Source organism: Pelecanus crispus, chromosome 11 (genome assembly GCF_030463565.1).
Source record: "Pelecanus crispus isolate bPelCri1 chromosome 11, bPelCri1.pri, whole genome shotgun sequence".
Classification (NCBI taxonomy): Eukaryota; Metazoa; Chordata; class Aves; order Pelecaniformes; family Pelecanidae; genus Pelecanus; species Pelecanus crispus.
The window spans coordinates 7,876,404-7,948,492 of record NC_134653.1 but is presented as its reverse complement, the minus strand read 5'-3'; positions in this window follow the sequence as shown (position 1 = coordinate 7,948,492).

Below are 72,089 nucleotides of genomic sequence, written 5' to 3'. Positions count from 1 at the left end.
TTTAATGAAACTGGGGTTAGATTCACGTAAACTGCAATGTGTTCATATATAGGACAAGAACAAGAAAAATGAGAGGTTCAAACAATGAATTGTCTTTTACAAATGACCTGTCTCTAATCACAGCGCTGCTTTTGATATGAAAATATAGAGGTAACCGAAATATTGATACAGCAGCACTTCAAAGAAAAATTAAGCAATCCGAGGTCTTTGGTGCTCTTCAGTTTTGCACCATTTCAGGACTAAGTGCTGAAAACATCTGTTTATATGGAGATAGGGCATGATGATAGAAGAAATCTTTTCCATTTGAGTATATGCTTTTTTTAATACCACTTCAATGTATTTTCACTTTAATTATATCATTCTACTATTTAGGCAGAACTTCTGGAACTTATTTCAAAAGAGTCACGTAACTCTCTGATCCTAACACACCTAAAAATATATTTGTAACATTCAGCTTAACAATGCGCAACTTCAATCCTAACATTAAGCTCACCTGTCTCAGAGCTCAGCACATCCCTAGGTGAGTGCAAGATGACAGTTTCATCTTTTGTGAAGAGCCCTTCTTTTTCCTTACCAAATACAGACTAAGAGAGGCAAGCTTCCCACAGAAGTTGTGATCAGAAATGGATGCGTCAGCTGTTATCTCCCAACTTGCATGGCTGTAATCACAACTGCTTGTATGTGCCAGAAGAAATGGGAGTATTTACAGCTTTTCAGTGCAGCCAGAAGGAAACAATTACAAGTGAAATACAAACATAGTCACATATATAAATACAGGGAAAAAGCACAAATACATGCACAGACATGCACGTTCATACTCATAGATAAACAGGATGCCAACAGGAACAAGCAGAAAACGTCTTTGCAAGTAGAAAACGTTACCAAAGATGCAAAATATAAAACTGTGTAGAAGCAGAGGACAAAGCAAGTGTCTCAGGAGGAGAAGTCATGGTAGCAGCTTTTCCATTCCAGGACTGAGGGCAAGTATGTGAAGGTGAGCCCACTGAGATGATTCTGGTTCTGGGCTGGGAGGAAGCTGTATTCACCCTGTGCACATTGCACTCGTTTCCCCTGAAACAGATAATGCCAGGAAGATTTTGTGTTCATGGAGAAACACTCCACAGTATTTGTGAAGTCTAATAGGAACAAGCTACTCAGAAACTACTATGTTCAATTAAATTGATGCTTCAAGCAGGATGAATGGGTCTAAATGGAGACAAAATTTTGCTTTCTCAGGGTATGATATCAGGTGTGGAGGTGATCTCTAGGTTTTGGGACTCCCTGCCACCATCCTTTCTGCAAGTTCACATATCCCGTCCTCTCTTCTTATTCCTGAAATTGTGCTGATGAGTGCATCGTCACATGGCCTGACCAAGTCATATTCCTTCATGAGCACAGTAAATACCTGCATTTCTTCTTACAATGCAGATAGATAGACTGAATAGTTTAGTTTTACTCCTGTTAGGTTTTCTTTGTCTATATGCTTCTTGGGAAATCAATGCTCAAAGGAGCAAACTGTGTATCTCTGACTTACACATAGTTCCAGCTGAACAGCACTAGGCTTCTAGCAGAAGGATTGAAAGAGCAAAGAAAAAGGATCATTTAATTTACCTTGAGGGATAGTTCATTTTTCAAATAGAGACAATTTGAACAGCACAAAGCACTACGCCAATATCTTAGTCACTCTCAAAAATAAAATTAAGTCTTTCTCAGTAGGAAAATAAATGTCAATGCTATGTACATTTGCATCTAGCAGCCATTCTGTAGCTAATTTCGTAGTAATTGATATGCTGCTATATTGCTTTATTATGAGTGCTGAAGCATTAAACATTCAGGTCCAGGCCAGACTTGGCCTAACACCAAAGTGGTCATTTGCCACGTACCTAGCAGGCTGACCAGTACACAACAATAATCAGAGCTGGCACAGCGCTTAAACATTGATGTCCACTGGTGGCCTGAATACAGTTCAGAATATTATGGGCCAGAACTACTAACTTACACAGGGCTGCTTAATGAAACCAAGAACTTACCTGGACAATATGAAACCATACATCAGATTAGAAAAGAAGCTCCCCTCCAAACTAGACACCATTAAGTAGCTGATAAATGGATGTTTCTATGAGTAGGATTTCTGGATGCTAAATTCAAACCAATGTCTTGTTTTGAGTGGTGCTGATAAGTACCTTTGTTATGTATGAAAGTGACTGTGAGAGTAACTTTGTGAGAAAGGTACATAATGGTTCATCTATCTATTAGAAGAACATGTCTAGGTAGACTAGGCTTCATTCAGACACATATGTTAACTTCTTTTTAAATGCAGGACCACATCATCAGCTGGGATATAGCGGATTATTTTCATTGTCTGTCCTAATACACATCCACTGAATACTGCTGTTGCTGTGCTGCAAGGATGCACAGTAGGCAGTACAGTTGCGGCCACAGCTCCAGGAATCACTCTCTCTAAAATGAGCATACAACAGTACTACTGACATGACTCAAAAGAAATTACAGATACCAAAAATGCAACAGGAAAAGAGAAGAAATGAGTATCTGCTGTTCTGGATAACCCGTATTCAGACATATTTACATTTAAGCCAACAGGTAGTTGTTATAATGGCTCTTTCGTGTATAGAAACTGCCTGCCCTGCATAGACTTTCCCAAACTGGGATGTTCCTGGGTACTGCTGCTCATCAGAACAAACCTTGTATGTGCACTGCTCCTTTAGTGGCCCTTTATTGGTGTGCTCTGTACCTGTTACTTGGTTGTGCAATGCAATCTGCATCTGTAATATTTGCTCTGTCCACTTATGGCTCCTACAAGGCAATTCACTTGTTTATTCCTGCTTGTACTGCTGGGAATGATGACTAATTGCTATCAGAGGATCTTGTTCCTCTTTCTATAGCACATCAGCTGGACATCCCAGACTCCATTACCTAGCGAAACCACCTGCTGATGAACTAATCCTTTTATGTTAACAAGATGGCTTCATAGCGACACTCCTACTGCAGTTATAGTGACAGGTTTGGCACGTTTAATGTTGGGATCGAAACAGCACTGGGCCACTTGCTGGAGTCTTTGCTCAAGTATGCACAAAGTGAAGGACAGCAAGGTATTTTCCTTGCAGGACAGAGAAAGACACGGGAAAGCAGACATGTGCTTTGGGCAAAGGAGGCTGCTTGGCTCCAGCTACGCTCGGTGGAGGGAGTTTGCCAGATGCCACTCAACGCTCTTCCACTTGGCTCCTCCTCTGAACAGACCCTGGGAGGAGGCTGTCTCTCCCCCCAGACTCCAGGTGAGGATTCCATGCCCCAAAGCCTTTGGGAACCTTCTTTGTGATCTCTGGCTACAGCAATCGGGACTTTGTAACTAAAAATTACATCCATGGAGGCCCCCCTGAAACCTGGACCAGCATAAGGACGGCCCACAGGGTTTTATTTCACTTGAAATGTGCTCTTTGCCAATTCACATAGTTTCCCTTTGACTTAGCAGATCCTCTTCAGCTTTCTGCAGCAAGCAGGTGTTTCTCCATATTTCCAGTCTGTGAACTTAAAGAAATTCTAAAATAATTTGTCATTTTATAAATAAGTTATACAAGCTATCACCACAAATCTGTCACTATGCAGACAGGTGCAAACATGCGCAGTATGCAGAGAAAAACACTGACACTGAGATCAGAATAAAGGCCATCTAAAAGCAATTACATTTCCAGGTATTAGGCAAACACAATTATTTAAATTGCTACTCAAAAACAGTTGATAAAATAGATAATTAAAAAAGATTGACCTGAAAGTTGATTTTAAATTCTTCTGTAACGTGCACATAACTCATATAATTGCTGTCTCATAACCCAGCTTCCATTAAAAGGAAATTTCACCTAGGAAAAATATTATATATGCAGCACACGGTGATTAAAATAAATACATATTCTCTAGAATGCTGGAAATTACGTGAGGAACTGTATTAAAAAGAGGGAATGAATTAGTCCTGCATTGCAAATGGTAGTTTGGTCTGTCATTTTAATAAATCACACTCAAGAGGTATGGAAATAGAAAGTATGACAATGCATGAGACCACAGAAATAGTAGATGACCTATCATATATAGATATATAAAAATTAAGCTGGAAAAAGACTGAAAATCATTTAGGTTGGAAAAGACCTTTAAGATCATCAAGTCCAACCGTTAACCTAACGCTGCCAAAGTCCACCACTAAACCATGTCCCTAAGTGCCACATCTATAAGTCTTTTAAATACCTGCAGGGATGGGGACTCAACCACTTCCCTGGGCAGCCTGTTCCAATGCTTGATAACCCTCCCAGTGAGGAATTTTTCCCTAATATCCAATCTAAACCTCCCCTGGTGCAACTTGAGGCCATTTCGTCTTGTCCTATCGCTTGTTACTTGGGAGAAGAGACCGACACCCACCTTGCTACAACCTCCTTCCAGGTACTTGTAAAGAGCAATAAGGGCTCCCCTCAGCCTCCTTTCCTTCAGGCTAAAGAGCCCCAGTTCCCTCAGCCACTCCTTGTGAGACTTGTGCTCCAGACCCTCCACCAGCTTCATTGCCCTTCTCTGGACACGCTCCAGCACCTCAATGTCTTTCTTGTACCGAGGGGCCCAAAACTGGACACAGTAATCGAGGTGCAGCTTCACCAGTGCTGAATACAGGGGGACAATCACTCCCCTGCTCCTGCTGGCCACACTGTTCCTGATACAAGCCAGGATGCTGTTGGCCTTCTTGGCCACCTGGGCACACTGCTGGCTCATGTTCAGCCGGCTGTCAACCAACACCCCCAGGTCCTTTTCTGATGGGCAGCCTTCCAGCCACTCTTCCCCAAGCCTGTAGCATTGCATGGAGTTGTTGTTAGCCAACAGCAGGGCCTGGCACTTGGCCTTGTTGAACCTCATACAATTGGCCTCTGCCCATCGATCCAGCCTGTCCAAGATAATGTAGATGCTGAGATATTGGGGAAGTTTGTTTTTCTTATTTGGATTACAGTGGCTCCTAAATAACAATGGGGGTCCTATCATGCCATAAGCACATAGCTCAAGAGATAGCAGCTGCTGTGGAGAGATTGCATTTACGCTAGAGTAGACAGAAAAGAGGCAAAGAGAAGAGGAGGAAGAATTGTGGCACAGGCAGATTAAAGGCCAGATTTCCAAATATATTTAGTGCATCTTGATGAGGGAGTTGGAAACCTTGGAGGAGTCTCAGATGCCCCTTGTGACCTGCTGAGGTCACATGAGTCTGACACAAAGATGAAAAACAAATGTGGAGACCTGAGGGCAAATTTGTGTCCTTAGCGCTGGGAGGCTGGTGGACATGTGGCCACCTGACTGAGCTGGACACATCTGATATCAATAGTAATTGCTGGAGAAGAAAAGCAGCTCTTTGGCGTGCTTTGCTGTTGGCATCTATCTCTGCTTCTGTGGCAGTGTGGAACGTGAATGGCTCACAAATACTGTTTGTTTGTGCAATGGTCTCATAAAAGAAGAAAATCTCACAGCGCCTCTGTTGTGAGCTGTTGCTTCTGAGTTAGCTTTTAATGGTTTTTGCTCAGCTGAAATAAAGAAACTTAACTGTTGAGACAGTGAAACTACAGCAGTTTATATGCATTTCTATTGCTCCTGATCTTCTCAGTCATTGTTGATGCTTTCAGTACCTATGACCAAATATATGCATTGGCAACAACACCATAAAATAAAATTTAAAAAAAAAAAAAAAAAAATGACCAATGGCTATCCATACATACACAATTCAGAGAAACTGGTTAAGAGATGGATAACACCAAAGGACATTTTTTTAAGAAAATCTTGTAAGACTCCAGTTTTAATAACACATAGCTCTGCCAGTCTCATTGCAGAAACATGAGAGCACCCGCTTTCAATTTAAAGTGCTCTCCTCCACATGTAGTACTTCTCTGAACCTGTCACTTCTCAGTAGGCTCTTTCTCAGGCAGTCTGCATCCTAAATCAAACAGTTACAACAGTTTTCACTGCAAAAGGTGACAAATTAGTGAAAGCAGCATATATAGAAACTTGGTTACAATAACTGCTAAACAGTAACCAGGGTTCCTGGGAAATAACTAACTGGCTCAGATTTTTGCAGTGACCATCCATAGAAAAAAGAGTCATGTAGGACTGAAACAGCTCACTAGCTTTGGTGCCTGAAGTAATGAGTTACAAAATGGTGCAGACTGAGATCATTAATCCTGGATTTATTGACAAGTTTGAAAGCCCTGGCTAGACTGTCGTTAGAAATTCAGCTGAGAGTGCAATCTGCTCCTGCATTTATAATATTCTTGAAGCTCTCTGCAATTTCAGATATGTTTGTTTTCCCATGATGTCTTTGAGACAGAGTGGTGTGGGTAGTCCCATTTTTGTGGATGGGACATTGAAGCCCAGAGGTAGCTATGCTGAATTATGGCTTGAAGCCAAATTTTCACCACCTCACCTGCATGTCCCTTTTTTCCCCTTTGCAAAAAACTGGACTTGCAGATGGGACACTGCTAATTTTGTATTGCAGTTTTTTTTTACATGAGTTCAGGCACAGTCTGTGACTTATTGAGCAGCAATGGAATGGAGTGGTTAGGAAGGAGCTATTTTACTAATCTGCTTTCAGAGTCCAATTTTCACATCTGAGTCTTATGATAGGAGATCAAAGTCCCTCATTAGGGGACTGAATCCAATATTTAATACACTTAATGCCCACTTTATATACTCACAAGATAGCTTGGTTCCCACATAAAACAACATCCAAGCTCCTTTTGACACTTAATGAAGGGACAGAATGAGTGTTTTTAAGACCTCATTTTCTATGCTGTTACATGATGGTGAAACAGGACTGACTTCAGTAGTTGTACTGTTGTACAACCAGCCTGGCAAAAGCAGGATCAATCTCCTGTGCTTTACATGAGGGGATACAGGCGTATCCTTATTAATTCATCTGTCTTTCAGAAAGCATCCTGTGACATCCTGCACTATCATCTTTGAAACATCCTGGACTTGGGGAATGTCAAAACTTAGGATATGAGCGCACACTATTACTCTGTAAGTTGTATGGGAACAGATTAACCTATCATTCCCTATTATTCAGCTACTGGAAACGAGACACATACTTCTCCTGGGGATTTACCTGGAGTGAGATCAAAAGGAAACTGCTTTCTCCCTTCCCTGCATGAAGGTTCAAAATTTGTTTGGACTAGTGATGTTAAAAATAAATAAATATATGAAGTGACCTGAATAACTTGAGTGATTCCCTTGTGATTAAGGCAGGAAGTATTTGAAACATGAAAAGTTGCACCCATGTTCAAATGAGAGAGGTCCTCGTTAATTATTTAGAGCAGCCGAAAGCTCATCAAAAATTAAACCAAGATTTACTTCTCCATGATTGTGCAGGCACCACAATGGGCAGAAATGGAGGCTTTAACTCTGTTAAATGAAACCCTTGAGTTTTCACCTCCCAGCTTGCCAGTGCTGGCTCAGTGGGGCCAATACATCCTTTTCTCCCATCTCCCCTCTTCCCCAAGTACCAGCAGAAAATTGCCTTTGTCAGTGATGCACATTAGTAGGGTGGATTTAAATAGCATACCCAGGCAAATAAATTTACGTTTGAACTACGGCTGGGGGTGTGTGTCCGTGTTGGCCCATGGCAGACTGTAGCTGTGGCTTTTCAAGGCTATAACTGTTCACCCCAGTAGACGATATCAAATGCAAGCCAGTCTACAGCAGAGCCCTACTCCTGTCCTATCTCCAGGGTGGTGTGGCTAAGAGCCCTGGGCCTGGCAGAGCTTGGGAAGGGAAGGGAAAGCATGGACTGCCTTCCCAGTACCCTGCGGGGCAGTTAGTGCCCATATTCCCTCCCCCTGTATTACTGATGAGAATATAAACTTCCTTGGTGAAAGTGGGCAGAGGATTTTACAGGCCCAGAATAAGACCCCAAGGTGAGGATAGTTCCTTGGTTTTTCCATCCATCCATCCATCCATCCATCCATCCATCCATCCATCATACTGGGATAGGTGATGCACTGAAAGGCAGCTCTTTTTCACTCCATTTCTCTTCTTGGGACTGTATTTTTTTTGGTTGTTTGGTTTTTTTTTTTAATTGATGCTCATTTCCCAGACCTGAGAAGTCAGAGCTTTGCAGCACACAGACTATTTAAAATTCTACAGTGCCTGAAGCTTCCCCAGCCAGAGGTGAGAGTAGCTGCAGGACCAGCTTTGCAGCCAGGCCCCTTGCCATTGCTGGTGAGCAGCAGGTACCCACAGATTTTGAGTCTGCACTCCCTTAAATTACCAGTGCTGCAAACCGGGAGCTGTTTTTAAGCAATTTAGTTCAGATCTCACCAATTTTGTGCACGCTGCCTCAGAACTAGGTCTGGGCCATTGCCCTTTTCTTTGAAGTCCATTGCATTTGTGATTTTCTTTGATCATTGTGGTGGAAATGACTGAAATGTTTTTTCACATAGGTTTGTATGCGCACAGGCATGAGAGGTCTGAGAACTTCAGTAAAGGCGAAACATTCGACCTTATTGTTACTTGGTTAGGATTAAAGTAACATTAAATCGGGCAACCCCCCTCCCCATTTACAAAAAGGGAAAAAAGGAAGACCCAGGGAACTACAGGCCACTCTGTCTCACCTCCGTGCCCAGCAAGATCATGGAGCAGATCCTCCTGGAAACTATGCTAAAGCATATGGAAAATAAGGAGGTGATTGGAGACAGCCAACATGACTTCACTAATGCCAAATTGTGCCTGACAAATTTGGTGGCCTTCTGTGATGGGGTTACAGCATTGGTGGATAAGTGAAGAGCAACTGTCGTCATCTACCTGGACTTGTGCAAAGCATGTGACACTGTCCTGCATGACAACCTAGTCTCTAAATTGGAGAGACACGGATTTGCCAGGTGGACCACTCAGTGGATAAGGAATTGGCTGGGTGGTCGCACTCAAAAAGTTGCATTCAACAGGTCGATGTCCAAGTGGAGACCAGTGACAAGTGGCATTCCTCAGGGGTCAGTACTGGAACCGGCACAGGTTAACATCTTTGTCAGCAACATGGACAGTGGGATTGAGTGCACCCTCAACAAGTCTGCTGACGACACCAAGCTCTGTGGTGCAGTCGACACGCTGGAGGGAGGGGATGCCATCCAGAGGGACCCTGACAGGCTTAAGACATGGGCCCGTGCCAACCTCGTGAAGTTCAACAAGGCCAGTGCAAGGTCCTGCACATGGGTCAGGGCAATCCCAAGCACAAATACAGGCTGGGTGGAGAATGGGCTGAGAGCAGCCCTGAGAAGGACTTGGGGGTGTTGGTTGATGAGAAGCTCACCGTGATCCAGCGATGTGTGCCTGCAGCCCAGAAAGCCATCTGTATCCTGGCTGCATCAAAAGAAGCATGACCAGCACATCAAGGGAGGTGATTCTGCCGCTCTGCTCTGCTCTGGTGAGACCCCACCTGGAGTACTGCATTCAGCTCTGGGGCCCACAACATAAGAAGGACATGGACCTGTTGGAACAGGTCCAGAGGAAGCCCACAAAGATGATGAGGGCTGGAGCACTTCTCCTATGAAGACAGGCTGAGAGAGTTGGGGTTGTTCAGCCTAGACAAGAGAAGGCTCCAGGGAGACCTTATAACAACCTTCTAGTACCTGACGGGGGCCTACAAGAAATCAGGAGAGGTTACTTTTTACAAGGACAGGTAGTGATAGGACAAGGGGTAATGGCTTTAAACTGAAAGATGGTAGATTTAGATTAGATATAAGGAAGAAATTCTTTGCTATGTGGGTGGTGAGGCACTGGAACAGGTTGCCCAGAGTTGTGGGTGTTCCATCCCTGGAAGTGTTCAAGGTCAGGTTGGACAGGGCTTTGAGCAATCTGGTCTAGTGGAAGGTGTTCCTGCCCATGGCAGGGGGGTTGGAACGAAATGATCTTTAAGGTCCCTTCCAACCCAAACCATTCTATGATTCTATGATTCTATGAAAACTATGTTCTAACTACCTTGAAAGACTAATAAGGAGGGAGTAAGATTATTCTTCTACTTCTATTGATATACTCAATACATTAAATCACTGTGGAAGAGCTTTGCCAGTAAGCTTAGAAAGCGTGCAGGTATCAAAAAATGCCAGATAGTACCTTAGCATCTACTTCTTTCACTGAGTTTCCCATGGTGGCACTTGATACTTAATATCTCAAAAGGATAAAAGGTCCCTGAAAAAGAAAAAAAATAATCCATTCTTTTCCCACCATCTCTGAGCAGAAAGGTCACAAAAAAGGGGAAACTGGGTTTCCTGGAGAAGCCTCAGTCACACTGCATTCTCCCCAGTTTCTAGAGCTTCCCATAACTGCTCTGTGCACTGAGCCACAAGAGAGAAAGAAGCAACTCTCTGCCCCATGTTCCTGTGCTGGTTTGGCCGATTTCTTAGTCTACATGGTCTCACTATAAAAACTTATTTAAGAAAAAGATCTTTAAGCCATTTCATATAGTTCTTGCAAAAGCAATTCAAAGCTCAGAGGTGATCAGCCAGGGGAAACTATGCTAGGAATAATGCGGAAACTGCTAAAGAATAAAGTAACGGCATTTCTTAATTTTGGTTTTATCAGTCTGTGGCATACCAGCTCACAACCCTCCCTTGTGATGTGAAAAAGGCTAAAAGGGAACAAGAAAGGATGGAGATCAGGAAAACAAGGCGGGCTGGAAGAAAGAAATGGTCCATATGAGGTGAGCTGAACGAACATCAGACCCATTGGTGGCAGAGGCTATCCTACTGGGCTTTCAAATCATGAATAATATTGAGAACATAAACAGCGAACAATTATTCATCCTTTCTCACAGTGCATGAAACAAATACATTTTATACTGAAAAGATTTTTGGTAAATAGCTAAAATAAACCCCCCAAATCAAGCTGAATATTTTAATGCTTTGTAAGTGGTAACTAGGGAAAGAAACTGTACAAGGCTTGCATTTTCATTTGAAGTATTACTGTATATTTTGATTCATTTGGCTCAGTTCATGATATAATGGAGCATAACTGATGTAACTTGGCTTGATGTGTCTCCTTGTTACACATACTGGAACAATATCTGCAGAAACATTTGAAATTACACATTTTTTTCAGACATCTATTTTAAGGATCAGTAACTTCAAACAAGCAGAGCACTTAGGCATATTTTAAAGGCTTATTTCCTGCAATCATGCATGGGTCATGGCTTAATCCTCATCAGAAAGCACACACTTTGGGATCCTGATTACAGGAGGGGGCAGTGAAGGAAGGACATAGAAAGAAAAAGAAAAGTATCAGAGTTTTCAAAAAGAGCCCAGAGATCTTGCACCCAACTGGTAAATCTTTGATGCTAATTTAAAAGAGAGCTGATTTTTTAAAATTCTGAAGGAGGGACCCCAAGAGGCAAAACAGAGTTGATGATTCAAAAATATCTGTTAAGAAGATTTATGTCACTGCTCGGCATTGTGTGTCCATGTATGACACAAAGGACAGGTTTTGGAAGAACCAGCTGTCCTAGCAGGGAACAGGCAGCCTAACGGGAGGAGCAACTAGATCCAATATTTCTTACTGAGTTACTGAATTTCTTAGTACTTTGTAATAAGGTTTGTAAGGGAAAGGCAGGCCTATGAATTATTTTTGTGCGAGAAGGAGTAGGGCAGTTTTGCTTGGCCATATACACAGCTTCTCTCAAACAAGATGGGCTGGCAAAAGGATCCCAGTGTTTTATTGGAGAGAGGTGGAAATAAAACAGCTTTCTGCAGCAGATAAGAACTGGATTCTGGGCCATTTTGAATAAGTTAAGCAAATAATTACCTGTGAATAAATTACTCAGTAAGAAAAAAGCTAAATATATTTATTAATAGATGCCATATGTTTTTTCAACTTCTTAACAGAAGGCTCATAAAAGCACACAGCTACATTCAAAAGTTCCCCAGTCACATGCATTTTCTGCATATACTTTATATACTCACTACTTAATAGCCAGAATACTCATTTAGTGGTTATTTTAAAAACTTACAACCATCCATTTGAGGTCTGTGAATATATAGTGAAAGTCTGTTTATTCCTTTCAATTGCACCTAGATGAAATGTCACATATCCAAATTTCTTATGTAATTTAATTTAAGAAATTTGGATATTTGACAGTTGAACAGGAGGTTTTTGTGTTTTAACAAATGAGGAAGGGAACTTCCTATGCAACTCAATTTCCTTTACTTTCACACATCATTGAAATGCTGATATTTCTGGAGTATAGGATTTTTTAAGATACTCTGTCATTACAAAGTATTGTTATTCTTGTTTTTAAGAATTCTTCCAAATGCCCTGAGACAGGCGCTCATGCTCATTATTGGAAATGCTCCCCTTTCTATTCATACCTTTCTGTTTAACGGTTTTGCCAGCTGATATGGTTTACAGAAGCTTGCAGGCTGCTCTCATTTGTGCTAACAGGGCGACCTGGAGCTGATTGGGCAAAAACCAAAGGGAGCACAAATAATGCCAGTATTCACCTTCATTTCCACCCTTCATGCTCCAGTCATTGTCTATTATCTCCTCAGAGACTACTCCAGAAATTGGGTTATAATTGTCCTCCCCCTTCACTTTTTTACGTGATGCCTGGCAATGTCCAGAGCTATACCCAGGGGTTTCAGCCACACAGGCATAGGCTCTGGCTAATGGGCTGTGGTTCAGATATATGAAGTGTGGCAAGCAGAGGCAGGATTTTAAGGTCTATTTAAACAGCCCAGCAACTCATATTTTGATTTGAGCTTGAGTTGTTTATGTACAAGAGAGGATTCTGCTTCTGGAGGGATTCTGGCCTCTCTGCACCCTGCATACACCAATTATTGGAGATGCTACAAAACAATGTCCCGAGCAACAGCAGTAATAACAGCGTAGGAAGGATAAACTTTTCCTAATGCTGTAGAATTAAGAGAAGATTTTGGGACACATTTCAGCTGTCTTGCAGGTGAGTGATGAGTAACCAAGCAGTTACAATTGCCATAAGATGGGGACAGAATTGCTCTTGCTGAGATGTGGTAAGAGCGATTGGTTTATGTGCATTTCTGCACATGTTGAGCTCCATGCTGCTTTGGCTGCTCCTCCAGCACTAGCGAAAATGTCTAGGTTTGTGGAAACTTTCTGTGGAAAGCTTTTGCAACCCACATATGATGCCACAACTATGACACAGGTATTTCTACAGCAAATCCTGCAGGAAATACTTGACATCTTTTCTCTCAGAGCATCACACTCTAGTTTGCCTCGTTAGGCAGTCTGAGAGGCGATGTAAGAGCTTGGATGGTGTTGAGGTGCTATATTCTCTGAATTCCAACATGATATAAGTCCAAAGTGCAGTGACTGAGTCTTGTCTCACAGGGAAGCTGGTAATTGTCAAGGGTGTTTTCAAGTCTTCCATAAGTGGAGGAAAAGCCAAAAAGGCCAGGCTGCACATTTTGTAAAACTCATTTGTAAATTCCAAATTCAAATATTTTGATTTTTAAGCTCAAGTTTAATCTCACTACTGTGAAAAGCCTGTTTCTCCCTACCTGTTACACTCAGAAGCACTTCTGCAGATGAAAACCAACTTTCCATCCTGCAACCTCCCACAGACATATGGACTCACATTATGTCCCATGTTTAATTGCCTTTCAAAACTGTCTTATCTTGGCACAAACTTGTCATTGGCTTATCTCTGCTCAGGATAAATGCATACCTAATCTTATTACTGGATGCACTCAGAGCAGGCAATCTCATTAATAGCCACCCTTAAGGGATTTTTACCCATGGATCAATTTCATAATTGGAACACAGATACATAATATATAAATATATCACTTCAATGGCACAGCCGTTATCATGCTGTTCTGATGCTGTTCAGTCTTGCACATCTCATGGAAAAGAAAAAAAAAAGAATCCAGAAAGAAAGAATGTATTTTTAAACCAGAGATCCTTCTTGGAAGCTTGTTAGGTTTTCAGATCACACCATGGGCTTACAAGCTTGATTTGTCAGGTTCATGATTGTTACTGGATATGTGAGTTCTATCGTTTTTAGCCTGGATAGTCACTAAGAATAGTTTTCCCTATTCTTAGTGGCAATGTATTGAATTCTGCATGCTCTTTGTTGTAGTATATAGAATTCTATAATGGTAAAAACCTAACTTGTTAGCTACTATAATTTTCAAAAGCAGCAGGAGCTATATAGCTTTTAAGAATTAAATTATGTTCATTTATTCAGTGACTGCAAAATACCCTACTAAGAGTGTAATAGCTTAAAGGCTTCCTAATCAACTTTACTTCATCATTAAATAATAATGCTTTGTGTATCTGAACTACACTTTTGTCACATCTCATATATAGGATAGTTAATGAATATGAGTCATTACTGAGGCTGAGTGAACCATTCATAATTAAACCTGAACCAAGCAGAACTGCCTGGTTTCTAGTTGTGTGAAGCTTTCAGTGAGTCTGGGCTAAGTTTCCAACAAACTGCAATTCAATTATATCCAAGCCCCAGCGAAATAAAATATACGTATACTGCACAGACCCAAGCCACAACAAGCATTACTGAGGTTTGGTGGATTCCCCCCCCTTGCCCCTGCCCCCCACCGCCATTAGGATCATTTCAGCTTCAATCAAAATGGATTCATTTTCCTTCTCCCTCCCACACAGGGAATATGTACATGAGAAATTAGTGAGAAAGTATTTTACAGTTTTACCCATTTGTAGCTGCACACCATGCAAGTGCATACAAGGTAAAAACCACTGGGCATTGCTAGCCAGCTAGTCAAAACATGAGAGAAATTACTGTTATAATTCAAAAAGTGAATAGTAGTATTAGTGATAATGATGATAAATTAAAAATAGCCAGAAGTGTACATTTACTGTGTTTATCAGCAGATCCCAAATCACTCAAAAAAATCAAATATTCTCATTAGCTGTCCACAGTCATCTTAACCAAGGTTGCCAACAACAAAACATTCTGTCTCCACCGGTGTGATAGGAAATAGGCTGCAATGAAAATAGAGACATTCATGGATGTGTGTTCTCATTGCAGTTAATGTGGGACTTAGCTGCTGCAGGGGCGTAGGAGAGGCTGTACTGCGCTCACTCAAGAGGCAGTTCTTGCGAAGAACTGACATGTTGAGGCACGTGGCTGTCCAGGCAGTCAGATGTGAAGCAGGGGACTCCTCTGCTTGGGCGGGGAGACCGAAGCCCAGAGTATGTCGGCTCATCTGAGGCTGTTTGGATCACTTTCTGTTGTTGGAGAGCTGTCCTGTAAAGTTACAAGTGCTACCGGGGCCAGGAATGGGAAAATAAAATGCTCTCATATTAACAATAAGAAACCCAGTTTGAATTGTGATGGCAATTCACCATCAGACCTAATTCTTTAAGGACATGGTGGATTATCTGCTGCTTGTGATCTTCAAATCGAACCTTTCCAAAATACAAGCTACATTTCAAATGAAATAGCGAACTAAAGGTGGAAGGGTTGGGAGGGCAACTGAGTGATAGGGAGATTTCTTTGGAGCATGCCATTCAATTGCTTCATTTATATTTCATTAAGCATGAAATTATGTTTATAATTGTATTAGACAACTGTGTGAGAGATATTAGCTCATAAGCCCAGGCTGAATTAAAACAATTATTAATTAATTATGATGTGTTTTTCCCATTTTTTTAATGAAATTATGCTCCTGAATTCAAAACACTAGCAAAAGTGTATTTTTTTTAATTCGTAAAAATATCACTCTAATTGGCTGCTGTGTAACTGAGAGAATAGAAGTAGGCGTTATTTAATGCAAACACCATACCATCCAAGAATGCACCTTTGCATAATCTAAATGGAGGAAAGTGACTCCATGCTCCAAAATGAATAAGAGAAAAAATCCTGTCTGAGGGTTGTGCTGCAGGGAGATGGTGCAGCAGGGATGGCCAAGCAGCGTACAGGGAAACCAGTGATGAGGAGGTGAAAAACATAAGAGGAACTTTAAAAAAACCCAATATGTTGCAGTGCCGAAAGTCAGCCAGCCGTCAGCCAACCATTCTTGCTGGGATCCAGCCTCATCCACAAACCCTGGCATGGTGGAAATGGAGTCACAACTTGAAGCAAAATGGGCCCTTCTCTGTAGTTTGTCCATACACAGAAAGCAGAGCTGAGACTTTTTTTTTTCTTCATCTAAAATCTACATCAGGACTATGGTTTGCTATTATACTTTTCTACTTCATCCTGTGATATTAATACATATGCAAAAAGTCTTGGACTTCAAAAGGACATATTCACCTGGTGTAAGAGCTGCAGGATATTTCCTGAGGTGCTGCAGATGTTGACGACTTTCACAAAAAAAGCTCACACTTTTAAGACTGTGCTGGTGGCTATTCACCTTCACATATTTTTCTATTGCTTTCCAGCTCTCACACTTATTTTGCTAGTGATTAAGGGTCTCAAGCACTTGGAAACAAAGCTTTTCACCTTTAGATACTTTTTCAATCCATGTGAGAAAAACAGGTTCCTCACTGGCATTTATCTTACAATGTGCTCTCTGGCACCCTGACCAAAAATATTTTGAAACACATTCCTTTTCGTCTTGGAGCTTTGTGAGTGCCAGGCAATCCATTTTTTTTATTTATTTATTTTTAAAGGCTGATTTTTTGGCTTCTCTTTTTCTACTTTCTTTTCCTCTGTGTGCAGCTGACCACATGGTTTCATTCACAGAAACAACCAATTGCAAAATTAGACAAATACTTTGACTTTGCCCCTGGCTTTCATGGTTGCCATACCTCTGAAGACTCCATTCACCTCTAATTACATATCTGTTGAAATCATGCAGAGAAGGAACAGTGTAAGTCATTAGCCCTCCTAAATGAATGTGCGCTGACTAGCTAACAAAGGGATTAACACTTGACAGTAAAAGCGTTGCATGCTGAAGGAGAGGGTCATCGGGTGACTGCCAATTACACAGAAATAATTGCCACCCAATGCTGAGAGAAACTGATGTCTGCAGGCCGTGTTTACTGCAGAGAGATGCATTTTCTTTCAGCTCTTACCCCTCTGCTTAATCTGCCTTTGCACAAAACAAGGAGAGACATTACTGGGCAGGGGATGGTAGAGAGCCGAAAGCTTGGGCAGCGGGAAGTAGCAGAGCACAAAAACGGGTTATGGAAGTACAAAGTGATCTGAAGCCCAAGGATGTTCAATAGGAACCTTCCTGTTGAACCTTTCACCTACTAAACAAAAACCATACTTTTTAAGTTTTAAAAATGTTTCTTTGCTTAATCCTCCATTGCTATAGTATGGCATGTGGCTTGATACAGATGGTTGTTTGCTTTGGGGTTGGTTTTCTTTTAGATAAAGAGAATATAAAGGCATAGTAAAAATATTTGTCCTCTTCCCCTATCTACCCTTTTCTTATTTAAAGGCACTTTATGATTCAAGAAAGTAGCCACACTACAACGAGCCTTTCATAGATTAAGCTGTCCCCAGATAGATTCTTCTCTAACTAATATTTTACCTTTGAGAATACAATTCTTATGCATGGAGCTTAACAGATCTGTTAATTCTGTGGCCACTAAGAAAAAGTACCTATGGAGGACTTAAAAATGCAGTAACAATTACTAGATATGCTACGAGGCTGAGTTAGGGGATCATGGTCATCACTGTCACCATGGTGCTGTTGATGAATTACTGAATTGTGCTTGCTGAAAACATGCCACTACATTAGCATAATGCAATAGGGAATATCCTGTTTAGCAGTAAGAGTGATCTTACAGTTAGGAAAGATTTTGGGTAAGACTTCCTGCTGGAATAAATACTCATCATTCTATTGAAGTCATTGCAGCTGTTATGATTCAAATGGGCTGAGATTTGTTCCCTTGTGTATAAGCACACAAGGACAAAATCCTTGGGGATTGGGAGCATTCAGCATGCATTTGGAGTAGAGCAGAAAGGGGCTCTATGCTGGACTTCTGAGCAGGGATGCATTTTTCTTTTGTGCTCTACCTTGAACTGGTTGCAGTGCAAAACTTGTGTCCCAACGCGTGGCTGAAATAGTTCTCAGGCAGGATCACACAGTGGATTTCCATGTGAGCAGGGTCTGGGGCTAGCTTTGGTTTGGTTGTTTGTTTTAACCTTGACAACAATACACGGTGGCAAAACTTTTGGCCTATTTCAGAAAAAAGGCGCCATTTCATAGCAAGTTAGCTCAGTCAAAGTAATTTAACTAGACTATACATAGCTACGCTTTGACATCTTTAGCCCAATTTAAAGACAGGGGATTTTAGTGCAGGCATTTTAAGTTATGTAATCAGCCACTGAGATGAAAACACTATAAAGATACATAACTAAGGCTGAGGAAAGACACAACAGCAGCACAGTGCTATTGTACGGTGTGAAAAGGATGTTTATATCCAAACATCACGCGCACAGTTGAGCATGAATTCACATTAGATCAATTTGAGCTTCAAACATGTATTTGTTAGTTATGGGTGGAAACAACTATTCTTCAGTAGTGGAGTACTAATATCACAAAGGTTTTCATCTGGTGAAATATATGACTTCTAAAAGTCCGAACATGGCTAATATTTCCAAAGGCTTGTTGAACAACAGCATCTGAGTGCAGGCGATGATACCTCGTCATCTCTGTTATTATTAATCTCTTTTTTGGCCTTATTTCTTTCTATATCTTTAGTGGCATGTAATTTTTGACTTGACATGCCCTGTAGAGATTTGTAATGAGTGAAGTTAAAGACATGAATCCATGTTTTCCTTACTTTTAATACTATTTTAAAATTTCATTACGGTGAATTGGCAGAACAGATGAGGTAAGCATTGGTGCCTGGGACCTGGGGTGAATAAACCTGTACACAGCCACCACCTCCTGAGTGCACATGACCACTGGCCCAGGTGAACAACTCGTTGTTATGCAAATAGGAGCTCTTTCCACCGAGTGCAGTGGAGGTATTCATGCTACTCATGAGCAAAGGCTGGACGAAAGGCCACAGAGAAGCAATTATGGGAGTAGAAGGAAATTTATGTGTGAGCCAATGGGCATCCCACAGATTGTCTTCCATTCACTATGGAATGCTCCTTCTTCTTGTCTGATAAAGTGACATCTGGTTAGTATATTTGCCTGATTATTTAGTTCTCTGCATCACTTTGAGCAACATAATCTCTCTAATTGGTACACAGAATTTTTTCCAGTACGGTTAAAACAACAGATTCTGTGTCGGGATTCCTTCATGGTTGTTTTTTCTATCAGCTTCAGAAATCATGCAAAAGGAGTCTAATTTTGTGTTTATTCATTCACAGAGTCACCATTTTTGCAGTCTTAGAAACACTATTTAGGTCTACATATGAAGGAAATAAAATGCCCTAATTAATTTTCTGCATTGCTGAAATGGAGCTTTGGACAAATGGGGAAGGCAGACATTGCAGATGTCAAAGAGAGCCATCCTAGAACCAAGCCTCCAGCACTATTTGGGAGCAAAAGGTAAAATGAGACAGTAGATGAGATGAAAATGCTGATTATAAGAGGGTTTTGGATGAGATAAGCGAATCTCCTTGTAATCTCAAATAAATCTGAAGTTTTCTTGCTGTGTTCTCACCCCATCCCAAGTCCATCATGCATTTTGTTTCTGAAAACAGCCCTCAGTCTATTTTGACGCTTCAGGCAACAACAGTCTGGATGAAAAGACTCTTCCTTGTCCTTATTTGTTAAAACCCTAAAGGTTATTTCCTGAAGATAAGAAGGTGGTCGATGCCTTCACAATGGCACAGATTTTCTTCAATACAAACAGACCTGACCTTTTTGGTCCGGAGTGGTTTTTAAAGGCTAGCTAGTAATCCTCCCCTCAAAGATGTCTCTGTCTTTCAGAGCGGGACCTACAAATCCATCACTTGGCTGGAAAAACTCTTGGTCAGGAACATGCTCCCAAGAGGAACACTTGGAGGTTGAGTAGTAAGGCAAGCCCGCTAGAGGTAAAATAAGTAGGACTGTGTTTGGTTTTTTGGGGTTTTTTTTTGTTTTTTTTTTTTTTTCTTTTTGCTATAAGCAGCTGCATTAAAGTACAGATACTACCGATAGGATTGGTATTTCTCAACACATTGTATTTGCAGTGTTAGACTTCATCATACTCTGACTACTTTAAATTCCTCAGGAGGCTTTTATCCCAGTATCTCTAAACAGTTTAGCAACATTCATTAGGCATCGTGATACCCTAGTTATTGACTAAGAGATTTTTCGATGCCCACTTCACAGAAGTGGTCATCCTGAAATACCTTTAGTTGGTGAGAAAGGGACAGAAAGGGCTAAAGTATCCCTGGTTCCAGGAGACCAACATGCATTTTAAAGAAGCTAAGAAAAATTTCCTTTTCATAAGGATAAAATTGAAAGTTGTGAATATGTAGAGATATGAAATAAAAGACATGATAATAGTCTTCTAATTCTCAAAAAGTCTGCAAAGAAGGTGCTGCTGAAATATTGTCCTGGTCACCAAAGGGCCAAGAAAAGTGCCTGGCTCCACATGCAGCAAAGGTTTAAATTAGAGATTTGGAAAAGCTTCCTAATGGGGGATACTTAATCAGTGAACCTGGCTGCTAAGGGAAGCTGTATAATCTAAGTTATAAAGGACCAATTAGACTAACACCTGGCTGCAGTGGACACAGCAGTATTCTGCTTCCATGCAGTGAAAATAGGCTTAAAGCCACTATCATACTGTGGTGCTATCTTTTATCCCCCAGAATCCCACTCAGGTCCTGAGATTTCATTTTTGCTACACATATATGTATCCCTAGACTGTATACAAGTCCTCCAAGCTCATCTGTGAGTGCTCTCAGTCTGTCTCACTTCTATAGCGATAGCCTGTCTGGAAAAAAAAAAAATCATAAACCTAAATTATATGAGATCTAAGTCCTCTCCTAAGGAAGTCATGCGGATTAAAATTAATTTCATTATTCTGAGTAGAGCAGCCTTCCCTAGGGGAAAAGGTGTCTTCTTGAGTCTGTTGAGACAGTATCTCAGCTGTCCTCAGTTAGGGAACACTCTACCCTGTAAACATCTTTTTTTGGGGGAGTGTTCAAGGAAGAGGATCCTTAAGGAGAGGGGATATTTCCCTACAGTGAGGTATGTGAGGGTTCTTCTGGTTTGCCACAGACACTGTGAATGCGTTGACTTTGGATGGTTCCCTGATCCGACTCATTGGTTTCCTGGTACGTTGTATGAGAAGTGTGGACATGCCATTCACAACTCTGGATTCCCCTCTGAAAGCCAGGATCCTTCATGCCAAAGTCAGTGCTACTTCCTAGGCTTCTAAATCCTTGAATTCAGTCTTAGTCATGAGTTGCAAGAATGATATCCAGCATTGTAAGTCAGCAGTATCCCCCAAATAAGATGATAAAGCAGCTGTGTTGGCTCTAGAGCAGCTTAACTTTAGGCTTCTGAGTATGATGAATTATTGTTTAAGGAGATGTATTCATAATTCTGTTCCTTCCAAGCAGGTGGTTGATATTTTGAGATCCCTGCTGTATCAGCACTATGTATATTTGGCACAGAAACTGCATGAATATTATAAATTCTATATTTAATTGGGTCTCATAAAGAAATCCTGTAAATCATAGTCATCCCATCAAACAAAACAGGAAATTGATATGGTGAGGTATTCAATAACATTACTTCATTTTGCCCCTAAAGGTTAGACAAAACTGTTATTTCCTTAAGAAGAAAAAAACTGTGATAGTCAGGTATCTGATTTAGTTCTGTTTATTTGACAATAACATAAAATCCTAATTCTTAGCACAGAAATCAAGTATTATGAGAAAGTACTTTTATATACAACACTAAGCCTCCCTGAGCCAGCACTCAGCCAAAAAAGCTCTGTTTTGGTTTTCAGCAAGATCACAATGCCACTATTTATTCAGGTTGTGTCCTAAGCTTTCCTGCTTCTTTGTATCTTCCTTGAAATATTTCTTTCTGTTTCTCTGTCACATGTATTTTGGCAGAAAAAAATAACAGTATCATTTGCTATGCAGTATGTGGTGAAACTCCTTCATTTACATTTGCGAATGTTAGGTGGTAGTATATGCTGGGTGGTGAGAGTTGCTATTGTTTCAACTTACTGGGGCTGCAAAAATCCTGATGTATTCTGCTTTTCCTGAATGAGAGGGAGTCTGATAGTTCTTTCTATAAAGATAGACTCTGAGGCTATGGCAAAAGAACTAAGTCACAATAAATAGAACAGAGACAGTTCAAAAAAGGGCGAGTCTTACCTAATAAATAAGGGTAAAATATACATACCAAGGCAAGTAAAAGAAGGTTTCTATCTAGGTTCCTTAAGTGGGTTTGAATCTGTATGTGACCAAAGCTGCTTTCATTATTAGTGTATTATTTTGAGTTCTCCATACCATTGGATTACAATGAAGTACTATTTGAATCTATTTTATCTATAGTACATCTGTTACATCAAATCAAACACAAGGTAAGAGGGACTTGTACTAAATGAATGCAGTTCATTATTTAGCTGTATCTGGCAAACTGAATAAAGGGAGTGGGGGTTGATTTTGGCACCTGACCTGCTTTGGCATCTTTTGCCTGCAGAGCGTTCATTGTGGGAGAGAATATTTTGCTACAAGGAGTAACAGACAGGCCAGTGAGCCTTCAGAAACTCATGCATGACTGCATTTTCTTAACAGGCTGCTTCAAGTGCTCTCTAGAGTTATTTGATCTGGTCCTCCAAACCCTATTCACACTGCTTCTCTTTACTGCTCTTACTGTGGAATTCATCACAGGCTATTTTATCTGGGTGAGAGCTGAGCATACACATGGGTTTGAGTCCATGCAGTGCATCTACAAATAGTCAGACTGCTGTACAAGGTCCCTGGCCTTGCTTATCAGAGTGAAACAGCTGGGGACTGGCCTTCTTGATAGGCCAAGGTGATCCTGAAGCATCTAACCCCAGGCAATCGCAAGTCCCAGCATGTGATAGGCAAGATGTGCACTTGCTTGTCACAGGTCAAGGAAAGGTCCTATCTGAGATTGTTTGCAGATCTGTGTTGAAAAGCCTCTTTGATATGAGTGGATAGTCCAGGTATGGCAAGAATGGTACTTGTGATAACATTTGGACATGACAACTGTGTTGTTGTTGCACAGTACAATAGCGATGCTAAAGAAAAGCCACTCATGTTAGCCGCTCCTGTGCTGAGTGTGAGGGAAACAACAGAGCTAAGGGTGCTCTTCACTCCACCTGCCAAGGTAAATACTTATCACTGCCCCAGTTTTCATCCTCTACTGCAAATGAAAGCCAGTGACAAGTTGCAGTCACGTTTTTCAGAGATGCCTACTTCGATTTTGTTCAGCAGCAAAGTGTATCCATAAATCTATAGAAGTTTCAGGGAGAAAAAAGCAATTATGGAAGATCAAAAGGAAGCTGGCGAAAGCACGAGCAGGAGAAATGGTGTCTGCTGCTGTTTTCCAGTGTGCTCAGGGAAGCGGAAATGGGTAGCACAGTCTAAGAAATGAACATGGTTACACTAAGAAATATACATAGCTTGCCATTTTACCATTACAAAAATTGGCCAACAACTTGGGGGAGCAGGAGGAGTGCTGTATGTACCAAGGAGTTCACTGCAATTATGAATACCATAGAATTAACTAATTCTGAATAAGGTCCTTTGAGCAGGTAGAATTTCATGAACATGGGTTAAAGAGGCCTGAGATATATTGGAAAGTCACTGTGCTAAAATGCAATTTTCATGTTTTTCTATTTCACAAAGAAAAAAATATGTTGCTCATCAGAAAAGGGCCTGAGCTTTACCATAATAGAAGTCAAGAAGTAACTCTGCTGAAGTCATCAGTATAAGCTAATGAGGTGTGAATATATTTTCATAAACTAAACAATACTTGCACAAGGTTTCCTATTGATTTCGGGGGGACTATTTGTACAGCAAATTACTGCTCTGTACGAGTAAGTCTATGGGCATCTAGGTTTCTGCTAAAATAAGATTACATGTCTATTAGACTATCCAGAAGCTACAACATTGCAATATACTGTATTAACATGCACTGAAGATAGGTCCTTGGGAAATTATTCAATAGAAATATGTAGGAGACCAATTTCTTCAGTAAGAGCAAATCTCTCAAGCGCCGCAGTTTAGGTGACAATTCAGCTCTTGGGTTAGAATCCATTTAACTTTGGATTTGGAAAGGCCACTGCTGGAAGTTAGGGAGCAGCAGATTTACGAGTCACTGGATTATAATGTGGAGGCTATTTTGCAAATAACCTGTCCTCTGAAACTGCTGACTGTAAGATGCTTTAGGAATATTGACATTTACCACAAGTACAGAAAGCTCAGAGTCAACTTGTATCATCAGATGACTTAACAACACATTTCACTTGCATAAATGAAACAATCCCCTGTCCTCATAACAATTATGAGAACATTTTTCAGTTATTACACTACCCTGCAGCAAGGAGAAAGGTATTGATCCAGGTCTATGTTTCATTTACAAACCATATTTATATCATGACTTACTGAGAGCTTTTCTGGGGATAAAACAGAGAATATAAAATACTCTTAAACATTAAACAAATGGCTTCATCTCAAAGAAAAAACATCCTTTGAAGAAAAGTAAAATGTTCAAAATGTCTTAAGAACAAGGAAACACAAACACCTGGGTTTATGCACTGCTCTGGAGCAAACTATTTCATATTGCTGTCATAATAGGGGCTCAACCAAGAGGCAATCTCTTTTAAGAAAAACAAAAAAAACCAAAACAAAACGAAATCATGGGAGGTCACGCCTACTCCAAAGTTTTACGTGTTTCATGCATGGGGAACTGAATAGAGAAAGGTTGATTTCCCCCCGCCCCCGTGAATCCCAGAGCCCTTGCTGGCATTGGGAACTGACTCAAGATTTCCATAGTCTCTATTCAGTCTTGTCATCCTTTCTTCAAAAGCTAGGTCCAACAGGGGATCTGTAATGATGGTATAGTCTCCATACTATTGTTTTGGTAACAATGTGCTGTTTGGTAACAGATGTGCTGTTTAATATCTTCATCAATGACATAGACAGTGGGATCGAGTGCACCCTCAGCAAGTTTGCAGACGACACCAAGCTGAGTGGTGCGGGTGACACGCCAGAAGGACGAGAGGTCATCCAAAGGGACCTGGGCAAGCTGGAGAGGTGGGCCTGTGTGAACCTCATGAGGTTCAACAAGGCCAAGTGCAAGGTCCTGCACCTGGGTTGGGGCAACCCCTGATATCAGTACAGGCTGGGGGATGAAGGGATTGAGAGCAGCCCTGCGGAGAAGGACTTCGGGGTACTGGTGGCTGAAAAGCTGGACATGAGCCAACAATGTGCTCTTGCAGCCCAGAAAGCCAACCATATCCCAGGCTGCATGAAAAGAAGTGTCGCCAGCAGGTTGAGGGAGGTGATTCTGCCCCTCTACTCTGCTCTGGTGAGACCTCGCCTGGAGTACTGCGTCCAGCTCTGGGGCCCTCAGCACAAGGAGGACATGGGCTTGTTGGAGCGTGTCCAGAGGAGGGCCACAAAAATGATCTGAGGGCTGGAGCACCTCTCCTATGAGGCCAGGCTGAGGGAGTGGGAGCTGTTCAGCCTGAAGAAAAGGCTGCAGGGAAACCTTATTGCAGCCTTCCAGTACTTAAAGGGGGACTATAGGAAAGATAGGGACAATCTTTTTAACAAGGCCTGTTGTGACAGGACAAGGAATAATGGTTTTAAACTAAAGAAAAATAGATTTAGACTAGACATAAGGAAGACATTTTTACAATGAGAGTGGTGAAGCACTGGAAAGGGTTGCCCAGAGAGGCAGTGGAGGCCCCATCCCTAGAAACATTCCAGGCCAGGTTGGACGGGGCTCTGAGCAACCTGATCTGGTTAAAGCTGTCCCTGCTCACTGCAGGGGGTTGGGCTAGATGACCTCTTAAGGTCCCTTCCAACCCAAAGCATTCTATGATTCTATGAACTTTTCCAGTGCTGTAAAGCATTTATTCCTGACCTTGCCTCTTTGAAGGTAAGAGAAAAACTAACAGTATGCCCTGGGACACTGTCCTCTCGATTCTCTTTTCAGCCTTGCTCCCTCTTGCAGACAATTCTATTGGTATTGGATGGAAAGAACTGGCTATAAGCAGGGACAATGCTGTTGCAGGTGAATTTAAGGAAGGAAAAAACAAAAAGTTTCACAGCTGGAAGTACTGCTGAGAAACCTGAGATCTGTTACTACTTATGCAGAAGGCCTCGTGCCAACATCCTTTTGACATACCGTGAAGTGCGTGCTGCTCTGCAGCCACCAGCTCTGTCAATGGCGAGTGGGCAGCTATTGAGAACCTGAAGAAGCGCCGCCTTCCTCTTCTCAAAGGGTGATTTGTTTCCATGAACAAAGTTTCCACAGAACATTTCAGTACTTTTATATTTGGTTTCTGTACTGTCTTTTCATGTATGCAGCTATCAACAGGCAATCTGGGCTCTTTAACATCTCAGAAATGTTTTATTCTTGTTGTCATTCTCTGTATCACTGAATTTAAAAATCACAATTTCATTTGTTGCAGCATTTATTGCATTCAATTGTCCTCTTTTTCTATTTAGAGAGTTATTCTATGTCCTGGAACTCTGTGACAAAACCTACTCAGAAGGCCAAAGCCATTCTTTGTGTTCTAAATACATATGCAAAAAATATCAGCTAATCAGTGCTAAATTAAAAAGTGAAAGAAATATCCATTATTTTTAGGTTATCTGTATAAACCACTTACTTTCTTTACTGTTTCTGAAGAAAGATGAGCCACTGCATGCTGCTTGTACCACTGAGAATGTTAAAAAAACTGTCACAAAGTGGTATCCTGATGGAACAAGACAGACTTTAAAGTTGAAGCTGTGGAAGAAAACCAGATAAAAAATGTTTCAAAATACACACAAAAAAACTCTACAATGAAAGGAAAACTGATTATTCTCACATTCTTCATTATTTTAAAAGATTGATACAATTAAAGTAGGTATTATTTTAAAACAGTGACATTTCATACCATGCTGGCTACATTATTAATTTTTGAATGAATGTTCATTTTTTCGATTCATGAAGCAATGCTGATTTTTTTTACGCACATTTTTCATTTTTCCATACTTACTGTATAGCTAGGACAAAAATTTTCACAGCAGGAACTGATTATTAATCAGTGACTTTAAGCCACATGGCCTTCCTTCCTTGTAATTACTGAATGACTTTATGTCCTTATCCATTTAAAAGGTTTCTAACCACAGACAACAGCTGGGGTCATTCTTATTGCTCCTGAGTAATCTTGTTTGGTACAAAATACCAGAATTCATGAAGGAGCCATCCACTATCTCAAGGCTTTTGTGTACAGAAGATCTCATATTGGGGGGGGGGGGGGGGGGAAGTCATGAAAATCCAAAAATGTCTGCTAGCATCAATTGTATTTTCTTCTCTTCAGATTCTGGTCCTGATTTTACAATTACATACAAGCGGACTCAAGGAGTTTGAGCCAGGGTCAAATTTTTGCTATATTTTTACATAAAGCCTTACAAAATTAATTCCTAATCCCTGATTCTGACTGGGTAGGTCATCTGCCCTAAATATAACAAATAATATTAAAATTCAGGCTTTGCTGATGTCGAGAAGAAATGAGAGACTGTGAGGATGAGCAGAGCTGAGGGTGTGCGTGTGACCTTTTTCAGTAATCCCAGTTTGGATCTATAGAGTAAATCCATTCTCTTTGAACAAATACATTACTGCAAAAAAACCAAAACATGAGCCAGAAAATCCATAGCCTCAGCATTACAGGGTTAAAATTTTAATTAGATTGTGGAAACAAGTCAGCGGGAGGAGGTCTACTATTAATTGAACTGAAATCCTGCTTACCTCTACGAATCTTGCGAAAAGTCCAGCTATGTTTTAAATGTTAGTCACATTCAACAAGGTTTTCGTGGCTTGTGCCAATTGAAAAGGCAGAGGAAGGGTAATGAAGTGACTGAAATGTGAAGTTAAGACCCACATCTGTTGATGACTGCAGAATTCTCGTGGCCAAGGAACTGAAGCAGGAAAAACTTGCCCAGCATGTGCCACAGCAGGAAACAAATATGGTTTCATGTGTACTCCACATTAGTTACTTTTGAAAGAACTGGGATTGAATCATAAGTAATTAGCTGGTCAAATATAGCCAGTGTATCCTACCTTCAAGTTCCATACTGCTGGCATGGAGATTTTCCTGGAAAAAAATTCATTTTGATATCCTTCAGATGAACTGCCACAGAACTCAATCACCATATGCTTTCCGGATTCAGGGAACCCTTCAGATGAAATCCTATTGCTTGCTTTCTTTTTCCTGGAAGGATTTCTTCTGCTTTTCCTCCCTCTGAGCCCCATGGCACACCTTGAACTCCTGTTTGGCCAAACGAAGCTCCCCAGTGGGACTGCAAAAGGGAGAAAGGTGCATTGTTTATCTGAAAAAAAATACCTAAGAAAAGCATAGGGAAATCCTGGTTTCTCCACTCCAGGGCAATAAGGAGAGGAAAAAGAGGGGTGGTTTTTTTCCCCCATAAAACTGAACAAAAATTTCCTTCTTACCTGGACAGGAGGAGATCTTTGGTCCTTGGATTCTCCATTCCTGCTGGGCTTTCTGTTTCTTAGGGCCACACACAAAATCCTTTCCTTGCCTGTCCCAGGAGACTGAAGGCTAGAGCAAACTTCCCATGCAAGTGAGGTCTGCATGTGATGCTGTCTATTTTTCTGGTAAAAAAGGGATTTGAGATTTCTAGCCCCAAAGTCTCAGTGGTTCCCACAGCCCTTTGAATGTGGGACATTTGGCAGCCTTGCAGGTAAACAAAATTTAATCTTCCTTGAAAGGCCAAAATTTCCAGCTTGCATTGCTTTCTTCACCCCTATTCTACTTCTGTCTGTGTTTAATAGCAAAGGGAAAACAAAGAGAGGGAGTTATTTGGAGAAAGAGAAATTGGGATGTTTTTACTGTCTTCAGCTTAGTCCAGATAAAGACACCAATGTTAAAAATAGGGAAAAATCTTTGATGAATACACAGGGATTTCCAAAGCAAATATCTCAAGTGCAATCCCAGATTTTTACTCAGGGTCTGATTTTGAGAGGTATGGCAAGTGCTTCACATGGCTTTCCAATACAACTTTAAAGTGAAGGAGTCTAACGAACAGCTCTGAGATAAGATTAACTCTTTGATGTTAAAACTCCGATTAACTCTTCCTGTCTGGGAAAGAACAGTTTATGTCATTATAGTAAAAAGTAAGTAACGTTAAGGAGACATTTGTTCTTAACATCATTACCAGGGAGCTCTAGAAATACTTAATAAGAAATGGCCCTTGACTTTGACTAAAACCTCTGGATACTACTTCAAATTAATAAAACATTTTCATAGACATTTACTGACACACAGTCTCACTGAAACACCCTCACACTTCTTTGATAACCATAACCCATATAAATAAGCAATACATATTTTCTTCATCTCAAAGCTGATTGTGTATTGCACACAGAGCTGTTTTCGGTGTGATCGGGTGAATGATCTGCTCAGGCTGGTGGCAGAGCTGAAGGAGGAGGTGGAAAGGCTAAGGAGTATCAGGGAGTGCGAGAGGGAGATAGACTGGTAGAGCCACAGCCTACCATCCCTGAGGCCACGGCAGCAGATGGAGGCTCCACAAGGAGCAGAGGATACCCTACCCTCTTGCCACCAAGCAGAAGGAGGGGACCTAAGAGACCGGGGAAGGGCATGGAAACAGGTCCCTGCTTGGGGCAGCATGCGAATCCCCTCCTAGCCTCCCTCACTTTCCTAGTTGCCCTTACACAACAGATATGGTGTTCTGGAACTTGAGGGTCAGGTGAATGAGGATGTAGGTGAAGGTCCATCCAGGGGGTTGCCTAGGGCGAGTCAGTCAGCCCCACGCGTTGTGACTGTCTCTGTTAAGAAAAAAAGGAGGGTAATTGTGGTAGGTGATTCCCTTCTGTGGGGAACAGAGGGCCCAATATGCCGACCAGACCCATCCCACAGGGAAGTCTGCTGCCTCCCTGGGGAAGCAGTTACTAGGAAACTCCCTGGTCTGGTATGGCCCTCTCATTATTACTTGCTGTTGGTTATGGAGGTTGGCAGTGATGAGGTTGCAGAGAGAAGTCCAAAAGCGATCAAAATGGACTTCAGGGCACTGGGGAAATTGGTTGAAGAATCAGGAGCACAGGTAGTGTTTTCCTCAGTTCCATCAGTGGCAGGGAAGAAAACTGAAAGGAACAGAAAAGCTCACCTGATTAACAAGTGGCTCAGAGGCTGGTGTCATCAGTGGAATTTTGCTTTTTTTCATTGTTGGGGGGGTTGCAAGCATTGGTCAAGTATTGGAACAGGCTGTACAGAGAGGTGGTGGAGTCACCATACCTGGAATTGTTCAAAAAATGTGTAGATGTGGCACTTCGGGACATGGCTTAGTAGGCATGGTGGTGTTGGACTGATGGTTGGACTAGATGATCTTAGAGGTCTTTTCCAGCCTTAATGATTCTATTCTATTTTGTTCTAGTCTAGTCTAGTCTACAAATCACCCCTGAAACTAGACTGGTACCTACTCAGATTAATGTATTTTTTGATCTATGTACCTTAGTGGTTTGTACAGCTCCATGTTCTTTATAGAACTATCTTGAATTTAACTGAAGTAACAGTTGCTTCTCTTTTGACATCACTACCTGTTCACTATGTTGTCCTATCAAAGTGACTGACTGGGCTGCAGTCTCTTGGTCTTACATATTGGAAGAAAATAAATGGTTGCCTATGCTTAAAGAAAGAAAGGAAATGTTCTGCTTGAGGGTTATTTTTTTCCTTGTTGAATAAACCGCCACTTTCAAGGTATGTTTACAGGTAAGTGCGGACTGTGCTTTGCAGAGGGTTGTAGGATTTTGTCTGTCATGAATACAGGAAAAGGTAACGATTATTTGCAACCTGGCAGCACTCATTCAGTTGAAACTCTAAGTAGAAGGAATCTGCATCCTTTGGAAAAGGCCCTCCCCAAAGTAAAACCTTTGCTGTGTGTCTGTCTTTCCTTCAGTGCTTTGGAGCTTATTTCAAAGGCAGCACTGCATTTCCCAGGATAGCTCAAGTCAAGTAGATTAGTGAGCAATGCAGGTGGATTTTAAACTCTGAGCATCTCTCACCAGCAATAACATACTGCTGTTCATTATAAATGGATAAATTATATAGATATATAAAAAATACGCTGTTCCTACAAAACAGGACATGTCTTCCTATCTCTGCCTCCCTGAGTGCACTGCCTGTGTGCTGTGGCTCTCTGTGTGTTCAGACAATTAGTGGTGTGCTTTGTTTCTGTGTTTGGACCGTATGGCTAAATCTCAACCCATATGTTACAATGATGCTATTGAAGGTGATTTGGAAAGGCACCCTAATTAAACAGCACAGTTGGCTAGCTAGGAGATTCAACATTGTGACTTAATATCACAGCGTGAGTCAATTTGGAGAGGTGGTTTTGTCTGGGGGAATCAAGACATGTTTGGTTTTGATAGCTGAATTAAGCGTGCAAAATATAGAGCCCATATGCATAAGGCCATGTTTAAAAAAACTTACCCGTAGGAGGTAAACTTCAATTTTGTTTGCAGACCATCCATAGATATGTTCTAGAGGAAGATGTTATATGTCTGCATATAATTACCTATGGCAAACCTGACGAGATCATTGATGTGAATTCAAATTCACATCACCTTGCATTGCATAAATAGAAAATCCAAAAGAAGAGCTTGCAGTGCAATTTGCTGCTGAATGTACTTCAGATAATGCATAAACTGGCTGAAATGAGGCCAAAGGTTTATGGAAAATTTATATCTTTGATGTTCTGATTCAACATAGGTGGCAGAGGAATCCAGAGAAATGCTGCATTGCAATATCTCTTCATTGCTGAGGACCTACAGAAACGGAACAAACCGATGTAAACTAGGACCCTAACTACACTACCGCTTCTCTTAGAATTGCAATAATCAGGCCAGTCCAGGTCATAAATGAAAGCTGTAAACCATCTTCTGCAAAATAATGGGTCATCAGGTCAAGTCCAATAAGCATTAATGCACAGCAATTTTCTGCTGTCCCAAATCCAAATTGATATGACAGCTGAATCACAACTGTAATTCAGAGGAATAGAGAAAACAAAACATTCTCTCACTGACAATGAAAGGAGAGAAAACAAACTGTGCAAAAACACAGGGGGCACTGACTTTGCAAAAATATGGTTGTTCTTGTCATCTTCATTTGACTTAATCTTTTGCTCTCGTCATCACAAGGAGTGTTTAGAATCAACGCCTACTAGCACTCACTGATATTGGTGCTTAGCCTGGTTTTTGGGCTATCTCTTATTGCAGTCATTGAGTAATACCTCAGTTCTGTTAAATGCTTTCATTCTTTCAAAGGAAAAAGAAAAGCACAATAGGGACTATCACAGAAGTATCCTAGGGTGACATTTTATTCTCCTTCTGTCATGAGCTCGGAGGCAAAAGAACCAGAAAAAAGGGAAATGAGCCATAAAAAAAAGAGCAAAAGATGACACTTGAATCATTGGATGTCAGAAATGCCATACAGGACCAGAATATTGTCTTCAGTCAGCAATGACATCAGTTTGTCAGTGTCTTCACCATTGTTTTACTGGGTCCATCAGAGCTAACTGGACAAAACACTACTCAATCATCGCATGTCAATCATGTTCTAAAAATAAAGTTCAACTGTCATCAACTTATTGGAATTCTTGACTATTTTATATGCTGGTCACCCTGTCACTTTAATCCCTTGCATCACTCCTGTGTCTTGTGTGATACAAGCATTTCAGATAAGTTGTAATGTGAGACATATTGAACCCTAGGGACTGGATAACTCAGGGAGTTTGGTAATAACTATAATAAATATACAAAGAAATAGTGGAAAGGAACATGTAACCAGCATCCACTAATGTGGGTTTCTTTCCATACTGGTTTCTGGCTTTGACATGTCCTTTACCAAAACCCTCTTGTTGTTTGCAAAAGATGTGCTCGACATTATTACCCCATCCTTTTAGATTCCAGCTGGGATCAAACACTGAGGTTCTTGGTGTAGCAGTTGTATACAAAAACTTGCCTGTTTCTGGGGAAAAAAAAAAAAAAAAAAAAAAAACCATACCAGCCTGGATAAGTTTCTTTTTTGCATTTTCTGTATTACAGCTGTTATCAACCTGCAATGAGTTGTACGAATATCATGCAGTGACCTTGGTATCCAACACTGGCTTGCAAATTACTAGTGTGTTGATAGGAACCCACCAAGAGGTACCAAACTCAGGTAGCTGAAAGGGAAAAAGCTCCTCTTTGAAACTTGTAGAACCTCCATGGAGGAGAGACTGATGGATGATGATTTGCATTATTTTGGGGAATTTCCTTGGAATTTTGGTTGTATGTGACCTGTTTAAAGGGTGCCAGTTTGCTCCCCTCTTTATCTTTCCCTTTCTCACAACTTTCTAAGGAAAAAAACAACCTCAGCTGACTCCTGCTGGTTTGTGCCTCACTCAGATCCCACAGCAGTTTGTCACAAACCCCAAAGCACCCACAGACACCTGCAGAAAAGCCACTTGTTACATCCAGCCAAAGGCAGATAATGTAGATAATCTTGCCAGAAGCAAAATTCTTGCTAATTCTCCCATTTCACACCATACGTTATTAAACATAAAATACATGTGCAGCAGAAAGCTCGTAAAAGAACAACACAGAGACATTTCTCAGATGCTGGGAAAAAAGGCTCTAGGTTCACTAAAACAATTATTCAGTTCCTGAAGGAGATACAGCATGTGTTTCTGCCTCTCTGCATATTTATATTATTTCTGTCTCCTGCGCCCTTTGTGAGCTATCCAAGCAAGGTAGCAGAAAGTTCATCTGAAAGGCACAGAAGTTTTGCATCCAAATTTTCTTTCAGTATAGATTTGTGAGACTGAGTCTTTGAACACACCCAGTCGCCTGATTTTTTTTTTTTTTTAAACTCTGATGTCTTGTTTTCTTCTTTATCTTCTCTGTGACAGCTGGCAGTACTACTGCCAGATGTCATCGAAGTCTACAGAGTATTAATAAGAGGCCAGCCCTAACTCTGGGATTGAAGGAGTGATGGTGTCTCAGCAGCCAGAGGACACAGAAGAAATGAGTGAGACAGAAGGAGCTTGTCAGGGAGTTACAACTTCAAACTAACAAAATAAAAAGCCTGAGATTCAAAATGTGTCTTGGTAGCTCCAACAACAAGCAGATGTACACAAATACATTTTTTTAGTTAGTGTTCTTTGGAGGCAATTCATTTTCTTAAGCAATTCTTGGACTTTGCACATGACTCGCAGAATATGTCTGAACTGTAAAGGCAAAGAAAAAAAAAGTCTGGAGGTGTCATGCACACATAAATCCTTCTCTGAAGTCAGATACAGGCATAGTCTTCTTCCTTACTAGTGGTCAATGGCAAAGGTATGTTATTTTGATAAAGAATACAGTCTGGCAGATAGCCATGTCCACACTGGATACCTCTCACCTGCCTGGTGAGGTTAAAGCATGCTGGTCCTACATTCAGTAACATCCAAGGTGATGCAAACCCACAGGTATATCCTCTCTTAATCAAATCAATGGATATGTAGCCTTTAGCATAAGCTCAGAGCAAGGCTTAACCACCTCCATAACTATGCATCCTAACGTCTTCTCTGCTCTATCAGAAACTGGTGTGTTTACACCTATGAATGGCAGCAATATGATATAGCAATGTGATTTTCCAGCAGCTGATTCACAGTGATGGTTCATTTGCACTCCACTTCAGAGGTTTCTGGAAACCTCCACAGGGTCATGGCAGAGTTACCTCTTTTGATCCTTCTCCGAGTTGCATCTCATGGTGAACCATTGAAGCCAAGTAGCCTGAAAGTCAGCAGAGGATTATTTCCAGGGTATTGGCTCTTCACTGAGAGTTAAAGCTGAGGCAGTGGGCTACTGAGAAGCCAACTGGAATAGGTAATGATAAGGAGCTGAAGCCAAAGCAATCCGAGCCAACAGGATCACTGGAAGCCAGTGAGAGCTGTCTCTGGGGACTGCCCTACTGCACATATGTTTGGAGCTCAAAAAGGGAAACGAGGATCTCAAGGGATATGAATCAGACTAGTTGAGCAACACTGGGAACTTGAACATTGCTGCAAAGCCAAAACTTCTTTGCCTTATCGTATTCAAAGCTTATTAAAGCAAAATACTGCGAAATGGCAGAGAAACAAAGTCTGATCCAAATCAATATTTGGAAGAAACAGTTGACAAAGAGCATAATATATATGCCAAGCATCATCTTACGAACAGACTAATTTTATGCAGACATTCCTGAATAGGAGATACATTCATAAAAACGTCTTGTCACTGGGTTTCAGAACAGCATGGGAACTCCTTACTGAATTAGTTTCCAGGCATGACTCAATCCTCTCCTTTCTCTCCTTCTTCCCCTATGACCAGATAAGAGCAGTCACTCCTCCGTCTCTTCACAGGGGTTAATTCATTCATCTGTGTTACACAGACACTGGGATTGCCCTGAGAGTTTCCAAGGTAGAAAGAGAAAGTGGAAATAAAAAGCAGCTTGCTGCATGATTTGTGAAACATGCAAAATACAATAGCAATAAAAATAGTAATGAGCTCATTACAATAGAAATGGTCTCATTAGCAGTACAAACGCCAATCATATACGTGGCCAGGTTCCTGATGGTGCAGGGAGTCCTTTAAACACTGTCCTTCCCTGCTCCAGCAATATATGCCCTATTTAAAAATGTAATTCTTCCAGTCCTTGGGCTGCTGTCCCTCCCTTTGCTCCCCAGAAGGTCACTGTGCAGTATATAATGCCTGGAAACATAGCGTATGGGCGAGTCAGATGCTCAGCTGTGGTAGCGCACTTCCGTATACGCTGCTATGGGCAGAGGATTGGTCCTTCCTGTTCAGGCTTTCACTACCACAAGAGGAGGGGGAAGAGGACTCCATTTGCTGGTAAGAAATGTCTTGAGCATACAATGGGAAAATGTATCTGGAAATATTTTAAGTGGGAGGAAAACAGTTTTCATCAACATGCTGGTAATGAATTCAGGGTATTTGCAGATGAACAGCAAGAATGAGGATTATAACGCAGCTTCAGAGGTTTTAGGCCAATGAGTTGGAGTGCAGCATACAGACTGTGCATGTCCTGCTGCCCGAGATGTACCTCTCAGGAAAAATGCAATGAAGGATGATGGCATCTGCCTGTGGCTGGAGCACAGCTTCATCTCTCCTCTTCACTACAGCCAGGTGATGTGGTTTTGTTTTCAAAGTTTCAGACAGAAATATCACCTTACCTGAGAACATGCTGGCCAATGGTTGTGCTGAGTGAGAAAGAGCAGCCAGTAATGGAAGAAGATAGGGGCAGGCACTGAGAAAAGGTGTGGGAAGGGCAATGCTCTGGGGGCCTGTGAGCCTTCTGCAAAGGAAACTCAGTCACTCCAGTCCTGGTTACTCCTAGATTCTGTATTGTGTGGGGACAGAGCACACCCAAGCTCTGCAAAACATGCTGTGTGGATATTAATTGAAAAGAAAATGTCCATTTCACCCATTTTCTATTAAATGACTACATACACATCACTTGCAAGACAGAGCTGAGTTCTTTGTATCAATGGATTTACCTGCATATGTGAGAAGACACTTATTATCTTCATTTTATTGGTGAGAAATTGTACCACAGGAAATGAAGAGCTAAATCAGCAACAGAACTTACTGAGCTCTTGGCTGGAGGTCCCAGAAGAAGTTCAGTGCCTTTCTCTGGGCAGCAATGAAGATGACGCGTAGCCTTTTTTGCTGACTAACATCAATAATTCTTAGTCTACACAGCCTCTCGTTGGTCACTCTTTTTTCTCATTACACATTTATATGCCTTAGGGATTGGATTTCACAGGACCTAGATTTTAGGGGACCTGAAAGGGTAGGCACTGCAGCACTATAGTTCCTCCACACACAAACATCTCCATGACTTTCCAGTCACACAAAAGCCTGCAGCAGATCAGGGAGTTAAACCTCTGCTGCCATGGGCCAGGCTGTGCCATAATTGCCAACCAGTACCACCTGTATACAAAATTCTTTTTTCATTTGTAATCTAGGCTACCAGAAATGTACAACTCTATCAAGATCTGCAAGGTAATAATGAGCCACACTTCAAAAATGTACTTAAGGTTGAAAGTGATTAAAGATGCTCCAGACTGCAATTACCTATTAGTCATTGGTGCTCTAAATGGTTCATTTTTCACATCATTCCAGGAAGCTGTAACTTCTTAAAGCAATGTTTCTGGTAATTATGGGAGAGCAGCAACAGCAGCCACTGAGCATTATCTAATGCTGCAGCAGAGTCAGAAATGCTGCCTTCTGCAGATGATATAAGTGTAGGGATGTGGCAAAGAGCGGCAGCAACCTGGTCTGACTGCTCAGCCTCTCATTGCTTAGGACTGCTGACCACTCGCCAGGACTTCAGTTCAGAGAAATACTGGACCTGGGAGGGCTTAACCCTGCTTGGTCTGCATTTGTAAGACTAGCTTTGGCCTCAGAACAAGGGAGCTCCTGGTACAGTTTAGAAATGTGGCACTTCCTTTTGCTGGGGCCAAGTTAAATTCCTGCCTCTCTCAAGCTGGCCTAGGAATAAGAAAAGGCTTTTAGGAATGTATTTTTAGGCTCTCTACATTTTAATTTTGAAATGTAGTTAAAGTAGCTACGGCAGACACATCTGAACACTAAACCTCAAAAATTTGCCTTCACCTTCATGGCCTTTGCTCTGTTAACTTTTTTTTTTATTTATCTATTTTATGTTTCACACAAAGTTAAATGAAACCTCATTTTCTTGTAGTAAAAGTAGTGCCACTTTGCTCTGATGAATGTATTGTAGAGATGCCTAAAGAAAAACAGAAATACAAATAAAGAAAAAAAAAATCCCAGGCACTCGAGACAACCACTCCATACCAGACACTGTAATTGCAGGACCAAATGCTGTGGTTGTCCTGGCTGCCTTTTTGCATAACCCAGGCCAGGGAATGAACCTTAATGATGGCTATATCAAGCTCAAAAGTCTGTGACAGTGAAGAACATAACTTTTATGGATATGGGCTCCTCTGTCTGGAAGCTGCCTTGCTTTAGAGACATACCTATGATATACAGAGAGCATCAGTTTTACGCATACTGTGGTGAACCGACAGGTGTTTTCACTGTCGCTTCCTGTTTTGCTGCTCAGCTTGTCACTGAGATATCCTCACTCCACCTTTCCTTAGGCTGCTCTCACCTCTGGCACATCGTGATGGGGCCATACCTGCTCAATGGAGAAAGAGGAGGAGAAAAAGGAGCAGTGGTAGCAGAAAAGTGGGTCGGTGACCCAGGGCTTCAGGCTTTGCTTATTGCGTCTGGGTGCAGCTGGGTTGCAATACATCTCTTCATTTCTGATTAAGACAACCCTATGTTGCATTAAGACAGCAGTCACACATGGCCATTCAGTGCCTTTCACTACTTTGGCCATGAAGTTGAAAGCACAGAAAGAAATGAATTATTTACTGCTGGTTCTGCTACATGTTTTGACTTGGAAAGAAAAAATGTGCAGACACATTCCCATTGCATGTCCAGGCTCAGCACTAGCCTGCTCCTCCTTGTATCTCCTCCTGTGATGTTTTCTCACTCATTCGTTCTCCCTCCTTTATATTTCTCAAACACCATGTGATCAAGTGTGCTTCCAGGACAGTCTGGATTCATAACTCACTTTACACCTGCCTTTGGCTTGGAAAGTGTCATGATGGTTCATTTTAGTTTGGAAGAGGATACTGTTTTACAAAGATGTTATTTCATTCTCAAACAGATGGCAGTGATTATAGCTGCTGAGTTTGTGAATTTTATCTCAATAAAATAACAACAATAATTTTTACCTGTTTGGAAAATACTGTGCACACACAAAACACCTTATAAACAGTAAATGACACTATTACTAATAATTACCCCTGTTACTGATGACAGAAACTGATCTCAATAATAATAATAAAATATTTATTTTTATATGTTTTTATATAAAATATTTTTCTGTATAATCTAAAATAAATATTTATTATTAATTTATTATTATTATTATTATTTCCCAAGATTACTTCAGCTCATTTACTCTCAAGACTTCATCTCAATAATAAGAAAAAGGGTATTAGAAGTAGAAATCAAAAAAAGAAAGATGTGCCTAAGGATCATGGAAGAACTGTATCTCTTCTGTGTAGTAACTGTGGTGAACAAAATAAACATGCCTTCTTGCTCAGGTATGTGTCTGAAAAAAGACCAACCCCAAACCCCTAACTTATACATGATGTATTTCATCAAGGAAAAAAGCTAGAAAGGTGGGGGTATTCTTTTGCTTCACAGGAACCATGAGCTGCCTGGCTGGTGGCACAGAAGGTGGCAACACACTGAACAACAGCAAGGTTACATGTCTGCCAGTTGGGGCAAATGACAAGTTTTCAGTTCAAAAATGGCATCCCACCCCTGGCAAAGTCCTGCACTGCAGAGCTACAGGAGGCACCAACATTTGCAGAAACAGACTAACTGGTGAGGATGTTGTGATGGTTGGAGCCATCCCATCTTTCAAGCACAGCTAAAACCCCCACGGGATGGCATGGCCTCTTGCAGCAGCAGCAGGTCTCCCTTCCCACGCTTAGTCTGAAGCTGCCTCTTATTCCTCCTGCTCATATAGGTCAGTTAGAGAGATCTTTGCCTTCAAAGCAGAGAAAGACAGCTGAGAACACAAGTTAGCAAAAGGAAATGAAGAAACAGCAACTACCAGATGATTAATGCTACCAATATGAACCTTGCTGACAGCTCAGAGCCTGGCCACCTCTGCTGAAACAGATTGACTTAGTCTCTTGAAACACAGGAACTAAAGAAAAAGAAGCTGCCCAGTGGGAAATGTCTAAATCCATAGAAGAGTGATGAGCATGTTTGGGCTGGAGGAACTGGTTGAAGAAAATTTCTGGCAATCTTTGCCACTCTTTATCTGGGTGCTTAACATCCTCTCAACTCAGCGTGCAGATTTTGGGCTGCCAGTATCACATCTGTTGGCTGAAAAGTCAAAGGCAGCAGCACTGAATTGATCCTCATTTTTTTTCCCAAGTAGTTTGGAAACATTTCCTGAGTTGTATTTTTCCACCCAGACCTATATTTCTGGTGATGATTAATTTTTCTTTTCTTTTTTTCTTTTTTTTGCTTGAAGGAAGGCAGACTGCAGAAACTTTGCAAGCTCCCAGTCTTGGCTGGGTTTTCCCACCCCCACTGCCTATCACCAGGTGGCCAAATAGCAGTGCCATGTACCATGGTTGCACCACCGGGGCAAATCCCTCCTGGACCGCTGGCCTCCCATTTTGCTTACAGGGTCAGGGGATGCTCTGGAAATTTCAAAGGCATAAAGAAAAGTCAAATACACATTGAAATACGTGTTGCGTGAGTGTATGTGAATGTGAGATGTGCTGAGTTTTCCCTCAGGGATTTATGGCATATTTATTCATGTCATAAAAAGAGCTCCTGAGTGGCAGGCAGAAGTCACTTGCAGGTCAGCCCTGGTGTGAAACTTCCCACAAAAAGTAAATAAGGGCTTTCCCCTGGTCTTGGGGTTACAACAGTGATCTGCATCTTGCTTTGCCCAAGAGCACTGAACTTGGCTTTTAAAGTGATCTGAAATAAAGGCCTGCACTCTGCAGCCACGTGGTTTTGCTTGTTGTGGCCATAGCATGATGTGCACTTTGCAAGCAAGGGTCTGGTTTCACTCTACGTGGCCAGGGCACAGGCACCCAAGTAGAGAGACAGAAAATTAATTTTATTTCTTATCATATTTCCTTCCCACATTACACTCCTACTTCATTCTCCGAAGAAGTTACAAAATTTCAGAAGTTACAAAAATTTAGTATTGTCTCAAACCACTGAAGACCAGCACGATTCATAACTGATCGGAACATCAAAGGAGAAGTCACAATTTCCTGAGGTTCTTTTTCTCATCTTTACATTCGGGGTGTGGTCACAGCTGATTTTCTGATAAGCAAAATAAGCACAGCTCAAGCAGCCCAACTTCAGTGGCATCCTATTGGGCTGAAGCAGAAAAAGGCTTGCACAACATCTTCTAATGATTTATATTTTGGGGAGGAGGAACATCACCTCTAGGAATTCAGCTTTATTGGATACTCTAATCCAGAAGAGATAAAAGCACTTACTAATTACTGCTGGGTTTTGTTTCTTTGAAGAATTAGGTTAAATCTCTTTTGAAAGTAGATGTCTGTTTGTGCTCGTTAGATGTATAATTTAATTTGTTTAGGACCTTTTCCTCTTTTAGGGTTTTGTCCTAATGATATCTGTGCTTTTCCTTCTCTTCTTTCCCTCTCTTTTCTCCCCAAAGATATGAACTTTTGATTCACTCTAGATTTCTTTTCTTAATTTAACAATTAACATCCCCAAGTTGATGCATCATCTTTGCAGCCTTATTTTTTTCCTGTTTTTTCCCTCTTGAAAATTCATTCCCTTTAAAAAAAAAAAAAAAAAGGGGGTGCTCCTCTTGCTTGCCTTTTTAATAATTCTGAGAGTTATGTGCTCATGGATGTCTCCTGACTGAAACCTGTATTCATGCTAAACTGGAGAGAGAAGTCAAAACATCTACTTTAGAAAAGAAAAAAGGTATTGTATTATTATAATTCATCTGCCAACCACTACTATGCAACATGACGTAAGCAGAGGAAATTGGGCTGAAAGGGAACTTGGGAGGTCATTTAATTCCTACTGCTTCCCCAAGTCAGGACCAACTCTGCCTACATCATTCCTGACAGATGTTTTTCTAACATGTTCTTAAAAAACTCCAGTGACACTAGGTGCGCAGCCTCCCATGGCAATTTCTATTAATATTCAACTATCCTCACTGCTGGAAAGTTTTTCGTAATGTTTAACCTAAATTTCCTCAGAGGCAGTTTAAACCTGTGACTTCTCATCCTGCCCACATGTATTTGACCTTGGTAAGTCTGTCCAGCTGAGGGAAATGGTCCAGCTGAACTGCCAGGAGCTTTCTGCATTTCTGTTCCTCTGCAAATATAGACTAATTTTGAAAAACCCACCCACTGAGAGCTATGCCCAAAATTCAAATAGAGATCAGCCGTTTGCCCTGCCCATGCCTGACATCTATTGAGATTTTGCTATGGCATGGGTGTGGTGGTGGGTGGATAGAATTAAGAAAAAAGCCTTATACATCACACACTGCACTTAATTGCATAACTCCCTTCCCCTTCCACCCCAAAATAAGTAATACCTCTAGTTTGCTATACAAATAAAGAAAAACTTTGATTGACTGTCCTGTTCCTTACCTGTAGGATGGGAATATATACACTGCTATTGGCTTATTTATAGATGCTCTCTCATGGCTCAATAAATGAAGACTAATGTCACAGTCAGCTTTACCACTGGCCTGGTAGACTCAATTGGGTCAGCCAATTAACCCTTCCTTTACCTGACTTCCTATGTTAAAGGGAATGATTAAAAAAGAAATATTTGCAAAATGCTCTGAGACATACATCAGAGGTGTGCTCTGTTTTATTGTTCTCAGGTCTGGGGATTGTCATGTGAGTCTATAAAACTTCTCAGTGCAAAACACTGCATAAGCAGAAGCAGCTCAAGGCTTCCAAGATGAAGGGAAGACACCAGGGTGAAGGGAAGACACCGAGGCGAAGGGCTCCAGAGCGGAGGATCGTGCCAGGGGACCCTTCCTAAGGTGGCAAAAGGGCAGGGAGAGGGCACCCCAGTCCCCCGTTAGAGCAGGAAAGAGTGGGAAGGAGTGAGCTGCTGACGAGAGGCAGCTCTGACTCAGCATGGGCAGGGACAGGAGTGACGGTGGCCAAACCCCCTCACATACAAAAGAAGTCCTCAGGGAACGCGAGTGACCAGGAGCGTGGGGACCAGGATGGGCAAACGGGGCGCGGCATGTCAGAGGGCATGGCGCAGCAGTTGGCGTGGGCAGGGAGTGTGGGGAAGGCGAAGTCTCTCTCCTAGCTCAAGAGGTAGGTTCAGAAAGTTCAGCTGGTGACAGGGAGCCTAGGCATGGCTGTGGTAGCCACCTGGCAGAAGGCTGTATCCTCTACACTAGCCAGAAAGGATGTATCTACCCAGACTGAGCTCCCAGGGAAATACACAGCCATCTAGGTTTCCGGCTGCAGGGAGTGCCACCAGCTTGCACTGGAAACAGATGGCAGTGGAGAGAACAGCTGTGTACGGTGTGACCAGGTGGACTATCTACTCGGCCTGGTGGCAGATCTAAGAGAGGAAGTAGATAGGCTACAGAGCATCAGCGAGTCTGAGCAACAGATAGCCTGGTGGAACCATGGTCTGACCTCCAGAAACCTGAACAGGGACAGTCACCAGAAAAAGCCCATGATCAAAAGGTTCCAGTATCCTCCCCCCACCAGGATGTAGGCAGGGTCTTAAAGGGAAGCAGCAAGTGGACACAAGTCCACAATCAGGGCAGCAAGCGAACCCTTTCCTTGCCCACCACAACTCCCCAGGTGCCTCTGCATGATAGGCATGAGGCTCTAGGTGTGGAGGACCAGTCAGTGGGTGATGTGGGTGTTGATCCATCTACACCAGAGGAGTTGCCAAGACCACAAAGACCTACCCCCCCATATTACTACCACCTCCACAAGGAAGAAAAGATGGGTCATAGTTGTAGGAGACTCCCTTCTGAGGGGAACAGAGGGTCCAATATGCCGGGTGGGCCCTCCTCATAGGGAAGTCTGCTGCCTCCCAGGAGCCCAGGTCAGAGATATCGCTAGGAGACTTCCTGGCCTGGTACGGCCCTCAGGCTACTACCCATTACTGCTCTTCCATGTGGGTGGTGACAAAGTTGCAGTGCATAGCCCAAGGGTGATTAAAAGAGACTTCAGGGCCTTGGGACAGTTAGTGAGGGAATCTGGGGCACAGGTTATTTTTTCCTCCCTCCTTCCAGTTGTGGGATGTGACATTGGAAGGAACAGGCGGATCCAATCTATTAATACATGGCTCCATGGCTGGTGCCACCGTCACAACTTTGGGTTTTTTTGACAATGGGATGGCCTACATGGCACCACGTTTGCTGGCGTCAAATGGGAGTCACCTTTCTCAAATGGGAAAGAGGGTCTTTGTTCAGGAACTTGCGGGGCTCATTGACAGGGCTTTAAACTAGATGTGAAGGGAGAGGGGGAACATACCAGGCTTGCCTGTGAGAAGCTGTGGGATGGTACACAATGGTTAGAGGGATGAGGTGCTACTATGAGCCCTCAACCTGTTGCCAAGAGGCGTGCTGGGGACGTTGCAGTACAGTCGAAGTCTTGCGGAGATGAGCTGGGGGCTCCTGAGGTAGTAGGAGCCAACAAGGAAACCTCTGTGAATCAAGGAATGTTCTACTAAGAAGGTGACACGGCCAACAGCCCAGATGAAATGCCTCTGCATGAACGCACACAGCATGGGGAACAAACAGGAGCTGGAAGCTACCATGCTGCTAGAAAGCTATGACCTGATTGCCATACTGAAACTTGGTGGGAGAAATCCCATGACTGGAATGTGGCTATCCATGGCTACAGGCTGTTCAGAAGGGACAGGTGAGGAAGGAGGGGTGGAGGTGTTGCCTTCTACATCAAGAAATCGACACAGTGTGAAGAAGTCCCTGAAGAATAGCCACGAGCCCGTCGAAAGCTTATGGGTATGAATCAGAGACAGAGGCAACAAAGGGAACCTTATGGTTGGTGTCTACTACAGACTGCCTGATCAAGGGGAGCCTACTGATGAAGCCTTCTTCCTCCAGCTCCAGGAGGCTTCACACTTGCAGACTCTCATCCTACTGGGGGACTTCAACTACCCCAACATTTGCTGGAAAAGCAAAACGGCGAGCTGTAGGCAATCCAGGAGATTCCTAGAATACACTGAGGATAACTTCCTAAGCCAGGTAACAGACAGCCCTATGCGAGGGGATGCAATACTGGACCTGATGGTCACCAATGCAAGTGAGCTCATCGGTGACATCAAGACTGGAGGCAGCCTGGGCTGCAGTGATCACACATTGGTGGAGTTCACGCTCCTGAGGGATATGGGAAAAGTGAGGAGTACAGTCAGGACCCTAAATTTTAGAAAAGCAACCTTCCAGCTCTTCAAGGAGTTAGTCAGAAGGACCCCCTGTGAAACAGTCCTCAGGGACAGGGGAATGGAACAGAGCTGGCAGATCTTTAAGGACACCTTCCACAGAGCGCAAGAGCTATCAGTCCCCAGGTGTAGGAGATCAGGCAAGGAAGGGAAGAGACCAGCGTGGCTGAGTTGAGACATGCTGGTCAAACTAAAGAGCAAGAGGGAACTGCACAGGCAGTGGAAGCAGGGACAGGTGTCCTGGGAAGAGTACAGGGACACTGCTTGGTTGTGTAGGGATGGGGTCAGGAAGGCCAAGGTGCGGCTGGAGCTGAATTTGGCAAGGGATGTAAAGAATAACAAGAAGGGCTTCTACAGGTATGTCAACCAGAAAAGGAAGGTTAAAGAAAGTGTACCTCCTCAATGAACAAGAATGCTGACCTAGTAACAACAGACGAGGAGAAGACTGAGGTACTCAACAACTTCATTGCCTCAGTCTTCTCTGACAACCTCTCTCCTCACTTCTCCCGAGTCGATGGACCGCAAGATGGGGACCAGGGGGGTAAAGCCCTTCCCACAGTAAGGGAAGATCAGGTTTGGGACCACCTAAAGAACCTCAATATACACAAGTCTATGGGACTTGATGAGATGCATCCCAGAGTCCTGAGGGAATTGGCTGATGTAGTTGCCAAGCCACTCTCCATGATATTTGAAAAGTCATGGCACTCAGGTGAAGTCCCTGGTGACTGGAAGAAGGGGAATGTTGTGCCCGTTTTTAAAAAGGGAAGAAAGGAGGACCCTGGGAACTACTGACCTGTCAGCCTCACCTCTGTGCCTGGCAAGATCATGAACAGATCCTCCTAGAAGCTATGCTAAAATACATGGAGGACAGGGAGGTGATTCAAGACAGCCAGCACGGCTTCACCTGACCAACCTAGTGGCTTTCTATGAAGGAGTGACTGCATCAGTGGACAAGGGAAAAGCAATGGATGTCATCTATTTGGACTTCTGTAAAGCCTTTGGCACAGTCCCCTACAACATCCTTCTCTCTAAATTGGGGAGATATGGATTTGATGGGTGGACTGTTCCATGGATAAGGAATTGATTGGATGGTCGCATCCAGAGGGTAGTGGTCAACAGCTTGATGTCCAAATGGAGACCAGTGACAAGTGCTGTCCCTCAGGGGTCCATACTGGGACCGGTGCTGTTTAATATCTTCATCAATGACATAGACAGTGGGATCGAGTGCACCCTCAGCAAGTTTGCAGACAACACCAAGCTGAGTGGTGTGGGTGACACACCAGAAGGACGAGAGGTCATCCAAAGGGACCTGGGCAAGCTGGAGAGGTGGGCCTGTGTGAACCTCATGAGGTTCAACAAGGCCAAGTGCAAGGTCCTGCACCTGGGTTGGGGCAACCCCCGCTATCAGTACAGGCTGGGGAAGGATGAAGGGATTGAGAGCAGCCCTGCAGAGAAGGACTTGGGGATACTGGTGGCTGAAAAGCTGGACATGAGCCAACAATGTGCACTTGCAGCCCAGAAAGGCAACCGTATCCTGGGCTGCATCAAAAGAAGCGTGGCCAGCAGGTCGAGGGAGGTGATTCTGCCCCTCTACTCTGCTCTGGTGAGACCTCACCCGGAGCCCTGCGTCCAGCTCTGGAGCCCTCAGCACAAGGAGGACATGGGCCTGTTGGAGCGTGTCCAGAGGAGGGCCACAAAAATGATCTGAGGGCTGGAGCACCTCTCCTATGAGGCCAGGCTGAGAGAGTTGGGGTTGTTCAGCCTGGAGAAGAGAAGCTGCGGGGAGACCTTATTGCGGCCTTCCAGTACTTAAAGGGGGCCTACAGGAAGGATGGGGACAATCTTTTTAGCAAGGCCTGTTGTGACAGGACAAGGAATAATGGTTTTAAACTAAAGAAGAATAGATTTAGACTAGATATAAGGAAAAAATTTTTTACAATGAGAGTGGTGAAGCACTGGAAAGGGTTGCCCAGAGAGGCAGTGGAAAAACATCCTAGAAACGTTCAAGGTCAGGTTGGATGGGGCTCTGAGCAACCTGATCTGGTTAAAGCTGTCCCTGCTCACTGCAGGGGGGGGTGGGCTAGATGACCTCTTAAGGTCCCTTCCAACCCAAAGCATTCTGTAATTCATGGCCAAATAGCCAAAACAGTTTCTTACATCCCTAAGGCAAGGCGGGGGCTGGAGGGATCACAGTTCTGGCAGCCACTGGTGTCCCTCATCCTTTTCTCTTTCTCTCTGAAGTAGTGGCCACAGCAGCTTTGGCTTTCCAGGGCTCTTCCACAGGCAAAGCAGACATCTGCTAACCAGGGCAGAAAACAGCTGGGTCACAGCTATTTTGCTGCTCCCAGCAGTTGCAGTAATTTTGCCTGCCCCTAGCACTGGCCCTGTCTGGTTATTAATATTTGTTTTCATCATTATTATTATTACTATTCTAAGTAACAATGGTACAAATTCCTTCTCAGAAGTTGTTGTGTTTTGTGTTTTTTTTTTTAAAGTCACTACATCCTGCAGCAATGAAAAGATAAATATTCTTGTTGTATTAATGGGTGAGATTCCTTCATGCTGGATGATGGGGGCATGAAGAATTATGGTCGGAACAAATTGGGTGTTGGAGTCAGACAGCACGCGGAGCCATTGCCTCAGGCATCTGGCAACGCCAGCTTCTCTAATCCTAGAGCAGTTGCAGCCTTGAAGGCACAAGCCCTGAAAATGTGGAGGTCCCACAGTGTGACAGACCAAACTGGTAGGAGACCAGGGAGGATCTATCAGACCACAAATGAGCAAAGAATTGAAAGCATTTTTTGATTGATGCCAAATGATTGTGTTGCTGGCCTCAGGAAAATGAAATACTGAACAACAAAACACCACCATTTGGGGCCAAACAAAGATTTCTTGCTCAGTCCCAAGCTGAAACACTTTTGGTTTTTTTGATCTTCTGTGAAACAGAAAAAAAAAAAATATCATGGACACATTTAAAAATAGGGTATTTTGGAATGGAAAGGAAAAAAAAAAGGGCTAAAATCTTTGTTTTCTTTTCCAAGTTTTGACCAGCTTCTTTGTGTGAAACTGTTTTGCACATTTGCCTCAAACAGTTTTTGTCCAAGAAAAAAAATACAATCACAACATCTCTTGCTTTAACTCCAACTTTTTTTCTTTGGCATCACACCATAAATAGATCATAAGAACTGCATTTCCATCAGACGCTTCACTTTTGGTGAAGCAGGCGCTGATACTGAAAAGCTGCTCAGTTTGGCTGAGTGCTGCCTGTACCTGCTTCTGGAGCATCATGTTGGGGAGTGGGGGTGAGGGGACCATTGGTGCCTCTGTTGGAGGATGTTTCTGAGGACAGATAACAGAAACGACAGTCAGGAGCAGTGTAGACACAGCTGAGCAGGCCTTTAGGCATGACTCGGCTGACCTCTGGATGCGTCTTGCAGCCCCATGATCCCTTGCTTATTTGGGTGATGCTTCAGGTCCCCAAGTGCAGAGCGAGGTCTTGCTGCACCCAGAGTCACGGACAAGTAACAAAAGAAATCCCAGTCCTAAGGAGCTCACATTTTGTTTTCACTGCCTGTTGAAAGGAGCTAATGAGGTTTGGCCTGGAAACCCTGGGACTCTTCTCTAAAAAGACATTCGGCTTTTGCCTTTCTGGAGAAGACCGGAGTGCAGCAGATGCCATGCTGAGGCTAGAGAGCCAGAAAGATCTCGACTAGTAAGAAGGATAGCTTATCACTTCTCTCCTAAGTGACAAATCAATAAAGGCTCTTCAAAATTAAGCCCCATAGGTCATGCTGCATCAACAAGTCTAGAAGCACAGTCATGGCTCTCAGTCTCACAATGCAGGACAAAGGGCACTGTGCCACAAAACAAAACCTCAGAAGTGCAGGGCCAAGAGAAAGCAGTGTAAAACCAATAAATGCATGGTAATTTCCACAGAAATAATTTTTAAAATTATCACTGAATTTTTTGTTCCTTAGCTCATCCTCCAGCAATGCACAAAGCAAAGCAGAGTCTGTAACAAAATAAACCCAAGTATACTGGCAATATCTCTCTTACCTTATGCACCATGGCACTTCACAGCATCCACCACCACTCAGTTTGCAGCACACCCCTGAAGCAGGGAGGTGCTGGGGCTCCTAATTTACAGGTCGAAAACAAAGGCTCCATTTCTAGAAGGTAGCAGGTCCTGATCCTGCACTGCAGTTCAGGTTGGCTGATCAATAGAGGCAGAATACAGTGACTGGCTAAATGAGATAAATACCTTTGCAAATGGAGGACCTTAGGCAGCTGGGCCTGAGCTTTGAGCATGTCAGAGGCCACCTGAGCACATGACAGAGCCTGATTAACTCCCCTCAAGGAGGCTGAGAAAGTCCCTGATACAGACCTGAGTCAGGCCCTTCTCTTCCACCCATATGGCTGCAACCCACTCACAGCATCACCCCAACTGAGCTGCCTCCCCTGGCTTTCCTGATATTAAAGTGTTTAGCAATCTCTTTGAAATACTGAAACAGATCTAATTATTCACATAATTGGGGAAAAGAAGCCCCCTGCTGTTTCCCAAAAAGCAGGCAAAATGGCCCACTGCAACAATGCAGGAGAGAAAGGCATGTGCCATCCCGGTCCCATATGGAGTATGTGCAGAAAGTCTCTCACTCGCTTTGCAGTCTGTTACCAGCCCCACACCTTTTTTTAAGAAATGCTTGTACAGCACAGCAGAAAATCAAAGTTTTTTTTTTTTTCTTTCTTTTGCTACTCAATAAAGCACACAAGTCCAAACCAGTGAATTCTTGAAATCCAAATGCTACTCATGCAGAGCAACCCAGCCATAACCTCTTCCATCAGCTACCTTACAGGAGGGTAAATCACAGCTGAGATGAGGTGTCCTGGAAGCCTGGGTCCCCTGTCCTCCCCTCGCATTGCTTCACTCCTCTGGAGCTCATGAAACCAAAACCAGGAGTGATGGCAGCATGAGTGGCATTGCTTTGTGCTCCGTGTCTTCCCAGCAGCTCACTTAGGCAGTAATGAACGGGAAGTGAAAGCTCCTTGGGCTGACAACCCCAAACACAAACTGTGGAGTTGCAGGTCTCTCATATACCTATTAGAGGACACAGGACAGAGTGCAAAGACATTGCGTTTAACCACCTTGTGTGTTATCAGATCCCCTCTAACTTGCATGGGGAAGATGGATGTCTTTGGATAGCTGGCTCCTGACAGTGTTGCCATCATTTCTCCCTCTCTGAGCTTCCGTTCTTAGTTTTGTTTTTCTGTATTTCACTTTCTCTTTTCTCCCTGCTGCAGTTCTTGCCCCAGGGTGCCCCAGCCTCCCACCCCCTCAGCATGCAGGGACAAGCTCCTTGAACCATAGACCACAGCCCTTTCCCAAGGGAGCAGCGTGTCCCTGCCCTCAGGGAACACCTTCCATTTAGGAATTAGGAGAACCAAATTATTTTTTTTTTCCTTTGCCCCACCTTGATGAATTCTCTTTTCCAGCCCTTGGGTGACCCAGACTGTTGAATACCCCCTCACCATTTCCCACTGGTGTTTTGTTTTGCCTGTCCTTGCATATGGCCGAGTGTCATCTTCCCATCTGTGCCTTTGTGCCTGCAGATGCCCCCACGCTGTGCCTGCAGATCCTGGGCAACTCCCTGGGTCAGGCAGAGCAGGGGAAAAAGAAAGCACAAAGCCTGTAACATGCCATCCGCCAGGATCACGAGGAGGAAAGGGATTCCCTGAGCAGCTTACAGTGCGTTCACCAACAGTTAAAACGAGGTGGGAGGCAATAAAGATGTGAAACTCTCCTTTTCCAGATAGAGCGTGAGTCAGCTGGGTCGCAGCGAGGAATGGTGGAGTGGTTCCAGCAGCATGAAGCACAGACAATGGACTCGCCTCTGTAGCAATTGCATTAACTCCTTTATAGCTTGGTTTTGAGCTCAGAAATAATCAATACAAGCTACAGAATGTACTAAATTATGCTTTGCTTATTTTTCTAAAATTATGTACAACTTTATGAGTTTGTTGTCAACACCAACTGCCAGAAAACTAAACTAGCAGAATCAGTAACCTCTGCTTCAAGAATTTGACCATCTCCAAATTTCTTTTAAAGTAATGAAATTTTTAAGACTAACACAGCCTCTGGTTCCTTTAATTTGATTATGTTTATTATTATTTCTCAGTTTCTCAGCCATCCACATACCCCAATGTCACATTTTCAGACTTTTCTATGCAACCACAAAGGTGAAAGCATTATTTTTTAATTACAGTTTTTACTGCGTGTTCCAGAAACAGGCAGCGTTAGTCAATATTTGAAAGTTCACAGTAGGTTTGTGACAGAGAGCAATCCCGAAGCATCTCCATTTATGCAGGAATTCAGACTGTGTTTAGTTTACTCCCATCCAACGAAAGAGACATTGTCATGAGTATGGCCAACTAAAGTCACAGCTGAAAGGTGAGCGTATAGTTCATTTCTTGAGTTGGGGTTTGATTTATTGCTGGTCACCAGCTTGGGCTGGTATTACAGGACCACCCTCAGACCAGCTCTGTGCTGTTGCAGTTCACAGATAGACACATATTCATCACGGGTCGAATCAGATTCAGGTCTCAGTCAACAGCAGTTGCAGGGGAGGCAAAAGCCTTTTCCTATTGCACAAGGGAACATGCACAGGGAGAGAAGTTGGTGCTGTGGCCCAGACATAAATCAGTGCTGGGAACCTGAAAAAATGACTTTGCTCCAGTGATGAGTAATCTCTGCATAATTACCCTCTGGATGTTTTGGATACAGCAACATGTTTTTTCTCCTGTAGCAGCAGATTTTGGAGGGTCTTTCTTACTAATTCTTGTCAAGTCTAGTTGGGCTGCGAGTCTGTCTCAGTAAAATGAAAAAAATTGTTCATATTTGGAGACTCAGACAAACATACAAATGTTTTTAGAAGAATGAGTCTCCTGTTTTAAAACATATGTTTCCTCCTTTGTATCTGTTTTGTCTTTGTATTTTTTGCAAACTTCTTAGCAAATGTGTTGGCATGAACAATATGTTTTAAGCAAAGAGAGCAAATACTTCCAGAAAACAAAGTTTTAAAAAGTCATAATGGTTGATTCATCATGGTAAACATCTGTTTTACGCATTTACTGTCCCTCCAGTGAGGGCGTCTTACTATTGCCCAAGACTTAAAAGCCCAATAAAAACAGTTATAATCTTGAACAACAAATGCTGTAAAAGATCTACGTACCACAAGCTACAGCCCAAAAACTGTTAGCAGAAGGGTTTGCTAGATGACTCATTTCCAGGGACATTATCATCTGCTCAGTAGAATTTCAGGTGGTCACGGGGGAGAAGAGGTGCAAAATGAATCAAATAAAAATTACTAATTATTCACCCTCTTCTGACATCCACAGAGGTGACCCATTTGGCTGGATACAACTCACTCATTCCCTACAGGGAGAAAGAAGAGAGGTAAAAGTAGAATAAGACTTCTCTGTTCTTCAGAGCAACATTTATTTGTACTTCCTCATACCATCCACCTGCCAGCATGATGTTAGAATAGGTCATTTATGTCCAAGTCTTTCCAGCTAAAAGCAGATCCACTTCAGGAAATGGGGACTGAACAGAGCAGCTCATTGCTGCAGGAGAGAACAGGGATTTCTGAGCCTGTTCTGCACTGAACGCTGCTCCAGTCCACAGAATGGTTGAGGTTGGAAGGGACCTCTGGAGGTCATCTGGTCCATCCCCCCTGCTCAAGCAGAACCACTTAGAGCTAGTTGCCCAGCACTGTGTCCAGATGGCTTTTGGATATCTCCAGGGATGGAGAGTGCACAACTTCCCTGGGCAACCCATACCAGTGCTCAGTCACCCTCATCATCACACTGCCTATAGTTCAGATTTGCACCAGCTATGAGAAAACTGTGACAGTGATGGGGTTGTCAGAGAAATTTAATTCCTGCCTTCATTCCCACCTTTCCAGCCTACAGCAGGGACTGAAACAGCCCATGGGCTGCAGTCAGTAAGTAACAACCATGAATTTGGTGGGTTTGATCAATTCGTCTTCTGCAGATTCAAGCCCTCTTGAGAGATTTGTTATTATCCAGGAGAGGCCTCTAGGAATCTTTCCTTTAAAATCCTAAAGATTATATCTGACGTGGTTTAACAGGCCAGCACAAGGTCTCTGTTGTCAAAATCCACTAAAGACATTGAAAAATAAGGCTTGTTCCAGCCTAAGCTGATCTTTTGTATGGGAGGAAGATTCCCTGTGAAGTAGTTTGTACAAGGCCCACCTCAATGTGTAACCTTTGCCAGCTGACTTCCCCATTCTCTGTGCTCTGGGTCGCATGGCTGATTACAGGCTTGGTGAGTCACAGAGACATTCTCCATGCACCATTCCCTTCCAAAGAACACTACCTCAGCCCTGTTAGAAACAACTCTGCCATCATTTGTTTTATTTCCAGTAACTGGCTGCTCCCAAGCACCTTTATTAGATGCTTCGAGTTTGGAGTTAAGAGTTAATTAAACTGACAGCGCTGCCTCGCTGCAATTCATTGCAAAACAATTGAACTTTTATTTGATCTAATTTCTTGGAAGTGAAACCAGGCAGTGCTGGCGAGAGAAGGAGATCTGTAGAATGCAGTCACGGGTCAGTAGAATTACGTTCCCTTCGTATCACTGCATACAAGATGCTGACCACATCAATAGGCAGGAGCGTTGTTGTGTGTGCTGGTGGAGGGCTGGACGTCAGGCAGCAGGGGAGCAATTTGGCATGAAGGTGTGAGATGGCTTCCAGGTGAAACAACGCTGTACTACATCAGCACCATCCGCTGCAAAGGGTCAGTAAGGGTGAGGGGATACAAATGAGGGAATTCACTTGAGAGAAATACTGACCCAGGAAAATCATGTTCAAGACAGTTACTTAAGCTCTTACTTGGAATCAGGAAGAAAAGTCGGTTTGGGTGTTTGTGGGTTGGGTTTTTTTTAACAAAGCACTTAAAATCATAGAATTCAAAATTCCTGTTTAATATTTTTTGCTCATGAAAAATAATTAATTTCTTAAATTACATAGCAAGAGATCTTAGAGAGAGACACAGATCAGATGCTCAGGAATTATCTGTTCTCCGCTAACACGGGCACATTGCTGCTGTTGTAAAATCACAGCTTGATTGAGCATGGTGGGGTCACTGTGTTTAACTTGCAGCATCCATGTCTGTGGCTCTGTGCAGATTTCTTTTCAAGTGAACTGGTATTTTGACTCGGTGGTGAGTCAAAGTGAGCTGACACTTGTTTCTCAAAGAATGGAATGACATGAAAACCTCAGGATCATATTGAGATAATAGCCAGGTTTGGGCAGGAGACAGTTTTTCTGTCAAAGTCAAGATGCAATTTTATAACGTCAACTCACTTTTGCAAATAAGCAAAAAATCTGAAAACCAATAAAAAAAAAAATCTCAGTCCATACCTACCAAGAAGTTTCATTTTATACATAACAAGCTGCTTGACCTGAATTTAAACTTTTTTAAAAGACAAACAAATCTGCCCCTTTTTGCTTATTTTTGTCTCATGCATCTGAAACTTAGAAAACTTCAAAAGAGAGGAGAGCTTCTCAGGTCGAGAGATCGAGCAGAGAACAGCCTTCTTTCTCAAGAAATTGTGCGAGGCAAGCGAAGATTTTCCAAAAAGTCCTAGCAACTATGAGCAATTGCTAATACCAATGGCTTTTAAAACACCAACTCTCAGCATGATCAAACCACAGCTCTAATGCAGTCTTAGGAAACAACTCTCTGTACTTTTTGTTAAACAAAGCAGTAACAACAACCATAGTTTTTAACTCCACTGAATAAATAGCCTCTCTCCCTCTCACACGCTTGGCTACGAACAATGCAAAGCTTTGCACAGCAAGAGGTCAGGTTTTTATGGGCACGTGATAAGACCAGACGTGCCACAGTTCTTACCGCTTAGCTCTTGGATTTTGTTCTACTCGTATAGAGACCTCAGCCACTACTGCTTTGTGTTATTTACCATAGCAATATGGGGTCTACCTTACACTGTCATATTTGAAACTCAGAGAAGAAACCTACACTGTATTAATGTGTTAACACTCTCTAATGTTTAACCATGTCCATGTTGCGAGAACATCTTCTGGTCCTGAGCACTTTAATAGCCTTTGTTTGTAGCAGTTCTCACCACACACTTGCCTTACATCTTACAGACACTTATAGCCATAAGTGGAAGCAACCATAGCACTATCCTGCCTATTTCTATGACCCCTGAGATGCTGTTTAGGGTGTTTAAGGGAAGGTCTTTCACTTGTTACATTCCTGAGCAATTTTGGCCATGGCAGTGCTTTAGCTCAGGGACTACAATCTTCCACCCTTTTAGCAGCTGTAAAACCAAACTATTTACACGGTGCCTAATGCTTCCAACTTCTGTTTTGTTAAGGTCACATTTTTTTCCAAAGAGTTTATTTGTAAGAACTTTCCACTGTGCGGCTCACCACCTCTTCTGACTAATTAACATTTTTCCATAGCTAAAGATGGGACACACACACACATACAAAAAAAAAGTCTGCCTTAGCCTATTGATATAAGATAGTATAAACAGATAAAGATCTATTTTTACTCTGTACGGGATCCAAGCCTAATAATCCATAAAGGTAAGGGTACTTTTACAACTACAGTTACTCATATATACAGTTACTAAACAAATAACTGGAGTTTAAGACAACAGGTGCATAAATAATAACTGGGAAGGAAAGAGCATACAAGAATGGTAGTTTTCTATGTTTACATGACCATTTTTACATGACTAGGTCACCCAATATTATAAGTGTTATGTTAGTGTCTTACTACAAAAGGATTTTCAGCCATATTGCTCTGTAGACTGTATGATTTTTCCTTAATATAGCATTCAAGCTGAATTAGCTATCTGTACAATCACTTAAGTAACAAATCACTGCAATGACAAATTGCTCAGAAAATGCTTTGTTATTGAGTTATAAGCATAGGATTTAAGAGGCAAACCAGGGTTTTCAACCTGACTTCTAGAATATTATAGTAAGGACTCTACCATGGTTATAATACTGCAACATGGCCACATCTCTGAGATGAGGACTCTTAAAACACATTGCTGTTTGGTAGTAGTGTGCCTCCACAAGAAATTCTCCATGTAAAAAGCCCTTTGAAGTTATTTTAAGAAGCAGTCAAAGGGATCAGGTTATTTTCTTTAATCATGATAGCAAATGAAGGCATGTGTTAGAGCTGTGCTCTCAAGATGCCTGTGTTGTAAGTAGGATGGTGAGGCTTGCTGAGAGAGAGTGATTTCAGCTTTATTGCCTTGCTGAATCAGGACCTTAGGACTGACTGGTGAAAATGAGTCATTTTAAAAGTACAAGCTCATTTTGTACTTCTGCTAATTGACACAACACTGTTCTTGCTCAATATGGAAACTTATGAGCTAGGGGGGTGTCTTTCCTCCCCCATCTTAAAACCAACAGGAATGGCTATTCTTGTGTGCCCTCTACGAACCAGTGGCACTGATCTAGATAATAATTTCCACACCTTTATTGTACTTCCTCACACAGACTTTTCCTACAGATGACCTTTTGGAGCTGGAAACTCTGAATGTTGTGGAGAGAACATAATTTCCTGCCGGCTACTGTAAGTGAACCTTGAAACAGCAGTCCTGCACAATAGCCTGGCAAATAAACCATGCGAATAGTAACATCAAATGAGGAATTATGGTGAAACAAATAAACCAACAATGATCAAAGTAAGCTGAAGAGTCCAATCCTAGAGGACAGGAGGAACTGCTGTTCTTTTTCTAACTCAATTTTTAACTTCTGCTGTTGGAAGCAGAATTTCAAGCATCTTAAAGTCAAGAAGGTAAGTAAAAATGAGGAGACACTGTCCCAGGCAAGGGAAAAAAATGAAACTGCAGAAGTCTTTACCATTGCAATAGAACAGATAATTTGTAATTTCTAAGATACCTCTTAATAGTCAACACAAAGCACTTGGGTCCAGATGAGGGAGATCCCAGCATTTTATGCAGCATTTATGCAGTAAATGGGAGAAATAGGAAGGCCTATGGGGAAAAGGTTTAATATTTCGGTTCAAAGATGTAGAAAAAACTGGAAGACAGCATGCCACTTCCCATAACAGTGACACTCAGCTGCAAACATGCAAGCAGAAAGCACAGGGAGGGGAAGAAACTCCCACAAAGGATAGGATTAGCATACTGAGAACAGGATGATTTCAATTAAGGACAGCACTGATCCAGGCATGTGTGAAAATAACTGTGGCAGAGAGTAAAATTCTTGGAAATTCCCCAGCACAACTCCTCCTGCCCAGGCACAGGCTCAGGTGTACAACCTCTCTCCTGGGCAGGTGGGATGGGACAAAAGTGTGAGCAGAAAGACTGTGCTGCTTTGTTAGTACTGCACAGCCCAAATGGTCTTTTTGTCTTGGTCTTTGAGATTGGTGATGGTATGGAGAATACAAGAGGCTGAGCTAAAAAGCTTTGAAAGACAAAGGAGGCAAAGGGGTCAAAAAATCAGCCATGGTCTTCTTACTAATGGCTTTTTGCCATTGTAGTAAGTGAAAAGTACAGTCTGTCTTCACAAGTGTGATTAGCATAACAGTGCAGCAATAGGCACTGTATGAACAAGGAAGAAATGCTGATGTCCACTGAGATGTCTAACTGCAGTGGGAGGGTTTTTACTCCCTCTGCCTTGAAGCCTCAGTCTTTGAACACCACTCTGGGGATTTTTACCCTTTGAAATATTGCTTTGAAGAGCTGTACCTGGATAAAGTAAAGATATCAGGTATGTACTAGAGAGAACTTGCTACGAATACATGTTCCCAAAACGTCTAGTGTACTCTCCTGATAAAATAAATATATTTTTTCCATGGATGGATTTCCATAGATGCACATCAGGAGTATTTAGACACATGAAATCCTGAGCACAGAATATCAGCAAGTCAGTTGGGAGTCCTGACACTGAGCAGCAGGCGTTGTACTCTGCTCCCCAGCAGTGGCACCAAGCAGCTTTTCTGCTTAACCCAGAGGGACCTCTGTGTACTTCAGGGAGAAGAGGAAAAAAAGGGTGAGGAAAAAAAAAATGTTTGTCATCATGGGGGCAAAACAGTGGTAGACAAATTCATCCATTTCACAAGATTCCTGGCATCATCTTCTCTACAGCTTTTATTTTTCCTCCTTTTCCAGTACATGTGGATAGAGAAGAACAGCAGAATGATGACAGATGAAATAAGAATGAGTTGAATGACAAATTCAGTAGATACTACATAGTGAACACATTCATCAGAATTATTTAGCAGCAAGATGTATCTTGTATAAATAAGACGGAGTATTTCACCATGGCATTGGACCATTTCTGTCCATCTGGCTTTGCAAAGAAATTATGTGGGGAAAGTAGCATTATATTTCAAGCAAAGCAGTAAAAAAAGAACTGAAATGATATCGGTAAGAGTAAAACAAACAAACAAAAAAGAATCCTGACTAACGCTATTTAAAAATGTGTAGCAGTTCTAGAAAATTTAAAAAGAAGTGGGAACTGATGGAAATGAAAGAACTAAGCTTTGAATTTAGTAAACGATCCTTACTTGATTACACCCATATGCAGTCACTGATGAGGTCTTGAGCAGAACTGATGAAAAATTGGATTGTTTACATGTATTAAACCAAGCAAATGGGAATCTGAGCTCCATGTGCCAAAAAACCTTGAGAATAAAAATGCTAGCAATAATTGCTACATTTTATGTGTCAATGGCATGCCAGCAAGGATTCTGCATCAAATTCTGACCAATGGAAAAAGGTTGGGTATGTGAAACTGTAATATCACTTATCTACCAAGCAGGCTACTTGATGACTGACAACTTTAATTTTAGCGTGAAATTGGCTGACTAGCTGTTGAAACATCCATCCCTTTTGACAGGGATAGTAGTCTCGGGATATTTACCACTAGAAACTTCCAGAGTTAGCCTCCTGCTCTACTCATCTTCATTTCAAGCAGCAAAGAGAGCAGCCTTAACTGAAATTACAGCTCCCCCTTGATAAGCGGGACAGTGATTTTCTCATGGTCTCATCGGCACATACCGTGCCTGCCTCTGTGGAAAGGTCCACGTGCTCATAAGAAAGTGTAAGCACTGGGGAGTTGTGTACCCACAGGACAAAGTACAGTCTTTGAGGTTGGGGTGCAAGTTAAAATCGAAGAGACTTTATTTTATATGGAATAAATATGTGGATCAGGAAGGCAGATTTTTAACCAGAGCCCTTTTTGTGTTCTTCACAGCCAAAAGTGGGCTCACCAAAAGAAAAGAGCTTGAATTTATTCTTGGGATGTACGTACATGATCTTGTATGAGAAAGCTACGAATATAATCTAGTAATGGGGTTATAGCACACATTACCTTATGGCACCTGCACAGAAAGCTATGATCTGTCTTTTCGAAATAAATACTAATTGGGAGAGAGAATAGTCAAAATAACCATGACTATTGTACATTTACTATAGTACTAAATACCCTGAGTATTACAGTGCTCTCCTACCTGGACAGAAGAGATATCTTAGTCTGAAAAAAGCTGTGCTTTTGTGAGCTAGGAGAAAAGCTTATCTTATTTTTAAGCTGCAATCTCATAGATATAAAGACCTGATGTGGTTCTAAAGCCTATTGCATTTGAATGTCTTTGCTTATTTAGGAACTTCATTAGTACTTGCAATCATTTAATTATTCTGATTTTGATATTTGCCTTCCACTCCGGGTCGAGGCAGTGTTTACAGCTAAACAACAATTAAAACAAACCAGACAGCAAATTCCCAAATCCTTCCAAATCAGCCTTGAATTGTGAGCTGCCTTCCTCCAGGACTGTTTTCTACGAGAGAAAATACCATCAATTCCAGGGACTTTGCCACAGCACCATGTGCAGGTTTTGCTTTCCTTCCAATTCTATATTTAATCATACTAAGAGTTCTCCAGATCAGTCCAGACACTTCTAAAATATTTGGTTTCACAGTGAAAAAGGTCCACAGAGGACATTTGTCCATTTACTGCAACAAGGGACTTCCCATGACCCTATGGCAAAGAGACCAACAGCCATTCCATAGGGAAAGAGATGATGTTAAAAAAAATCCAAACCTGAAAAAGTATCTGCCAAACTAAAAATCTTTCTTATTAATGTCTGGCCATTAGAATCCTATTTGCAGTTGTGCTTCTGCTGTTTTGGCTGCCTGGTGCCCCAAAGTAGTTGTAAACCTTACCCATAGCAGTTCTGGAGTGATGTTGCTGTGCCAAAGCAGGACACAGGATACTAATGGTGTTTAACTTTCCTAAAAATGCCATCTAAACAGTGGCCTAAGGGAATGGTAAAGTACATATGAAGCCTGAATGCTGCATTGACTTTTGGATTGCAACAGAAGGCTTCCTCAAAATTGAAGGATTACTGCTAATTTTTATTCAAAAAGGAAAAATAGAACTGATGAGTATAACTTGTACACATAGAGTATGCTGAACTCTGCATCAGCCTAGAGACTATTAGCACATAATTAATTAAAATGGCTTGGCACTTAGGCTTATGCTACTGACACTATGAGAGCTAATGTTGGCCCACTTTCTGCTATCATTACAATCCATGTCAGTAGGATGGACACATTTGAAACCATTTCCTGCTCTTTATTACAGTATTTGCCAATAGCAGGAGAAATGGATGCTGTAAAAGTGAGAAAGCATGTCCAGCATTGCAATGGAGGAATAAATTATTCTCTGTTGCAGATTATAATTGCAACATAATTTGGTGAGAAAAAATTAACCCCTTCTCCTGATACGGTCAAGGGAATTCTTTTGTGCTACGAAATGATGCTTTGATTTGTGATGTAAAGTAATGAAGGATTCCCATGAACAGCCTCAGCTATCATAAAGACATGCTTGGGTAAGCTTGAGGTGCTCTCTCACCCCAAGCTTATGAGTTTGCAAGCTTGCCTGTCCTAGGACATGCACTCAGTAAAGTAATCTCTCAGCAAGAAATCTTTCTCTCTTTCCAGAATCAGACCTTCAGAGCAGAGATTTCATAGTGTTTTCTTAAGGACTCATTCCTGAAAAAAGAAAGAAAAGAAGAAAAGGTGTGCAGTTAGCCCTCAGTGCCTGTTTAATAGCAGAGAGTGACACACTATTGCAGGTGAGCACCCCAGACAACTGCCAGAACTTCTTGCCAGAGCATGCCACCAAGATCAGCCTTGCACAGAGCTGAGGGTCTCCTGCTTTGGAAAACAATGCAGGAAAAGTAGATGTGTGTAATAATGAAACAGGGAATTAAATAAAAAATAGTCAGATTTTTGTAAATTTCAAGAGAAAAAGTTTCAGCTTATATTTTGGGGTGATAATTTAGCTCCTTTAAAAATCCACCAGATCAGAATAGGCTCTCTTGGCCAGAAAATATTTTCTTCCCAACTAGTGTAGTCAAAGTCTGAAGGAAACACAAAGAGGTCTTGGTTTCTCAGGTTTAAGGACAAAGACTTGCTCTGACACTGCACACAAAGGCAGATTGTCAGCGTGGGTAAGTCCTCCGAGCTCCTTCAACCTCAGTGGGGCTATGCTGTTACCTCAGCTCAGGCTCAATCTGCAGCACAACTGTCTTGACAATACTGAGGTCTGCATATCTGCACAACACGTTAAACACAACTCTTGAGGATTTATTAGTGTTGCAGTGTCACAAGAGCTGATTAATTATCAAGGATTTCTGCATAGCAGCTAAAGGGAGAGAAACGTGCTTTGAAGAACAGCATCATCCATGCCAGCCGTGTAGCAGAGAGCTAATTATTTCTGCCTATATCATTGTTGTTACCATCAGAGGGGAGAAGCTGGCATTTCTCCAGCTTCTAGTACTTTAAGGTAATAACGAAGAGTGTCTCAGCATGCAGCATGTTAGAAGGAGATTTAATGTGCTTGCTGAATATTGTATTTAGTCCCTGATTTGTGTCAGCAAAACTTGCTAATTCATAAGAAAAAGTGTCATCAGAACTTATTTTACATACATTTAAACACAGGTAAATTATGCTGGAAAAAGCCTGACTGTAGCCATTAGTGCTCGCTGCAGACCTCATCTGACTTGAAAGGTTGCTAAGGGATCCACAGAGGTACAGATAGACCTCAGTATACAGCAGCCTGCTCAGACATACTCCTCTAGGATATCTGCCAGTCATCCTCAAGACAGACTCATATATTTTATTCCTGCTGCTCCTCCCTTTGCTGAGAAACCTCCCAAGACTCTGACCATACCAGCCTGTGCTTCCCATTTCTGCAGTTTCTGCACAGGCTCCTGCTCCTCCAGCATTCCCTGAACTCTCCAGCAGCTTTGCTGATCCCATAGTGCTGCTGGGAACAGTCTTAAATGCTTTTGCAACTCCCCTCACCTCTCCTGTTGTGTATATAAAACAAGCCCCAAATATGCCACTTAAAAATCACTCTCTCAAAATATGTAGGAACTCTACTGATGTAAAATACTGTTTTCCCAATTACCACCAAAAAGGAAAACTACTGAAACTTGGTCCAAGGTGGATCAGTGGTTTGGTCTCCTTGGGCAACTTGAGGATCCCTCCTGCATTGTGGAATGAAGTGACCCCTTTGCCCTCCACTGCAGCTGCGATGGGCACTGCGGGTGGGACGAAGGGGAGTAAGTGGCTCATGTGGCTCCGTACTGGAGTCTCCAAGGCTGCAACCTGTATTTTGATACCATGAAATCCCAGAACCCTTCATAAAATATTCATTGCTTTTTTAATGCTGCATCTTCTAATTTTAAAATTCAGCCCCTAAATAATTTAACAGACTTATGGGGGGGGAAAAAAAAAAAAAAGAAAAAAGAAACAAGTCTCCAACAAACAAAACCCCCATTGAGGTTGTGGCACAGTTACTAAATTAAACTTATCAAAGATTCCAAACACATTACTTATTTCTCATGAGAGATTTATAGCTGTGCCCACTATCTTCAGGCATTGAGACTTTTCACCATCCAAAAGCCAGCAGTTAATACCAAAGATAGGGTCATGCTTACGGGATGTGCAACACGTTTGCAGGTTTATGAAAAAAACAGGTGGTGAGACCCTGCCACAGCCCATCAATGTTTTGTCCCAGATCCCACCTTCTCAGGCTGCCACAAACTGTAGATTTACATGATAAATCTTAAAATATTCTTCCTCCCTGGCTGCCCCACATCCCTCTCATCCCATGCATGTCCTGGTTATGGTCCCTAGGGGCCATAGTCACCCAGTCTGGACTCCTGTGTTACTGACCCAGAGACATGTAGAGATGGAGAGTTCAGACCTCTCCTCAGTATTTGGTTGCATAATTAAAGCATATAATTTGGTTTGAATTTGTGTGCTTTCAGCTTCCAGTTCTTGAAACTTGCTACAGGTTTTCTATCCTAAACAAAAAACCACTGTACCCCAAATTTCTCTATTAGCTTGTACTGAAAATGCTATCCCACAGAAACAATTCCAAGTGGGCTTCTCATAGCTATTTATCAATATACAAAAAGACTGACTAGTCTTAAATATAAAATTAAAATATAAACCTCTCTAGCCGTGTATCTATTTTTCAATAACCAAGTTTTGCCTCTTGTGCTTTGTTGCTGTTCAGGGCTGCCTTTGTATAGGTTACTCTTCTGAATGCAAACTCAACTCACTTCTCACTGCAAAAATACAGTATGTCCCCTGAAATGGTAAATATGCCAGCTAACTTTCCCAATTTAATTAACTTTTCCCCAATGGCCTTGCTTAAATAGACTTCAGAGTTCAAAAGACAATAAATAAAAAAAAAAAGAAGAATTGCATTTTAATAATGTACTCGACAAAAATGGGGGAAAAAAGAGTTTTCATTATTTGGTATTGAAGTCATGGAAACTCCTGTGCCTAGTGGCTGTTTTGCCTTTTACAACATCAATAATTTAAAACTTAATTGTTGTGCATTATTTGCTTAAAGAAGATTATGACTCTAACATTTGCATTTATTTATCAGTAATGGTGAGATAGTTTTTCCTCAGTAAAAATGCATTTGGAAATTCATTCACCCTGCAAACAAAATCACAGAGTAGCTCATCTCTAATGCTACTATTTAACCACCAAGAAATTAAGCTTCTCTGTTCTGGTGTATGATGAAAAATGTCTGTTTATTAACAAGCCATCTTGGTGACTTTTCTGCAGTGCACTTTCAAACCATTTAAAAGGCATATTTTGAGGGTAATCTCTGGGAATAACAACCCCATTATATAGTGCTTAAGCTAAGTGAAATTTGTTGGCTGTATCTTCAAAGGGCAGGAGACATTTCTTAATGTCTTTCATTTATCAGAAGAAATTAAACCTCCCTGGAGCAGTCTGGGTGCAAAGGACAGTGCTGTCAACCTTCAGGACAACAATGCACATAGTCAGACGCTGTCACTTGTCACATCTTAAAAGAATTTACAGGCTGGAAGGTTGAGGTATGGCTTTCCCTTTGAATTAAAGACCACACTTTGCCCATGAGCTTTATTTGAGCCCGGCGGAGGGCAGGGTACGAAACTACTGAGTACCTCGAGACTGTCCAAGGACTAAAACTACCCCTGCCAGAAATCTGCAAACACCAGGGAAACTTCCTTTTGCTTCCGGATTGCCCTGTTAGAGGCAGTTTGCTCTGGGGGCTTCTGCTTTCTCCTCTGCCCTTCTCACAGGTGTGCTTTGTGCCAGCCCTTGCAAGAAAGGCTGCACACAGCTGATGGGCAGTCCTGCACCAGCAGACTACTCCCTGATCCTCTCAGCTTTTAAGATTATAGCTGAAAATCCCATCCATCATTAATTATGGGGAATTTGGATGCATTCACCTCAGAAGAATGAGTGCTTGACTTAACTTTCCAAAAATACCACCTACAGCCCTGCAAAGTCCCAGTAGTTCCCACCCAATGCTTAGATCACCATCACAGCAGCAGGAACGACAGCAGAGATTCAGAAGGGAGAAAGGTCTTTCAGGATTAGAAAGCAAAATGTGAACTCTGCTAGGATTAAGTGGCACAGAAAATTCATCTGCTGTTTTAAATCCAGCAATCTTGTAACATAAAGCACTCTTGAGAGCCTAATCAGAGAAAATCACTTTCAACTGTTGATTTTAAAAAAAAAAAAAAAAAAAAAAAAAAAGAGGACAGGAGCAAAAAGGACCATTATATCTTCTTTCTTTTACCAAGATATACAAAAAAAACCCAGAGAAGGTGGGAGGTAGAGATTTCAAAGAAAGTAATTTTGGCGCTCAAATCCTATGGACCATTTCTGTACTTATGCCCTTTTGAATATACCCCTGATGCAGAAAGGCAAGCACTAGGGACCATGACCCTGGTGTATAGCTATGTGAATTAGAAAAAAAGTAATAGCTTTGAAAAGTTTACAGGTTCAAGAGGACCACCAATTCTGAACTGGATGAGACTCGAATCTGCACACACTTGCACGCAGAGCATAACACTTTCCACTGCCACACTACGCACAAATCTGTATGTTTTGCAGAACTCCAGTGAATTCAACTCTGACAGCAATTAGTCTCACCACCTTATCATATACTACAAAAAGTCAAGTCACACCAAGTACAAAACTAAAGGTTGAATTTTCTGAGGTTCCTAATGCCTGTTCAGGCATCTGTGCAGATTTTCAAAATGTGCATTAATGAGACTCCATGGAAAACTGAAGTTACTGCAGAAAAAATGACTCCCCCATCTGCAGGTTATGATCCTACTGGGAACGAGTTTGCTCGTGTGTTTTGGATGGTAGGTACACTGTCTGCTCTCTGAAAATAGGCAGCCTGAGCAAACTCTGCTAGTTACTGAGCTAGAAGATAGCATGCAGGTTGATCTGTATAATAACAAGAAATCCTCAAGAACAATAAATGCCCATAATAAAACTTGAATCCCCTTTAGGGAAAAGAATAACCTATGACCTTCTGAACACCTCATGTTAGAAATATGTGAAAGGTGGCAATCAGTCTGCATGCAGACAGGTGAACTGTGATTAATAACAGGGACTCTGTGTCAGACTACAAACTCCATTTTGGACGAGGATCTTTCCTGCTGTCTTTTACCTCCGCATAGTGATAATACCCGCAGAGGTGTCAGGAGACAATCTTGCCCCTGGCGCAGAGCTAACAAGGATCATTAAACTCTGATGAACATCCATTTAAATCGATCTTTCTTAGTCAAAAAGTTGGCTCCTGTCCAAGGCAACCGTTTCTGAATGCTCAACCTGCTGCACTGGTTGGAGGAGGCTGGGCAGACAGGACAGGACAAGCTAAAAACAGGCAGAAGGCAAAACCAAAGAGGGAACCTGTGTCCAAGAGATATTCCAGGTAAAAGGCAGTACCATGGTCATTGCAACCAACACAGGCACGGTGGTCTCCAGACACAGCATGGCAGGACCAAAACACAACCATCTGGATGTTCCTCTCCAGAGAAAAGGCTGCTGCTCTGCAACACTCAGAGGGGATGAAGTGGTAAGCAGGGAGATAGAGGCTATTAACAGAAGCTGTTGCGTTAGAGACAGAGGAATTGGCAGACATCCATAGCTTTGACCCCAGACTAATGCAGAAGCATAGAAAGTGTGATTCCATCTGTAAAAGTCCATAGAAGGTGTTGCTGAGGCCCTCACGGAGTGCAAAACCACATTTCGCGAAACCCTCGCTACACTTTTCACGTGTCTGCTTGGAGGCAACACTGTGGTCTGTGAACATTAACATTCAACAGATCTCAAGGAAGTGCAACAGAGGAGCTCTGTTAAGACACTTCAGCCCAGAAAACAGGAAATACTAAATAAAAATCCAGTAAGTCAGTTGGCATTCCCCTGCATATTTAGTGTCTATAAAGGTACTTGCATGTGTTTAGCAAAGCATTTAATTAAGTGGAGCTGGGTGGTAATATTTACTCAGCTAATGCCTCTTTATTGGCAATTGCTTTCACTTGTGCAATGCTCCTGTCTTTTGTTTTTAAAGGCCTGTGTTTTTATCACCACACCTTGCTTAGGAAGGATCCAAAGTCATCTGAAAATGACTGGTATTCCAAAGCCTAGGGAAAAATTACCTGCTTTCTAGATAACCAATGCTGTTTTCCTGGTTGCAAAGAATACAGACTGCCCTAGAATCATAGCCAATCTATAATCTCCTGTACTTCATCTTATATTTATATATATTTATCTTCAGCAGATATATCATCAGTCTCACCTGGTCATTCGCAGAGGAACACTTCACCATTCATTATCTGCCAGCACAAATTACAATTGCAAGTAGAGCATTATCTAATTATTGTTTTAGGGAAAGCAAACCAGTAAAAAAAAACCCTTTAAGTCCCAAAAGGTGATTTGGAAGCAGATTTAAAGGGAGACAATGCTTCAAGGCTATCTACTATTTATGCTCAGCTATGCTGACCTTTGAAAAATAATCTTAAGTCACGCACAAAGAGCACAGAAAGACCTGAAAGACCTGACCCAAACATCACTGAAAAAAGCTTACATAGGGTTTTAGCGGGATCTAGATCAAGCTCAACACTAAATTAATTTCTGGGTTGTTATAAGCTTTATCCTTGACTATCTTTCATGTTGCACCATATGGTTACCAAAATGTATTGCATTTCCATCTGGGTATATGCATGAGCTGTACAATAACTCTTAAAACTGAACCTTCATTATGAGGAGAAAGAGGGTGTTTTTAGTGACTGGCAAGGTCTAAAGGTACAGATCCACCATGTAGTAGTGCTACAAGCACATGTTCTACAAGCGTGTGTTCACCCTGGTATGTTTTATAAACATATGTGTTTCTTGATTTTTCTTCTTGTTTTGTTTCTTGTCTAGTACTACTGGATAATATTTACTCTGTGTCACTTCATAGACTGTGAAATGGAAGGATAGTTCAGCTGACAGAAAAAGAAAAAAAACCCCAAACCACAAAAAACCCCATCAACCCAAACCACCCTTGTGTCCGCATCACATGCACTTAGAGTTTGGCTGGAGGCTGCAGAGCTAATGGAGAGGATTAGCATTTCTCCCTTGACAGGTACTAATTTGGGAGACACTTATTTTCCTTTTGCAGTTTCCTGTGCAAATGACACGCTCTTTTGAGAGGGGGGATCTAAGCTACAAGAAAGATCTTGTTATGCTCTGGCTTCATAAACGGGAGCTTCAAAAATCAACAGAGCCTTATTATATATGGAATAAACAGGATCGCCATGAAGGAACTCACTGTCTGTTGTAGATTCATGAAGTGAGAATGGGCATGATTTTCCAGCAGATAGGAAGTCATTCACCTCCTTCAAAGTTTCTGGCTCCATAAAGATCAAAGATCCCGATGCCCAGTACCATTGCCTGCAAATACAAACTGGGAGTTGTGGAAATGCAAGAAATCTTTTCACACAGGAGTCATGAGTCCTCCTCTGTCAAACTCTGGAGCACACAATCCTCAATGTTTTAGATTTTTTTGACTAAGGGTTGGAAGGGAAGAGAGAAAGCATAAGATGTGCAATAAATTACATTTATTTATAATTCTGCTTTAGTTTAGAACCCACTCAATTTGTACCAAAAGCTCTTGGCTCAGAAACGCTGTATATTTTGCATAATACACAAGTACTCAAAGAAAAATGTAGTATACAAAAAGTAGCTAAGATTTTTTTAAAGTGACTAATGATTTTTGAGTGTTTAAATATAAATAACTTTAAAGGGAACATAATTTTCATAACCCTTGAATAAACTTTTTCAGCTCTTCTTACAGTAGATACTACACTGCAGTGTGGAGGTACTCTTAGAAATCTGGGCCAGCTTCTCATTTTTAAATTCCATATTTTAAAATTAAGAGGTTTTTTCCCCACCATGAGGACTGTCAAGCTACTGTCCTATACAGTGTAAGTCCCTTTGAGATGTCTTCAAATACCCTTACAAGAGCATTGTATTTTCTTAACATAATGCCCTAACCATTCTGTTAAACAGCCATGACATTTAAAAGCTGCTTTTTTCCATTCTGCTTTGTTGTTTTTCTTAAAAAATAAAACCAAATAGAGATGGAAAAAGTATTTTGTAGTGAGCTTCTTGTCTGCTTCTCCAAGTGCATCTTCTTTTGATAAAATCTTCTACTATATCCTCCAAGCTTCACCTTCCATTTTCTACCTTCCACATTTTCATGCTAAATCATGCATTTACCATTTTCCCTTCATCCATCTTACCCTCCTCATTACTGGTTTTGGTCCCAAATACTCTTTTTCTGTTAGTTGTCTGACTGTGCTGCTCCCATATCTCTGATACCTTCCTCTTACTCCATCTCCTCCCAACTCTTCCTCCTTACCAACCCTATTAATTTGATTTCTACTTCTACGCCTCAGGTGGGTTCTGACACTCAGGATCTTTCACCCCAATTCCTCCTCTTCTACAGCCCCCTCTAATCAATTATCTTCCCATAGTCTATCATCTTCCCTCACAACTTCCCAAAATAACGCGTTGACTGATAAACATTTCCATGCTCTATCCATCTTGTGTTTGTGACAACCCCAAAATGAGCTGCCTTGCTCAGCCATTAATCCAGTCTCTCAGTTGTCTTCTATTAGCCCTGTGCCATCCTCTTTGCTGTCAATCAGCTTTTCTGGGTGTGAACAGCCTGAATTTGCTCTTCTGTTTCCTTTACACCATCATCTTCACTCCTGGTTACTTCGGCATCACCTTGCTTCTCACAGTTTTTCCCACCCGGCCAAGCTCCTAACCCACCTTTATCCCCTTTCAGCATTCCCAACATATATTCCAGCTCACACTGTTATTGGCCTGTTTCAATATTCATACCAGGGCTAGGAAGCAACCAGCCCAAGATAAAAATAGAGCGGAAATTCAGGGGATGGCTTGTGAAACATGCAGCTTTTTGTGATCATGGGCAATGACACTTTGAGGTTGCTGTGCTCAACCAAGAGGCTGGAGGCATCTCCCCTGGGATGGTAATTGAGGAACTAATGCTGTCTTGCCAACAGACTCTCTTTCCTGGTCTCTGCCCAACAGACATGACTTGGATATTATCCTTCCTCAGTGCATTGAAGTCTAGGCATAGTAAGTAGTCATTTTCCCTCTTGTTCAGGTTTTAATTCAACCTCCCTGACCACAACAGGTGGCGATGTTGGAATCATGTATTGAAAAGGTGCATATTGCTGTTCTCACAGGACATTGTATTTATAGTCTAGCAGTGGCTGTTTAGTAAGATTTATGTTTTTCCCCACTCATTTTAAGTGCATATTTAGCATGAGGCATTGCTCCCCTTTCAGCATTTGCTTGTTTTTTTCTATTTGCTTAATCCTGCATTGCTGAATTTGCCATCCCCTATGTCCTACCAAACTCATACCTAAATTCACACATGCTTGCGCCTGATTCCCCCTCCAACCACTGCCACTTGCATAGAACAGTGTTAACGTGAGATGAGTGCGTGGAGAAGATAGGGACAAAGAAAATGAGGAGAAGGTTTCTGTATCTTGTTCATTTTTTGCTTCTAAACAGGCAGGTGGTGATGGGTCACAGGTTCAGTTGCATTGCTGAAGTTGCTCACTAGGTTCATGAAGAGTGAAAGAGCACAGGAATAAGACATGAGAATGTCACCTGATGACAAACCTGTGTAATGGGAAATCTTTCAAAACCAATTTCTATAGACATATTTCACCAAAGGATCTTCATTTGAGTACTTAAACACTCCAGGAATACTCAGTTTATTTCTCTGTTCAAAGGTTGGAGTCCTCCCCTCCATGTTCCTCTCCAAAACAGCTTCTCTGGACTGCAGCCCTGCTGACAAACCAAACATTTTTCCTGAGCACTGGAAGAGTTTCCCAAGCAAATCCCATGGACAGTAGGAATCATGTGAAGCGTTGGACTGAGTGCCTACACAGGTCAGAAGAGTTGATAGGGCCGACAGCGAGAACATTCAAACCTGTCCTGTGGTGCTTGTGTGTAAGCAGAATACCCATCTCACACTGCAGTGGTGAGAGACAGGCATCCCTTAAAGTAAACAGCACAGGGAATAACAACAGCTTCTTCTGATTTGTGATTAAAGCTGGGAAAAGGTGTAACAGTGGTCCTCACTTACTTTGTAGACATGTTCCTTGAGTGTCTTTTAGTTGTTGGCTTATCTGTTCAAACATAAAGAATGGAGCTCTTTGGTTTGGTTGTTTTTTCTTGTATTTTTGTTGTACATTTAATACAATGAATTTCCTGGACTGGTTTGACAGGCAGCAGAGAAACAACGTGAGTCGATTCAATAAATTGTTTCAAAGTAACCTGCTATGCCATGGAAAACTGGGTTTGTTCTTTCTTTACTGATGTGGAAGTCTGAAGTCTTGAGTATAAATACATACACTGTGCACTTCCAGAGTATAAAACTGGAACAGAATTATCTGATATTCCTGTCAAGAGGAAGGTTTTATGTCTTTTACCTCTGCCAAATCAACCCAGCAGAAAGAGAAGGAGAGGGATTTTGCAGTGCCTTTCTCAGCCATGAGTACCAATGTCAGGTCCATTAGTTTGATTTTAATATTTCCCAATTTGATTAGAAGTGCTGGCAGTTGGGAAAAAAAATGTCCTTGGACTAATAAACACAGCAAATTTGATAAGGGAGCAACAGAAAGGCACTTGCTGCACAGCCTCACAAGTACCACTTTCAGAGATTATTATATTGGTTGTTTCAGTCTCTGTAATAGTACGTGGAATATGATTAATATTTAGTTCTTTACAGTGGCCCTGTGGACCTGGACTGTTGTCTGGAATAGCTGAGTCTCTAAAGCATGCACATGAATTTGTTTTGGGTGGTTCAGTTTTGGGTTTGGGTTTTGTTTTTTGGGAGGGGGGGTGTTTTGGTTTGCTTTTTAAAAAAAAAACACCACCAAAAAATG